Source organism: Phocoena phocoena, chromosome 15 (assembly GCF_963924675.1).
Source record: "Phocoena phocoena chromosome 15, mPhoPho1.1, whole genome shotgun sequence".
Classification (NCBI taxonomy): domain Eukaryota; kingdom Metazoa; phylum Chordata; class Mammalia; order Artiodactyla; family Phocoenidae; genus Phocoena; species Phocoena phocoena.
This window is the reverse complement of record NC_089233.1, coordinates 7,166,592-7,236,617: the sequence shown is the minus strand read 5'-3', so window position 1 is coordinate 7,236,617 and position 70,026 is coordinate 7,166,592. Positions and strand designations below refer to the sequence as shown.

General features: G+C 49.3%; 3 protein-coding genes across 3 annotated transcripts; all 3 read right to left on the bottom strand.

Moving 5' to 3' along the window:
• Nucleotides 1–22,063: 22,063 nt before the first annotated feature.
• On the bottom strand, nt 22,064–54,828 carry MUC12 (mucin 12, cell surface associated). The gene is made up of 12 exons (XM_065892509.1): nt 54,732–54,828; nt 29,833–29,934; nt 29,247–29,374; nt 28,880–28,944; nt 26,441–26,592; nt 25,996–26,070; nt 25,742–25,904; nt 24,891–25,052; nt 24,585–24,587; nt 24,209–24,285; nt 22,275–22,363; nt 22,064–22,105 (listed from the first exon to the last, which is right to left on the bottom strand). The coding sequence occupies exons 1-12, from the start codon at nt 54,787–54,789 to the stop codon at nt 22,064–22,066; spliced, it is 1,116 nt and encodes a 371-aa protein (XP_065748581.1). The 5' UTR covers nt 54,790–54,828.
• On the bottom strand, nt 42,778–52,039 carry MUC3A (mucin 3A, cell surface associated). Its single transcript, XM_065892226.1, has 15 exons — nt 51,985–52,039; nt 49,923–50,897; nt 49,718–49,819; nt 48,644–48,759; nt 48,472–48,530; nt 47,723–47,868; nt 47,180–47,245; nt 46,657–46,819; nt 46,299–46,475; nt 46,120–46,209; nt 45,762–45,813; nt 43,474–43,669; nt 43,253–43,395; nt 42,976–43,052; nt 42,778–42,868 (listed from the first exon to the last, which is right to left on the bottom strand). Exons 1-15 carry the CDS (start codon nt 52,037–52,039, stop codon nt 42,778–42,780), a joined length of 2,508 nt encoding a protein of 835 aa, XP_065748298.1.
• On the bottom strand, nt 52,229–52,977 carry LOC136134565 (mucin-3A-like). Its single transcript, XM_065892225.1, has 2 exons — nt 52,335–52,977; nt 52,229–52,284 (listed from the first exon to the last, which is right to left on the bottom strand). The coding sequence occupies exons 1-2, from the start codon at nt 52,975–52,977 to the stop codon at nt 52,229–52,231; spliced, it is 699 nt and encodes a 232-aa protein (XP_065748297.1).
• Nucleotides 54,829–70,026: the final 15,198 nt, after the last annotated feature.

The following is a 70,026-nucleotide window of genomic DNA, read 5'->3' as shown; positions in this document are numbered from 1 at the left end:
AAAACCCTTGGAATTTCCTAAGTGAGGAGAGCCTTAAAGGTTTCTTTTGTTAGGTTAATGAGATGACTTTCGGACCCCACCTAAGATTTGGGGCTGGTTGCCTGGAGAACCAACCAGGTGGTTAAAGGGTTGGAACTTTCAGTCGACCCCCCTGACCTCCAGGGAGGGGAAACGGGCTGGAGGTTGAATCAGCTGTCGATGGCCAGTGATTTAATCAATTATGCCTGTGCAATGGAGCCTCCATAAAAATCCCGAAGGACTTGGTTTGGGGAGCTTCCAGGTTGGTGAACCAGAACTCTTCCACGTGCCACTGTGCCAGCATCAAACTTCATGGGGACAGGAGCTCCTTGGTTTGGGAACATGCCCCACATATCTCTTCATTTGTCTATTGATTCATATCATTTAATATTCTTTGTAATAAACCGGTAATCTATTGAGTAAATAACTTTTCTGGGTTCCGTGAGCCACTCTAGCAAATTAATTGAACCTAAGGAGGAGGTTATGGGAACCTCTGACTTATAACCTGTTGACCACGAATATAGATAGCAGCCTGGACTTGGGATTGGTATCTGAAGTGGAGGGCAGTCTTGTAGGATACCTGCGGAATCTGACGCTGTCTTCAGGTAGACAGTATCAAAATTGAGTTGAATAGTGAGACACCCAGTTGGTGTCAAAGAATTGCTTGTTGATGTGGGGAAAACCCAACACACACACATAGGAGGTTGATGATCAGAACACTTACCCCCTTACAGAGAAAAAGTTTAAACCCCCTTGAGAGACTTTAAAGAAGTCCTGAATAAAAGGTGGAATATACTGTCTTCATGGATATGATGACTTGGCGCTGCAAAGATGACAGTTCTCCCCAAGTTAATCTATTAAACGCAATCCTAAATTTATATGGCAGAATAAAGTCCTTACATAGTTAAGAAAATGTTGAAAAGGAGGACTCACTCTATTAGTTTAAAAAATATTTTATAAAGCCAAGGTAATAAAACAAAACTAAAACAAAAACACCAAAACCACACTGATATTTGTGCTGGCACAGATAAATGAGACAATGGAACAGAAGTGAGAGCTCAGAACCAGATCTGTGTGAATGCAGCTACCTGGCATATGCAAGAGGTACCACCACAAATTGATAGGGGAAAATGACCTGTTGGTAGATGCTGCTGGGAACACTGTCTCACCATATGGAGCAAAAATCAAGTTGGTTTCTATGCTCAGCTGAACAATGGTACCCCAAAGATGTCCACATCCTAATTTGCAGAACCTGTGAGTACGTTACTTTACATAGAAAATGGGATTTTGTAGAGGTGATTAAGTAGAGGTTACAAAAGGGGGAGATTATCTTGAATTATCCAGGTAGGTCCAATCTAATCACATAAATCCTTCAAAGTGGAAAACCTTATCTGTGGTCAGAGGGAGAGAAGCATCACATCAGTTTTTTTTTTTTTTCTTTTTAAATCAAGGAAGGGGCCACAGGCCAAGGAATGCAGGTGGCCATTAGAAATTGGAAAATGCAAGGAAATAGATCCTCCCTAGAAGCTCCAGAAGAGAACAGCCCTGCTAACACCTAGGCTTTAGCCCCATGAAACTCATTTTGGACTTCTGACCTCCAGAACTGTAAAGGAATAAATTTGCGTTTTTTTTAAATTGGAGTATAATTGCTTTACAATGTTGTGTTAGTTTCTGCTGTACAACGAAGTGAATCAGCTATATGTATACATATATCTCTTCCCTCTTGGACCTCTCTCCCCCGCCATCCCACCCATCTAGGTCATCACAGAGCACAGAGCTGAGCTCCCTGTGCTGTACTGCAGGTTCCCACTAGCTATCTATTTTACACATGGTAGTATATTTTTGTCAAACCTAATCTCCCAAATCATCCCGCCCTCCCCTTCCCCTGCCGTGTCCACACGTCCATTCTCTACGTCTACGTCTCTATTCCTGCCCTGGAACTATGATCACCTGTACCATTTTTCTAGATTCCACATACATGTGTTAATATACGATATTTGTTTTTCTCTTTCTGGTTTACTTCACTCTATATGACAGACTCTAGGTCCATCCACATCCCTACAAATGACCCAATTTCATTCCTTTTTATGGCTGAGTAATATTCCATTGTATATCTGTACCACATCTTCATTATCCATTCATCTGTCAGTGGACACTTAGGTTGTTTCCATGTCCTGGCTATTGTAAATAGTGCTGCAATGAACATTGGGGTACATATGTCTTTTTGAATTATGGTTTTCTCAGGGTATATCCCCAGTAGTGGGATTGCTGGGTCATATGGTAGTTTTATTTTTAGTTTTTTAAGGAACCTCCATACTGTTCTCCATAGTGGCTGTATCAATTTACATTCCTACCAACAGTGTAAGAGGGGGTTCCCTTTTCTCCACATCCTCTCCAGCATTTATTGTTTGTAGATTTTTTGAAGATGGCCATTCTGACCAATGTGAGATGATACCTCATTGTAGTTTTGATTTGCATTTTTCTAATAATTAGTGATGTTGAGCATCTTCTCATGTGCCTCTTGACCATCTGTATGTTTTCTTTGGAGAAATGTCTATTTAGGTCTTCTGCCCATTTTTGGATTGGGTTGTTTGTTTTTTTGATATTGAGCTGCATGAGCTGTTTGTATATCTTGGAGATTAATCCTTTGTCCATTGCTTTGTTTGCAAATATTTTCTCCCATTCTGAGGATTGTCTTTTCGTCTAGTTTATGGCTTCCTTTGCTGTGCAAAAGCTTTTAAGTTTAATTATGTCCCATTTGTTTATTTTTGTTTTTATTCTCATTACTCTAGGAGGTGGGTCAAAAAAGATCTAGCTGTGATTTATGTCAAAGAGTGTTTTTCCTCTAAAACTTTTATAGTGTCGGGTCTTACATTTAGGTCTTTAACCCATTTTGAGTTTATTTTTGTGTATGATGTTAGGTGTTGTTCTAATTTCATTCTTTTACATGTAGCCATCCAGTTTTCCTAGCACCATTAACTGAAGAGACTGTCTTTTCTCCATTGTATGTTCTTGCCTCCTTTCATAGATTAGGTGACCATAGGTGCATGGGTTTATCTCTGGGCTTTCTATCCTGTACTATTGATCTATATTTCTGTTTTTGTGCCAATACCATACTGTCTTGATTACTGTAGCTTTGTAGTATAGTCTGAAGTTAGGGAGCCTGATTCCTTCAGCTCTGTTTTTCTTTCTCAAGATTGCTTTGGCTATTCATGGTCTTTTGTGTTTCCAAACAAATTGTAAAATCTTTTGTTCTAATTCTGTGAAAAATGCCATTGGTAATTTGATAGGGATTGCATTGAATCTGTAGATTGCTTTGGGTAGTATAGTCATTTTCACAATATTGACTCTTCCCATCCAAGAACATGGTATATCTCTCCATCTGTTTGCGTCATCTTTGATTTCTCTCATCAGTGTTTTATAGTTTTCTGGGTACAGGTCTTTTGCCTCCTCAGGCAGGTTCATTCCTAGGTATTCTATTCTTTTTGCTGTGATGGTAAATGGGATTGTTTCCTTAATTTCTCTTTGTGCTCTTTTGTTGTTAGTGTATGGAAATGCAAGAGATTTCTATGCGTTAATTTTGTATCCTGAAACTTTACCAAATTTATTGATTAGCTCTAGTAGTTTTCTGGTGACATCTTTAGGATTTTCTATGTATAATATCATGTCATCTGCAAACAGTGACAGTTTTAGTTCTTCTTTTCCAATTTGTATTCCTTTTCTTTATCTTCTTCGATTGCTGTGGCTAGGACTTCCAAAACTGTGTTGAATAATAGTGGTGAGAGTGGACATCCTTGTCTTGTTCCTGATCTTAGAGGAAATGCTTTCAGTTTTTCACCATTGGGAATGATGTTTGCTGTGGGTTAGTCATAAATGGCCTTTATTGTGTTGGGGTAGGTTCCATCTGTGCCCACTTTCTAGAGAGTCTTTTTTTTTAATCATAAATGGGTGTTGAATTTTGTCAAAAGCTTTTTCTGCATCTATTGAGATGATCGCATGGTTTTTATTCTTTACTTTGTTAATATGCTGTATCACATTGATAGATTTGTGTATATTGAAGAATCCTTGCCTCCCTGGGATAAATCCCACTTGATCATGGTGTATGATCCTTTTAATGTGTTGCTGGATTCTGTTTGCTAGTATTTTGTTGAGATTTTGGGGTCTACGTTTATCAATGATATTGGTACGTAATTTTCTTTTTTTGTAGTATCTTTGTCTGGTTTTGGTATCAGGGTGATGGTGGCCTCATAGAATGAGTTTGGGAGTGTTCCTCCCCTGCAATTTTTTGGAAGAGTTCAAGAAGGATCTGCGTTAGCTTTTCTCCAAATATTTGATAGAATTCACCTGTGAAGCCATCTGGTTCTGGACTTTTGTTTGTTGGAAGATTTTTAACTACAGTTTCAATTTCATTACTTGTGATTGGTCTGTTTATATTTTCTAACTTTTCCTGGTTCAGTCTTGGAAAGTTGTACCTTTCCAAGGATTTGTCCATTTCTTCCAGGTTGTCCATTTTATTGTCATATAGCTATTTGTAGTAGTCTCTTATGATCCTTTGTATTTCTGCAGTGTCAGTTGTAATTTCTCCTTTTTCATTTCTAATTTTATTGATGTGAGTCCTCTCCCTTTCTTTCTTCATGAGTCTGGCTAAAGCTTTATCAATTTTGTTTATCTTCTCAAAGAACCAGCTTTTAGTTTAATTAATCTTTGCTATTGTTTTCTTTGTTTCTATTTAATTTATTTCTGTTCTGATCTTTATGATTTCTTTCCTTCTACTAACTTTGGGTTTTTTTGTTCTTCTTTCTCTAGTTGCTTTAGGTGTAAGGTTAGATTGTTTATTTGAAATTTTTCTTGTTTCTTGAGGTAGGATTGTATTGCTATAAACTCTCTTAGAACTGCTTTTGCTGTGTCCCATAGGTTTTGGGTCATCGTGTTTTCATTGTCATTTGTTTCTATGTATTTTTTAATTTCCTCTTTGATTTCTTCAGTGATCTCTTGGTTATTTAGCAGTGCACTGTTTAGCCTCCATGAGTTTGTTTTTTACAGTTTTTTCCCTGTGATTGATTTCCAGTCTCATAGCATTGTGGTCAGAAAAGATGCTAGATATGATTTCAATTTTCTGAGGCTTGATTTCTGAACCAAGATGTGATCTATCCTGGAGAATGTTCCACGTGCACTTGAGAAGAAAGTGTATTCTGCCTCTTTCTGGTGGAATGGCCTATAAATATCATTTAAATCTGTCTGGTCTATTGTGTCATTTAAAGCTGTGTTTCCTTATTTCTTTTCTGTCTGGATGATCTGCCCATTGGTGTAAGTGAGGTGTTAACGTCCCCCACTATTATTGTGTTACTGCCGATTTCCCCTTTTATGGCTGTTAGCATTTGCCTTATGTATTGAGGTGCTTCTATGTTGGGTGCATAAATATTTATAATTGTTATATCTTCTTCTTGGATTGATCCCTTGATCATTATGTAGTGTCCTTCCTTATCTCTTATAACAGTCTTTATTTTAAAGTCTGTTTTATCTGATATGAGTTTTGCTACTCCAGCTTTCTTTTTTTTAATTAATTTATTTTATTATATTTATTTATTTTTGGCTGTGTTGGGTCTTCATTGCTGCACGCGGGCTTTCTCTAGTTGTGGTGAGCAGGGGCTACTCTTTGTTGCTGTGCAATTGCTTCTCATTGTGGTGGCTTCTCTTGTTGTGGAGCATGGGCTCTAGGCACATGGGCTTCAGTAGTTGTGGCACATACGCTCAGTAGTTGTGTCTCATGGACTCTAGAGTGCAGGCTCAGTAGTTGTGGCTCATGGGCTTTAGAGCACAGGCTCAGTAGTTGTGGCACACAGGTTTAGTTGTTCTAAGGGATCGAACACGTGTCCCCTGCATTGGCAGGTGGATTCTTAACCACTGCACCACCTGGGAAGTCCCCTTCATCTTTCTTTTGATTTCCATTTACATGGAATATATTTTTCCATCCCCTCATTTTCACTCTGTATGTGTCCTTATGTCTGAAGTGGGTCTCTTGTAGACAGCATATATACGGGTCTTGTTTTTGTATCCATTCAGCCAGTCTGTGTCTTTTTGTTGGAGCATTTAATCCATTTACATTCAAGGTAATAATTGATATGTATGTTCCTATTACCATTTTCTTAATTGTTTTGGGTTTGTTTGTGTGGGTCTTTTTCTTCTCTTGTGTTTCCCACTTAGAGAAGTTCCTTTAGCATTTGTTGTAAAGCTGGTTTTGTGGTGCTGAATTCTCTTAGCTTTTGCTTGTCTGTAAAGCTTTTGATTTCTCCATCGAATCTGAATGAGACCCTTGCTGGGTAGAGTAATCTTGGTTGTGGGTTTTACCCTTTCATCACTTTAAATATGTCCTGCCACTCCCTTCTGGCTTGCAGAGTTTCTGGTGAAAAATCAGCTGATAACCTTATGGGGATTCCCTTGTATGTTATCTGTTGCTTTTCCCTTGCTGCTTTTAATACTTTTTCTTTGTATTTAATTTTTAATAGTTTGATTAATATATGTCTCAGCGTGTTTCTGTTTGGGTTTATCCTGTATGGGACTCTCTGTGCTTCCTGGACTTGATTGACTATTTCCTTTCCCATGTTAGGGGAGTTTTTGACTATAATCTCTTCAAATATTTTCTCAGACCCTTCTTTTTCTCTTCTTCTTCTGGGACCCCTGTAATTCGAAGGTTGGTGCGATTAGTGTTGTCCCAGAGGCTCTCAGACGGTCCTCAGTTCTTTTCATTCTTTTTTCTTCATTCTGCTCCTAGGCAGTTATTTCCACCATTCTATCTTCCAGCTCACTTATTCATTCTTCTGCTTCAGTTATTCTGCTATTGATTCCTTCTAGTGTGTTTTTCATTTCAGTTATTGTGTTGCTCATCACTGTTTGTTTATTCTTTAGTTCTTCTAGGTCCTTGTTAAACATTTCTTGTATTTTCTCAATCCATACCTCCATTCTATTTCTGAGATTTTGGATCATCTTTACCATCATTACTCTGAATTCTTTTTCAGGTAGGTTGCTTATTTCCTCTTCATTTATTTGGTCTTGTAAGTTTTTACCTTGCTCCTTCGTCTGTAACATATTTTTTGTCGTTTCTTTTTTTTGATGGGTGAGGCTGTGTTCCTGTCTTACTGGTTGTTTGGCCTGAGGTATCCAGCACTGGAGTTTGCAGGCAGTGGGTAGAGCCAGATCTTGGTGCTGAGATGAGGACCTCTGGGAGACTTCACTCCAGTTAGTATTCCCTGGGATCTGAGGTTCTCTGTTAGTCCAGCAGTTTGGACTCAGTGCTCCCACCACAGGAGCTCAGGTCTGATACCCGGCCTGGGAACCAAGATTCTGCAAGCTGTGTGGCATGACAAAAAATAAAAAATAAAAGAAGAAGAGCAGGACAATAACGAAGAATAAAAAAATAAAATAATACTAGAAAAGTAAAAAATATATTAGAAAAAATAAAAATATAAATGAAACAACAAGGCAAAACAGAACCACAACAGCAAAAAAAAAGAAAAGAAGAGGACCAGAAAAGGCCTTGGCTGTAGGGGGCAGGGCTTAGGCAGGGGCAGGGCCTAAGCTCAGGACCAGCCATTGGAAAATGTCCGGGGTGGGGGGGGGCGGGAAGGGGAGGGGAGGTGCAGGGCTTAGGCTCAGCATGGCTGGAGGGGACCTTGGAGGGCAGAAGTTTAGGCCTGGGGCCCCAGCAGGCTGACCCCGGGGACGGAGCAGGCAGGGGAAACACTGGCTGCATTCCCTTCCAGTCCTCCCATCCCCTGAAGGGCAATCCCCATCCCCACTGATCCCCTCATGGTGAGTGGGCCTCTCCCAGCGTGGGAACACTTCCCTTCCCCCAGCCACCCCTCAGGGGCACTGGTCCCATCTGGCCTCCACTTCTCCTCCCCCCCCCACATCCTACCTGGTCATGCAGGGGTTCCTCTCATCCCTTTATGTGTCCAAGGTCCGCCACCAGTGCCTGGTAGGTGCCCTAGTTGTGAGAAGATGTGAACTCCGCATCCTCCTGCTCCACCACATTTGTGTGGTTTTTAAGTCACTAAATATGTAGTAATTTGTTATAGCAGCAATGGGAAACTACTACAGACCCCTGACTCACCATACAGAGAGGTGAACTCCCAATAGGCCCAGACCTAAATGTGGAAAATCAAATTACAAAACTAATAGAAGTTTATGCAGGAGAGTATCTTCGAGATTTTTGTATAGGGGAAGACTTTTTGAACTGGAGCTCCAAAACACAAACCATATAAGGGAAAGAAAAAAATTTTTTTCTGTTCAACAAAGGGCACTGCAGAGACAATTAAGATATGGGTGTCCAGCTGGACATATTTGCAATATCTGAAATTGACAAGGGATTCACATCCAATAAATTCCTTCAAATCAATTTTTCAAAGACAAGCCACCCAAAGAAAAATAGGCAATGATTATGGAAGTTAAATGGCTAGCAAGCATTTTCGAAGATGTTCACTGGTAGCTTTGCACCCATCCAAAGACAGGTCTATGGAGACATGGGAACTGATGGGAGTAAACGTGGGCACAGCCATTTGGGAGAGCCATCCGGCAAAGCAGCGAAACTAAGTTATGTGTAAATCTGATGACCTAGAAATGCAACTCCCAGAGAAACTCTTATGTGGACTGGCCTTAAAAGCCTAAAAGAATAGACACAGAAAAAGACAAGATCCACAGAACACATTCACATATATAATTTTAAAACACTTGCGTAGATGAAACAGCACGATATAACTTGCAAGCCTACCTTAATATATTAATGTATAATTAACATCTACGTGGCACATTGGAGTGGGCACTGATGGAGGAGGGAGAGGAAGAGGCAGGGAACAGAGGGCCAAGTTGATAAGAAATGACCCTTGCCTGGATTGTCGGCTATGGGGTGATGGGAGATGTGTAGCCAGCTCAGCCCTCTGCACCTGAGGTCCAGTTAAACTTGCTCCAGGAGAGTTGGCACACTTGGTGCTATCACGATCACCTGGTCCCCATCCTGTGTAACAGACTTGAGCCTCTGTGTTCTTTGATGGTGATTCTGCTCCTCCCCCAAGTGTGAGAACAACTGTTGCAAGAGAAGAGCCATGCTATGGGTTGAAGTGTGTCCCCCCACCTCCCCATTTGTATTTTGGAGTCCTAACCTCCAGTACCCCAGCACGTGACCTTATTTGGAAATAGGGTCTTGCAAATGTAGTGAGTTAAGTTGAGATGAAGTCATACTGGGGTACGCTGGGCCTTAATCCAATAGGACCGGAGTCCTTATACAAAGGGCAAGTTTGGACGCAGAGACTCGCACACAAGGAGAATGCCGTCTAAAGGTGAAGGCGGAAGGGATGATGCTTCTACAAGCCAAAAAATGCCAAGATTGCCAGCCAACCATTAGAAGCCAGGAGAGAGGCATGGAACAGATTCTTCCTCATGGCTCTCAGAAGACACCAATTCTGCTGACACCTTAGTCTTGGACTCCCAGCCTCCAGAATTGCTGCAAAATACATGCTTGTTGTGTAAGCCACCCAGTTTGTAGCGCTTTGTCATGGCAGCCCTAGGAAACGAATACAGGGGGTTAGCCTCTCCTTGGAGTGTGTGTGTGTGTGTGGGTGTCTTGAGCTGGTGCCTGGTAAGTCTTGGGGGGTTGTCCAGACCTGTGGGGCTGCTCCTGAGAAAAGCATCAGGGTTCCTGGGCTCAGCCTGCCTTCTAGGTTCAAGAGTGGAGGAAAGCACAGCAAATGCTTGGCTGCTCTAGCATCAAATTAGGCGTCTCTGACTTATTGGACCAAATCCCAGGCCTGGATATTCTCAGCCTTGGTCTCTGCAGTGCAGACAGCCCCATTTCAGTAAGGGAGGAAGTTGAAGAGAAAACAGCCGAGTACCTGTGTCCCACTCCCCTACCTCCCCACCCCAGAAGGTTTTAGCTCAACCCTGGGCATGAGAGAGCCAGGAGCATCTTCCCTTTCATCTCCATCTGGTCTACCCTGCAACACAGAAACAGACATCTCCAATGCTGTTGAAAGAGGGCCCCCATCCTACCAGGCAGAGAACCTTCATCCTGATGGAGGTGTTGGGAGAGAGCTGGCCTTGAAAGCGATCAGGACCTAGTGGCCCTGGTGTGGGAGAGAGGGCAGTCTGCTTTCCTAAAGGCTTGTTCACATAGCTGGCTTTCAGACTAAGCACACCCAATGCAAACCTACCTCTTCCTACGTGGGTAAACACGAGCAAGTGATTTAACCCTTCAACTCCTCAGTTTCCTCATCTGTAAAAAAGAGCTAAAGGTCCTTGCCTCCTAGGGCTATTGTAAGGATCAAATGAAATAACTATGTGCTTTCAAACCTTTTCCATGAGTGGCACACGTGAAAACATGATTACATCGGTAACAGGTTACCTGAGGGTAGGGCACCAGTCTCTGTCAAGCCCCGTGGTGGGTGGTCCAAGGGCAGGGGGCTCCCTCTCTCCACCCACCTGTGACCCTTTCAGGGCACACTGGGTTGAGGCGCCTAGGTTGGGAAGCTATGAATTAATGCACATGCTTGCTTGGCACCAGGCCTGGCAGAAAGCAAAGCCTCACAAATGGTTGAGCTGTGACGGCGATCAGGAAGATTGTGGAAATCTGGAGGTGCCACCTGGCAGGGCTCACCAACAGCCTGTAATGGTTGTGGAGGAGAAAGTCACTCAGCGCTGGGCAGACATCATGGGTCTTCTTTTCTTGAAGATTCAAAAATTTAATCCTGTAGAAACAGTGGGGAGGGGGAGGGGGAGGGCAGAGCCAGCAGGCTGCCACTTTATCTCGAAAACCAGAGCTGCTGGGATTCCTGAAGCCACACCATGAGAACCTTGTGGCCTGCCACCAAGATCAACGCTGGTGAGCTCTGCTCTGGACAGACACATCTGGCACAGGCTGAGTCTCCAGGGGTGGGACCTGAGAACGGGTTGCTGACGGCAGATCTTCAGCCTTTAACTTGGCCAGAAGTTGCGCAGTGAGGGGATGCACTATGGACACCACAGCTCTGCCCACTGTCCTCCTCCTCGATCCTGGCATCCCCACCACCACCGCTGCATGTCCCCCCTACTAGCCTTCAGCCTGGTTGCTGCTTCTGACTCACCTTCACCCCCACGACTGGGCGCTGGGCTTGTTTCCACTGAGTTTGCTGCTCCATACACTCCTCTGGGCCTGAGTTGCTCTTGACCTTAGCAAACCCCAGCCCCTGGGGCTCCACCTCGATGCTGGCTGACCTGTCCTCCCCACCCCCACCCTGCACTGCCTCCCTGCCCTTGGCTCTCTCCAGGCACTGAGCTAATCAGGCTGATTATCGCCCAGGTCCAATTCCACTTTCCTTGGCTACAAGGCGCAGTAAATTTCCTCAGCCGCCGGGCTCCCCTGTGAGCCCTGCCTCTTGTCAGGCAGCCCGACTTAGGAAGCCGCCAGCTCCCTGCCGGCTGTATCATCACAGATGAATCAGGCCTGACCAACCTGGGGGGTGTAATCTAAACGCCATCGACAGTCACATCACCCTCAGCAGCAAAACACAATTGTCACGTCTTCCCAGGTCTAGTAAAATCTCTGGGGTTCTAAATGCCAAGACCCTTACTGTTATCTGAAAGATTACACTAGAATCTGCCTGCACAGAGCTGACTTTTAGAGGAAGCTTTGGAAAATCTCCCTCGTCTCTATACATGTTGAGGGTAGGCTAATGGCATCGGTCTTAGTTTATCATCAGGGAGTGGTCCTTGAACTTCCAGCCTTATTTCATACTTGACACATTCCCAGGGTCTCAGGGTGACTGGATCTGACCTGGAAAGATCCAGAGAAGGAGAAGAAAGGCAATCAGGTTGTTTATTTATTCCCAAACCCCAGGCCCCTGTGATGGAAAAAGAGCCTTTGCCGACCATTCCTTTGGTCTTGATCTCTCCAGAGAGGGCAAGGCTTGGCTGTGGGAGGAAAGGATGTACAAGTGCCCATGGCATGCATGGCCTGAATTGGATACCATGGCCCCAAACATGGGGCTTTCTGTAGGATCAGAGAGAAGTACGTATGAAACAATTAGAGAACAAATAAGAATTCAGTTATGTCATGTTGACACAAGCCAAAAGGAGACTAGAGAAGGATGGGATGAATGTGGCAGGAGGTGCTTTTAAAAACTTTGTGGAGATGAGTCTTGATTCAATTAAATTTAACAAGCATTAATATCATCTCTGTGCACAAGGCACCGTGTTAGGCATTGTGGGAGCTCAGAAGGGAACAAAGCCACAGCCTCACCCTGAGGGGACAGTATAGGGAAAATTATGAATGTGATGTAAGAAGTATACATAGCAGTGTTAAGGGGTGCTATGGACTGAATGTGCCCCTTCCCCAAGTCCTTACGCTGAAGCCCTAGCCACCAATGTGATGGTTTTTGGAGATGGGGCCTTTAGGAGTGGAGTGAGATGAGGTCATAAGAGTGGAGCCTTTCTCTGATGGGATTAGTGCTCTTATAAGAAAAGACACCAGACAGCTTGCTTTTTTTGACCCCTCCCCACCTCCAGTGTGTGCACGCACAAAAAAGTGGTCAGCTGAGCACACGGCAAGCAAGGGACCAGTGTGCAAGCCAGGAAGAGAGCGCTCCCCAGAAAGCGATCTTGTCAGCACCCTGATCTTGGAGTTCCAGCCTCCAGAATTGTGAGAAAATCAATGTCTGTTGTTTAAGCTACCCAGTGTGTGGTATTTTGTTGTAGCAGCCAGAAAGACATAGATGAGAGAGATTACTTGTGAAGGGTTGTATCAGAGAGGGCTTCCTGGAGGAAGCGGAATTGGCTTTTCAGGATGAGTCAGGTTCTAGAGAGGAAGGTGTGGGAAGGGTATTGCAGAAAGACAGTTGACTATGAACAAGGAAATGGGCTCTCACCAGACACTGAATCTGTCAGCACCTGGATCTTGGAGTTCCTGGCCTTCAGAACTGTGAGAAATAAAGGTCTGTTGCTTTTAAGCCATCCCGTATATGGCTGTATAAGCCCTAATATATATAAGCCCTACTATATAAGCCCGAATGGACTAAGACAGCCCAGTTTTAGGAGCTGAGTAGTTTGATGGTAAATATGAGAAGAAACCAAGTGAAGGCTAAAGATCTCTCATGGGGGAGAAGCCAAACGGTGCCTGCAGATGCTGTAAGTGTCCGTGAGGGGGCAGCAGAGATTAGCCTCTTTCTTAGGTTAAGGTTTAAGTGGAGTGGCCTGTGGGAGACATCTTGCAGAAAAAAATGAATCCTGAGCTGCATGACAGGGACAGTGATAAAGCATCCTAATAATGTTAAAAACGATAGCAGGGCTTCCCTGGTGGCGCAGTGGTTGAGAGTCCGCCTGCCGATGCAGGGGACACGGGTTTGTGCCCTGGTCTGGGAAGATCCCACATGCCGCGGAGCGGCTAGGCCCGTGAGCCATGACCATTAAGCCTGCGCATCCGGAGCCTGTGCTCCGCAACGGGAGAGGCCACAACAGTGAGAGGCCCACATACTGCAAAAAAAAAAAAAAAAGATAGCAATGAGGGGGACTTTAGAAACAGCCAAGTCTTTATTCAGCAGAAGGCAAAATTGAGTCCAAATGCTCAAATATGAACTTTCCCGAACTTAATCCAGAGATTTGATGAGAAAGCTGGAAAGAGAACCCAAGACTCCACCTCTTCGGATCTATGGAAAGACACATGAGCTCATTTCCAGAAGGAGAACTTAGTTCTCTCACAGGAGGAAGTAAGTCCCTGTATCGTGTGAGTGAGTTATGCGTGGGTTCTGCCTCATTCGGGGCATCCTTGGTGGTCAGAAAATGATGATGGGGGAGGTCAGGACCTGGCGCTCTTCCTGGCTGCAGACTTCCCTCTAGTCATCTTGAAGCCAAACTTATCAGACTCTACATCCAGGGGGAGAGGAGGAGGGAGAGACAAGCAAGTGATAAAAGGGAGCTTGCATAGGGTATTGACTGGAGAAAGGTCTGGGAACCATGAAAAATTTAATGAAGTTGTTTTGTTGTTTTTAGTTATTAAACAGAGATGATTACATTGACTTAAAAAAAATTAGAACCTGCAGATAAAAATAAGAACTTTAAAAATACTCATAATGCTATAAAAGAAAAACACTACATACTTTAAAACATATGTTTTTCGTAGAAATGGAATGCAATAAATCTTACGAGAGCATTTTGTCTAATGGAAAGTTCAGTCCAGTGTTAAGCGATCACGGCTGTAAGCGAATTGATTGGGGCGCTGTCCTTGGTGCTGAAACTGAACAAGCAGGAGGAAGAACCTTCCTGGAATGAGAGGGAGGCCTTCGCCTGATATCGTGACAAGCATATCAGAGCTTCCATGGTGTTTCTACTTGAGAGTTTCCAAACACTGTGGTCTCTCTCCTCTCCCTCCTTGGTTAGTTCAGGTGTACAGGAAGACAGAAGGGAGACCATCACCTTCAGAGGGGTGACCAACACCAGCAGTTGCCATGGACTATAAAATCTAATTCCTTTGCTAGCCTACTGGGGGTTGTTCCAATCCCTTTGCATGAAGGTCCCCCCTTCTCAGTACCCCAGGGCTGCAGTACCTCACTTCATAGCTCGTCCATAGCTGCTGGCACTGGGGGTCTTCCTGGGATACATACCTTCCTCCACCCCAGACAGCCCTGTCCTCACTGAGATCTGAAAGAGAAAGGGAAGTTATAGCTCCTGGAGCTATAACGCTCCTTCCCATTCTGGGGGTCCTTCATTCTCTCACAACTCCTGTGAGTCCCCCACTCTCCTCTGGAGGGGCTTTGGCACTGCAACCACCTTGCTTGTTTCACAGCCGAGAAATCAGTCATCAGAACTGAATCCACATAGAAGTGAAGCAAGAAGATTGGGGTGGGGGATGAGGTCTTGCAGGTCTTTGGGGAGGTGGGAGCAATGTCCAATCGTGAAGCTGTAAGAAAGGGAGCTCGTGCCTAATTCAGGAGCCAGATTTCAGAGAAGTTAGTAAGTACACATGACTAAGTCCCTTCCAATGGAATGTGACCACAGTGATGGATGCCACTTCCAGACCTGGTCCATACAACTTCCCTGATGGTACTAATTGCTCTGCCAGTTAGAGACACGTGGTGAGGAGATCCAAGGGAATAGCAAAGCCTCTGGAAGAAGGAACCTAGATCCCTGAATCACCACATGGAGGAAAGCTAGCTGCCAACCAGGAACACTGTTACATAAGCAAGAAGAAGAACCTTCTTTTGTGGTGGAGCCATTATACATTTGGGGCATACTTGTTATAGCAGATACAAAAATATCCTAACTGCTACAGTGAAGGGTGCCACTTAACCCCAGGAACAGAATTACTCTAGTCGTCCCAAATAAATTCAGACCTTTAGTATTAGTATTAATATTTTTGTATCAAATAATCTCTTCACATTTGGGATTTAATATATTTGTAACATTCAAGAGAATTTGGCCTATTGGAATGTCAACCTTGTTTCAATATAAAATATATAATTGAGTGACTTAGGCTTGTAAGTTTACATTAAAACCTTGCTAAGGTTATAAACAGTATCAGAACACTTAGAAGAACTTAGGATTCATCATATAGATGCATTTAATTTATTAGGTTAGTAGAATTACTTTAGTTTGGAGGAAGCTTAAAAAAACATGTATTTAATCGTATTAGATTTGTGGAGTTTCTTGAGTCTTTGGAAAGGTTTTGTTTGTTAATCAAAAAATGGAAAACTTTTGGGCTTCCCTGGTGGTGCAGTGGTTGAGAGTCCGCCTGCCGATGCAGGGGACACAGGTTCGTGCCCCGGTCCGGGAAGATCCCACATGCCGCGGAGCGGCTGGGCCCGTGAGCCATGGCCGCTGAGCCTGCGCGTCCGGAGCCTGTGCTCTGCAACGGGAAAGGCCACAACAGCGAGAGGCCCGCGTACGGAGAAAAAAAAAAAAAGGAAAACTTTAAATAGGAAATGTAATGTATTAATTTTATAAATGCAACGGTTCACGGACTTTAATTAGCCAAGTATGTAAAATAGATTAAACACTAATCAAAGGCCTTAATCAAAGGAATCATTCTTTTGCTTCTGGCCAAAATAGAGTAACAGGATCCCTGTTACTAGTCAGCTGACCTGTCGGTTAAAATAGGGAGATTTTTGTGGATTATCAGGGCAGGTCCAGTGTTATCACATGAGCCCTTAAAAGCAGAGGAAAGGAGCAAAATGGAAATCAGAGAAATTCAAAGCATGAGGACCCGCCAATGCTGGCTCTGCAGGTGGAGGGGCCTCCCGGCAAACTCTCTTCTGCCAACAACCTGAATGAGTCTGGAAGCGGATTCCTCCACGGAGCCCCCAGCAAGGGACACAGCCCTGCTGACACCTTGATTTCAGCCTAGTGAGAGCCTAAGCTGGGAACCCAGCTGACCCATGCCTATGCCCAGGCTTCTGACCCACGAAACTGTGGAATAATCAGAGGGTGTTGTTTTAACTGACAAGTCTGTGGTACTTTGTCAGGGCAGCAATAGAAAACCAATAGACTCAAGTCTTCTCCTTTGCTGCAGGGAATCTGAATATCCTTGTACACATGACCTTGGATGGGTCTGTGAGTGTATCTATAGGGTAAATCCCTAAACATCAGAAGTGCCTTGTGAAAGGGCATAAGTATTTAATACTGTATCACTTCTTTCTATAGAATTATAGCAATTGCATTCCCTCTGCCCCTCTGCAGCCGTGTCTGTTTCCCACACCCAATGTGCTATCTAGCTTTTTGATACTTGGCAATTGTTACACACTGAATTGTGCTCCCCCCACCCTCCAAAGATGTACTGAAATCCTGACCTTATTTGGAGATACGTCTTTACAGAGGTAATTAAGTTAAAATGAGGTTGTTAGGAAAAACCCTAATCCAAAATGACTGGTGTTCTTGTCAAAAGGGGAAGTTTGGACACAGACACGCACACAGAGAATGACACGTGAAGATGAAGGGCAAAGATCAGGGTCATGAGGTTACAAGCCAAGGAGGCCAAGGTCGCCAGCCAATCACCTGCGGCCAGGGGAGGGGCCTGGAACAGATCCTCCCTCTGCCGCTTTTAGAGGGAGCACAGCCCTGCTGATACCTTGGCTTTGGACTTCTGGCCTCTGTGAGACAATAAATTTCTGTTGTTTTAAGTCACCCTGTTTGTGCTACTTTGTTACAGCAGCCCTAGGAAACGAATGGACTGGAGCCAGGTAATGGATTAAAGATAGGACCTCTTGGTAGTTTGAATTTTTTTCTTTTTCTAGTTGCACTGCAGGGCTTGCAGAATCTTAGTTCCCACACCAGAGATTGAACCCAAGGCCATGCAGTGAATGTATCAAGTCCTAACCCCTGGACCGCCAGGGAACTCCCCGTAATTTGAATTTTTATCTCTGCCTATACCCCCTCCCTCTTGTTTGTTTTTTGGTTTTTTTGTTTGTTTGTTTTTGCTGTACGCAGGCCTCTCACTGTCGTGGCCTCTCCCGTTGCGGAGCACAGGCTCCGCGGCCACGGCTCACGGCTCTCTTTCTGGTCACCTGTGGTCGCAGGGGTGGGTTCTAGGGGAGAAAAGTTAGTGGAGACCCCCAGGAAACTCCCTCAGAGGAGGTGGGCCTTATTCGGGGTGGGATAGAGGGTGTGGGGGGGATAGACACTTGAGTCTGTCTTCCCTAGACTCTCAGAAGGAGGACAAGGGTAGGATGGTGGTGGAAACAGGGACCAGGGGCAAATGAAAGGGCCCAGGTCAGATGATGTCAGGCAGGCGAGGATAAGGGGGAGGGTGGAAAGGACAGAGGGACCTGCTATAGACAGAGGACTGAGCAACCAGGCCTTGGTCCCATTCGTGTGGAAGGCGAGAAGGCACTTGCTAAGGCTGGACAGGGCTGCACTGGGCTGAAATGGTTTGTGTTTCTTTCATGTACAATATAACGGGTGTGCTGAAAGTGGGGGCAGCGGGAGAGGGTGTGTCTTCTGGGAAAGGGAAAGGCTGAGCACAGGCCACCAGGATGTTGCTCATGGCCCACGCCCCATCCTGCCATCTTTAGCCCCATAGCCTGAGGAGGTATATGGTTCCGGGTCCCCAGAGAAGAAACATGGGAGAGTCAGATGCCACTCAGAGCTGGTCAGGGGTCTCCAGACCAGTGAATGCCAGGCCCAGAGAAAAGGTCACAGAATCCTGGGCAACAGGAGCAGAGAGTCTGAAAGGCTCCATTTCACAGAGGGGGAGACTGAGGCCAGAGATGCGATGAGTCCCAGTGTGCAGAAAGTGGTTAGAGGCTAAGGGGTGATGGAGGAAAGGTGGGGAGAATAGAAGGGGAAGAAAGGGAGAGGGAAGGGAAGAGAGGGCCAGAAGGAGGGAAGGGAGAAGTAGGAAGAAAGAGGGCGGGGCAGGGGAGGGTGGAGGCATCTGAGGGCGAGGCGGGAGAGATCTTCCCTAAGGCACACCACAGTGCCCCAAAGGCCCGCATTAGAGATAAGTGACTAAGAGTCTGGAAGGCATTGAAAGTTCCGGAAAGAAGGTGTCAGTCTTACTACAGATAAGATAGCAGCTATTGGTTCTGTTACCCTGGGAATCTATACCAAGGAGTGGCAGGGTTCAAATCAGTGACGCACTGCCCGCTTTAGAGCAAGCCAAGCCACTGCTCCACCCTGCCCCAGCCTCCCTCACCCTCTTCCTACCTCCATCCTCTTCATTTGCCCAGTCAGCCCTCAGGTTGGCCCCCAGAGAAGGCCCTGCCTCCTGTGGGCAGGTTTGGACCAAGGAGGCCACAGGCTCCATGATTATGCTTAGGTGTGCTTTCTCCCCCCCCCCACCCCATTTCCTCCTTGAAGGAGAGTTGTCCAGGGTCGGGGACAGGGTGTCAGGAGCCCCCACTGCTCCTGGGGTCGTGAACTTAGGGCAGGACACAGGCCAGGACATGGCTGTTTGAATGACATCTACAGGGCCCAGCATAAGCCCCCCACTTCGGCCCCCAAACTCCCTTCCCTCCTCACCCAGGCGATCCCAGGATGACACCCCTAGAGGGTGGGAATCTTGAGGCCCACAGTTTGATTTCAGCCTTTGTTCCCTTCCCTCTTTCTCTGGGGGCAGGTGAGGGGCAGAGTAGATCCTGGAGGGTCCAACGAGGACCCGTTATCATCTTCTGCCAACCTGAACCCAGTCCTACGGCCATGGGGCCCAGGGCAGCTGAGTTGGAAGGAATCCTAGAGGCTCCAACCTTTGTCCTTTAGGGGGAGAAACTGAGGCCAGAGACAAACTGAGTTGCCCCATAGCACACGGCTGCTTCATGGCAGGATTAGAATCTGGGTTAGGGTTAGGGTTTGTCCCCAAACCCTATCTTGTGCCCATTTGGCTACAGCAGTGGCCTTTCTCCTGATTCCAGGATGCCTGACAGCCCTGTGACAACCTCAGGGCACAAGGCAGGGATGGGGTGACGCAGAAATGGCCAGGACAAGAGTTGGAGAGAGCTGAGATGTAAGACATTTGTCTTGTGTCATGTAAGGGAGAGCCCCGGGCATCTGGGGCAGGGGTGGGAGGTGAGAAGGGGTTGGAGGGGCATATTCGCAGGGTAAGGACAGACCCCAACATCGGCTGAGCAGCTGTCATGTGCCAAGGATCATGCCTGGGGCTTTCTGATTCTCCATCCCTGACAAGTCAGTTTTCTTTTTCTTTTTTAAATGTTTATTTTAAAAAATAAATAAGGGGCTGTGCCTGCTGAAGCCCTGAAGGGCTTTCAGTAGTTGTGGTACACAGGCTCAGTAGTTGTGGTGCATGGGTTTAGTTGCTCCGCAGCATGTGGGATCTTCCCGGACCAGGGCTCAAACCCGTATCCCCCGCATTGGCAGGCGGATTCTTAACCACTGCGCCACCAGGGAAGCCCTGCACCAGGTCTTAGTTGAGGCAGGCGGGCTCCTTAGTTGTGGCTCCAGGGCTCCTTAGTTGTGGCTCCAGGGCTCCTTAGTTGTGGCATTCGAACTCTTAGTTGTGGCATGCATGTGAGATCTAGTTCCCTGACCAGAGATTGAACCTGGGCCCCCTGCACTGGGAGTGTGGAGTCTTATCCACTGCACTACCAGGGAAGTCCACAAGTCAGTTTTCTTATTCTCACTTTCTGGAGCAGAAACTGAGGCTCAGAGAGGCTAAGGCTAACTCAGATGAGCCCCAAAGCCCTGGCTCTTCCCCCAAATCTCACAGGGGAGGGGAGAGGAGTAGGCGAGGGGCAGGAGGCTGAGGGTACCCCCAACTGTGGCCCCAAGACACAGCCCTCCCTGGGCGTGGGCAGGTCCAGGAGATGGTAGGGCTGGGGCTGTGAGGGCAGTGGGTGGGAGGGCGTCATTCACCACGTGGGGGTGGGAGCTGAAGGATCAGAGGCACCAGGCAGTGTCATTGTCACCAGTCTCGACTTTGGAGACTGGTGACTGAGTCTGGAAGGCAGCGCACCTGCCTTACACCCTTTCGGGAATTGGCGAAATGAAAGTCGGTCAAGAAATCCCAGAAATAAATGGGCCCCAAGCCCTTTGATCCTGAGACACCGGAGAGCTGGGGGTCATCTGAGGAAGCGTGGAAGCTTCACTAATGACTGGAGGTTCAGCTCAGTTCCAGGCCAAAGGGCAGAGGGAAGGGGAGACCCTCCCTGGCTGGGCAGCACATAGGCACACAGGCCATCAGATTTGTCATTGCTCTGAAGGGACAGGCACAGGGCCTGAAGCAGCCTGGAAGAGCTAATGGGACCGGGGGAGGGAGGTGGAAGGTGGAGGAGAGTGTGGGCCTGAGCCTCCGAGAAGGGTGCCCTGCTTTCGACTCCAGCCCCAGGGAATGAGACTCCTCTCCCCTCTTCTCAAGCCAGCTTTACTGCCGCTATGGGTACCCCACCAGGTCACAGGGTGCAGGTCATGGACGCAGCTGGGCCAGTGCCCAGTCCCAGGACGGCTGAGAGTTCTTGGGTCTGTGGGTTCACAGGTAAGCACAGCCCCTCTGATCATCTGGAGTGACCTAGGCCCCTCTCAAGGTCAGCAGGGCAAAGCACTCACTCTTTGGCCTTTCTGGGGGCTCCCCCCCTCCCTGGACCCTAGATCCACTCTCGATCGCAGAGACCTCAGATAGAGGTGGGCCCGCCACTGCCCCTGCTTGGAGCAGACAAAGGGCTCACTGCCCCACATGTGGGGCACAGGAAGGGGCCGAGATTTGGCCTCCAACCTTGGAAGGAGTGCTCTCCCGAGAAGGACCCTCCCAGACATGCAGGCCTGCAACCAGGCCCCTGCAGGGGAGGGGAGGAGACCACTCAGGCTACACTCTGCACTTCAAGACTTGCTCTTTTTTTTTTTTTTTCTGCCGTACGCGGGCCTCTCAGGATGGGGCGGGCTGCAGGCTGGTTGCATGTACAGGGTGAGGACCCGGCAGTAGAGATGCACCCAGGAAAAGGAGAAATGGAGGCCTGAGCCCTGGGGAAGGACATGGGGATTGGGGATCTCAGAGAAGCCATATAAGCATGAGGGCCGACACAGGAAGGTGCATTGGGACAGAGGTCTGACCAAGCACATCTGGTTTTCACAATAATCCCACAAGGTATTAGGACGAGTGGGCCACACTCTTTTTTTATTTTTTTTTTTTTGCGGTACGCGGGCCTCTCACTGCTGTGGCCTCTCCCGTTGCGGAACACAGGCTCCGGACGCGCAGGCTCAGCGGCCATGGCTCACGGGCCCAGCCGCTCCGCAGCACGTGGGGTCTTCCGGGACCGGGGCACGAACCCATGTCCCCTGCATCGGCAGGCAGACTCTCAACCACTGCGCCACCAGGGAAGCCCTAAGACTTGCTCTTTTATGGTAGGAAATTCCAGAGTGAGTGTCACCATAGAGCAAACAAGATGCCTTGGGGCTCCTGGATGGAGGGCAAGGGAGCAGAGGGCGGTCACAACAGTGGGGATGGGGCAAACCCAGCAGCCCTGAGAGGACTGTCCTTGGGCCCTGACGTCTGATTCCTTTTGGCGGCCCCGGGACCTGTGGAGGGCTCTGTCAGCCGCTATCTTGTCGTCCAGATCTGGGTGAGGGGTGAGAGCCCCTGTCCCCCTCACTGAGCAGTTGTCACCACTGTGGGCCTCTGAATGTGGAGCTGGGGGGTGGGAGAGAGGAGGTACCGCTGAGGGGCCAGTAGTGATGGCTGCGTCCCCGGGGAGCGACCTGCCTCTGGGCCGAGGCTGCCCCGCCCTCCCCAGGCAGCCCCAGGGGGTGGGGGACAGGGGAGCAGCCCCTAGCTGGGGGGGGGGTAGCTCCTGAGTCACCTCTGTGCTGGGGTCCACGTTCTGCAGGGAAGGCTGGAAGTGTTTGTAGACATTTTCAAGGCCAAACGTGTCCCCCTGCAGATTCTGACCTGTAGGGAAAGGTACTGGGGTGAGAGTGAGCCTGGGGGAAGCCAAAGAGGCCCAGAGGAGGGTTTTTTTCCAGTAAAAGGAACAGCTTTGAAGAGTCAGCCCCAGAGCTGCCCTAAACTCCTTTCCCACTGCCCATCCGTCCTCCCAACAGCGCAGCTTGTCTGAGGCTCGGGAGGGGACCTGGGGAGCTGGCCCAGGGTCACGCGGGAACAGGAGGGCACCAGAGCGGCAGCCCTCCGACATGCCCTGGGGTCAAAAGTTGTGGCTGGTGAGCAGGGGCCCCAGGCCCAGGGGCCACTTGGTTTGGGTGGGGCAGGAGGACGGGACTGCTTGCGGTCACCGTGCACACTTCCTCATGGCAATGGTAGCCACAGCAGACACAAATCTCTTGTTTGAGTTGGCACGTGTCCAGCACCCACTGTGCCCATCTTGCCGACAAACTCCCTCCTCGGCCTCCGGGCCCCAGGCTCCGGGTCCTCCTGGCATCTTCCAGAACATCCCTTTGCTGCTTCCTTCAAGATCCCCTGCGCGGCCCTCCACCTGCCCTCCTCGCCCACTGTCTCCCCACCGTGGGCTAGGCTGACCCCCAGTGCTGCCCACAGGCCGCAGGCCTGTCCCCAGCCTTCGGACTGGCCAGATCTGGGGTGCCACCCCCTCCCTGTACCCTGCCCTCCCACCCCCGCCCAGCGCGACCCACCTGCTGCTTCTCCCCACTGCGCCCCCGTCATCCCCACCCAGAGCCTGCAAACAACACGCCCCGCCTGACTCACTGGAATCTGAGCTATGTCATCTGCTGTCCACGCCTTCCGGTCTCTGCCACCCCCACTCAGCCTCATCGTCCCTCACCTGTGGTACTGTGCTTCTCCCTCCCTGGACTCCCCACTTTCATGCTGTCCCGCTTAGATCCTCCTGAGTGAGCTGCTCAAAACGAAGTCTGGTCCCCCTCCCTTAAAGCCCCTCCTGTGGGTCCCCCCATCACGGCCCACTGACCAGCCTTGACCTGGCCCTGTCATTCTCCCGTCCCACTGACACGCCCTTGGGGGGTCAGACCCCCCACAGACTGCTCTTTCCCACCTCCATGTCCTTTCTTAAGTAGGGCCCCCTGCCTGGAAAGCCCTTTCCCTTCCCATCATGGGACAAGGCCTCGCTGCCCACTGGGCTGTATGTTCACGGGAGCAGGAAACACATGGCTTACTCCCCACCACTGCCCTGGCTCTCACCTCAGGGGATGTCCCTCCGCAGTCTTGTCTGACCCCCGCCCCACTCTGGGCTGGAGCAGGTATATCTATGCCCCGTCAAGCCCTGGCCATGGCCCTACCATCCTAGTAAATGTGTGTGTCTGGTGTGCTGGGGGTGGCCTCGGGGGGCGGGATCAGGTTCTCAGCCATCCCTGGAATCCCTCCATCGTGTTTGTCAGGAAGTACCGGGAAGGGTTTTCCACCGCAGCTGGGGGCAGGGCCGGGAGCAGCTCTGGGAGCCAGAGCAGGCTGAACCCACGCGGAGCTCCATGGAGGGGCAGCTTATGAACCGGATTTTGGAAACAGGGTGGGATGCGGGTGCGCAGAGACTCAGACCACCGGAAGCAGCCCAGTCTATGCAAAGGCATGGGCCACAGACTGGAGTGCACGGAACTTGCCAGGGAGGAGCGAGAAAAGGCCGGAGGGTCAGCAGGGGCTGCCCGTGGAGGCTCGGGGTCAGGAGGCTGCAGAGGAGCCTGGCTTCTGCAGCAGATGTGGGGCGACCTGGCAGGATGCGCGTGCGTGTCACCCACAACCCCACTGAGTCCGACTTTGGCACTTCTACACCCTCCAGCCTGCCCCATCCCGGCCCCTGATGAGATCTACCTTCCCAGACGCCGGTGCTCTGGAAGCTGACAAGGACATCTTCTTCTTGCCAGTCTCGAGACAGGTTGTACTCTTGCCTGCCAACAGAAATGCCGTGAGCAGCTCGTGGCAGAGAGGCAGGGGAGGGGGCTCAGAGGCCTTTGAACCTCGGGCTTCTGGAAGGGGCTGTCCTGGCCAAGCCCTGAGTCAGGGAGGAGACTGCCCCCAGCGACAGCGGCAGAAAACTAAAAGCATTCCTGGGGGTGTCACCACGGCCTGGCCCCCCCAACTCCTCAGTGGGCCTCAGTGTCCTTCTCTGTGAGATGGGGGCATTGGACTAGAGTCAGGGCGGTTCCCTTCGATTGCCGGCCAGGTGCTGTGCTGAGCGTTACTCAACCTTCTCAGGTGGATCTTATGCATTTTACAATTGGGGGAAAGCGATGGCGGTCTTTCCCAGTGTCCGAGTGTGACGGTGTTGCTCTAGGGAAGCCAAGGTGATAACAAGCACCAGGTAATTTCATCACATAATCCAATTTCAGTACGTATGTTTTTGTTTCCATTTCTCTGCCAAACAGACGTGTCCTGTCACATCAGCAGGCTGCCGTGGGCCTCAGCTGACTGCTCAGCTGGAAGGAGCAGAGCCTCGGGTTATTCTGGCTGTGGTCCCCTCTCCCCAGGCCCAGCCCCAGCCCCAGAAGCTCACCTGTGCAGTTTCCTCTGGGATTGGCGGAGTAAGATGGCCAGGACCACCACCAAGACCACCAGTAGCACCACCGCGGCGCCTACGATCCCATACACCATGCTCTTGCTGGTGCTAAATTCACAGCTTTCTCCCCAGTGCCAGTGCGTGTCCGAGTTCAGGCACCTGGGGACACACACAAGCTCAGGCCAGCCCACCAGCATCCCTCACCCACCCAGTCTCCCGAAAGAAAAAATTCAATGTCAGAGCGCAGGAAACCAGCTCTCCCTCTGAGGACAGTTGCTGGGTGCTCTCCCTGACTCCCAAGGCTGAGGGGCAGGGAGGGGGCGCAGGGACCACAGATCTGCGGAGCAGAAATTCAGAATCCGAGAGCGCCGGTACCTCGTCCCAAACACGTGATGTTCACCCATCTAAACACTGAGTAGTTGGCACTTTGACAGCCTGTTACCGTGTTTTATATTTTGTACTTTAATATATGATCTCCCAAATGTAGCGTCCCAGCTACAGCGGGAGGTGATAATGGCATGGTGGCTGGGATGATGTCAGGGAAACGAATGACAGATGGAGATAGAGATGCATGGATACAGATTTGGAAATTGATAACTGGAACTTTTTCAGGAAGGGGCTTGCTCAGTCCTACGATGCCTGTGTCTATAATCTACACCTCCCTCTCCCTCTGGTGGGGTGGAAGATGGGAGACCTGGGTAGAAGAAAGAGGGGTGTAGAGGAGGGGGGAGGGGGTGCCTTGCGAGCTCTGCCCACTCCCACCCTGCCCCCTTGGGTGACTGTTGGGGAGAGTGGGGCCCTGCCACCAGAGAGGGTAGATGCTGGGCTTAGAGGGAACAGGCGCTCACAGGCAATGGGGGCCACTTCGCTGAAGCTGGCACCAGCCATGGTGACAGTTCATTTGCGACTTCGTCCCCAGGGTGCACTTGGTCACACAGGCCAGCTTCCCATTCAGATCATCCACGTAGTAGAACTGGGCGAATTCCTTCGCAACTTTCTGAGTGCATTGCTCTGGGGGTGGGGGGCGGGCAGGAAGCGTCAGCCTGGTGAACACGCCCTCTAGCCCTCAGGTTTACCATCCACACTCCGCGGAGCTGCTTACCTTGCAGGTCAAAGCCGAACTTCACGGTCTCATTCACGAAGGTGTCCTTCTCATTGTAGCACAGGAATGAGATGTCTGCCCAGGGTGGTGGGAAAGAACAAAATAGATATGGCACCTCTGCCCCCTGGGGGCAGCCAGCCTTCCCCTCCTCCTTGCTGGGAACAAGACTAGTAGGATCTTGGCCATCCCCAGATGCAGCTGGGCCTGTGAGCTTGCTCAGATGGGGACATTAGGGCTGGTGACAACCTCAGCCCGGGACTGGGAGGGACTGCTGGCAGCAGCACAGAGTCTGTGGAAGGTATCCGGGCTTAACTGCTGGGGAGGGATGTCTCTGGAGCTCCGGAAGAGAGGAGAGAGGTGAGGTGTGGGGATGGGGCTGAGACCTCCCTAAGCGACCCCTCCCATCCTTTCGCCACCAACATCAAGGGGTTTTAGGTGGGCTTACTTTTGCACACTTCAGAATTACTGGGTAGCTTTCCGGTCTCATTCATAACCTTGGCCTTTATGATCTTAGTGAGGTTTGCAAACAGCTCCTGAAACTCTGAAGTGAAGTTTGCCTCCATGACGACTTCGTGTTCCACCACGACGCTGCCTTTGCTGGAATTAGGAATCGTCAGCTACCCTGTATTGCCCGCCCTCCCAGCAAGCAGGGCCCAAGAAGCAAGAGAGGTGATGAGAAACAATTAGCCATATGTCCCAGAGGCAGGACAGAATAGAGACTCTTCCCTCCCAGCAGGTAACAACCTAGAGGGAGGCTACAGAGTAAACCTGTGATAACAATATATGCCAAAGGGTGGAATTCATTCCTAAAAATGGAAGCTGTTGGGCAAAGATGCGGAGAAACTGAACCCTCGTGCATCGTTGGTGGGAATGTAAAATGGTGCGGCCACTGTGGAAAACAGTACGATGGTTCCTCAAAGACTTAAAAACAGAATGACCATATGGTCCAGCAGTTCCACCTCTGGACATCTAGCCCAAAGAATTGAAAGCAGAGGCAGGAAGAAACATCTGTACACCCACGTTCATCACAGTGTTATTCACAAAAACTAAACGGTGAAAGCAATTTAAGCGCCCATCAATGGATGAATGAATAAACAAAATGTAGTCTGTACATAAATGGAATATTATTCAGCCGCAAAAAGGAAGGAAATTTTGAGACGTGCTGCAACGTGCATGAACCTTGAGGACATTATGCTAAGTGAAGTAAGCCAGTCGCAAAAAAACAACTACTCTATGAGTATTTATGAGTAATAATAGGAGGTCCCTGGAGTAATCAAATTTGTAGAGACAGAAGGTAACGTGGTGGTTGCCAGGGGTGGGATGAGGAGGAGTTGGGAGTTATTGTTGAATGGCGACAGAGCTCCAGTTTGGGAAGATGAGAAAGTTCTGGAGAAGGGCGGCGGTGATTGCACAACACTGTGGATGGACTTAGTGCAGCTGGACCGTACACTTAAGGTGGCGAATTCGGTGGTTAATGGCAGATTTTATGTTATGGGTATTTTACTACAATGAAAACATTTTTAATTAGAAAATGTGAAGTAGAAGCTATTGGATTATATCTTCAAAACCAAAAAAAGTAAGCGTTCAGAAATGAAGAAACATGAAGCTGCTTTAGAAACGTTGGACTTCAACCCAGAAGCTTCTTGTTAGACAGTCAGCAATGCTCTCAGCAGAAAGAACTTGAGACAAGGTCCATCACCAGTCACAGCCATTGTGACAGAGAAGTCAGGAGCAGGACCCAGGAGGACTTGAAACAACAAAATCCTGAGCCAGAAGGGAGATGGAGACAATGGCTCTGATGCTGGGTGGGGGTGGAGGACACTAGGCTATGGAACCCAAAGGGCCCTGGACATGTTGGGACCTGACACCCCCAGGCTCCCTTCCCACCCCTCTGTCTGCTTCTTTGCACTCTCCTCTCAGAGTTCTGATCCTCCTGCCTCTCCTTTCAATGTTGGGGCTTCCCATGCTCCTTCCCTGGTACATCTTCGCTTCTGTGCTGTGACGACGGCCCCGGCCATCTGGTCTACTCCCAGGGCTTCCAGCGATGTCTATCTAGGGATGCCAACACCAGTGCCTCCACTGTAGACCCTTCCTATCCCATGTTTGACCATCAGCTGCTCCATCACTCAGCCACTCCACGTGGCTGGGCCCCCAGGCCAAACTCATCATCTTCGTCTCATCATCTTCGTCTTCCTCATTTCAGCAAAGGGCACCCCGCACTCCCAGAAGCCCAGAAATCTGGTGTCGTTCCTCCTTTTCTCAAAACACCCATCAAACTCCCATGATCTGCTGGTCCTGCCCCCTAAAGACCTTTCACACTGGATACTTTTCTTCTTCATTATCACCTCTCAGGTCCAGGCTGCTATCATCTCCCTCCTCTGTCCACCCATTCTCAGCCCTGTAGCCAAATTGAGTTGTCTGCAGTGCAAATCAGATACTATCCCAATGGGCCACAATTGCTGATGCTTCACATCTAAATAGCTTAGCACAGGTTACCTTTCTAACCTCCTCCCTCCAGGAGGATTTCCCTCCATCTCACTGAGCTTGCGTTCAGGACCTCTCCCACTGCACCTTGTGTGTCCCTTACCATAATTCTAGACAGACTGCACAGCCATTCTGCTACCTGTGTTCTGCCACTCTAAGCGCCATGAAGACCAGAACCACTGTGCTCCCAGCACCTAGCACAGGGCAGGCTTTCAATACTAGTTTGTTACTTGGATGAGTGCTGAATGAATGAATGCATGGTCTCAGAGCCCTCAGGTGCTGCCTTCTAGCTGGGGGCCTTTTTGACCCAGCCAGGTACTGATACTAGGAGGAGACAGGAGAGCAGGCAAGAGAGAAGGAGCTTCCCATAGTCTGTAAAGCTCTCCACCCCCATACTCACAGTAGTTTCCTAATGATCACGCCGCTGTACTGTGGAAAGTCTTTGCTCCTGTAAGCTTTATCCATCTGAAAGAAACAAGACAGCTGAGCTCACAGAAGCCTGGAGTGTGCAGCAGCCCCTGTTCTCTTTCCCCAAGGAGCCCCTGTATTGGCCCATTGGAAAGAAGGAAGGGAAGGCAGAGGGATGTTCCCTCTTCCAGGATGTGTTGGAGGGGTACGGCTCAAGGAAGGAGGCCCTCAGAGGAACCGCCCCCCTCTCAGGACTTAGGCTGAAGGGACCCAAGAGCTGAGAAGCCCTGAACAGTAAGTCAAGATGAGCCCTGGCCTCCCCTCTCACATTGGTGAATCTAGGCTTCCTCTGCTCTTACCTGACTCTTGAATAGTTGAACAAAATTCAGGTATGTATGGGAGGATATGTTATTTAGGTCTTCTGTGAAATTTCTGTTAGTTACTTTCACTCTCAGTTCTACAGTGGCATTGATTTTTTCTGGGACTTCTGTGGGAAGAGGACACATTATGCATGAGACAGCAACCTCCCAGTAATGCCTTCCAGGATTAGTTAATTCTTCATCTATTGGCTTTGGGGAAGTAGAGAGAGTGTGTAGGAGGGAGGATGGAAACTCAGAAGGCAGGTAGGAGTAGCTGAAACTTCTGCCCCTCGCCTCTGTATACCAGGAAGAGCTAGTGGCCAGGATCACGACCCAGAGAGACCTAAGTGGAGGCCTCCAGATGATCATCCTGGTGAGAGAGGCAGGTTAGCTAGTGAGAAGGACCCAGAAGAGGGAGGCAGAAGGTCCATGTTCTACCTGGGTTTTGGCCTGGGTGACAGTCACATTTTCTCCTCTACCTGCACATTTAAGCAGTGGTAGCAAATGATCCTTCCAGGGCTGCCCTCCTATTTTAAGTGGTTAAGGGATGTGGGGATGATCTACAAGTCTCAGGAAAGGTCTTTACCTATGAATAAGTGTTCCAAGAGGGACTGACACTGGTAACCAAAGTAGCCTTGGGTACAGGCACATTCTTCTCCGTTCCAAGTGGCCCCATTGTAGCACCGCCCTGAGAAGGGGTAGAACATTCACAGAGGTTACCGTGGAAGCCCAAAACACAAAAACATTGACTCCTGTTCCAAGTCCCATCATTCAGACACTGCACTGAAAGATGGGGATGGGACCAGGTGATCACGCAGCAACCGAGATCCATCCGTCCCCACCTCACCCCCCGGGAGAGAGGAGGGAAAGGAAGAGGGACGACAGAGAGGAAGGAAGCAAGAGATAAAAGAGGACACACAGGGGCTTCCCTGGTGGCGCCGTGGTTGGGAGTCCGCCTGCCAATGCAGGGGGTACGAGTTTGAGCCCTGGTCTGGGAAGATCCCACATGCCGTGGAGCAACTAAGCCCGTGTGCCACAACTACTGAGCCCACGAGCCACAGCTACTGAAGCCCGTGAGCCTAGAGCCCGTGCTCCGTGACAGGAGAGGCCCACACACCGCAGCGAAGAGTAGCCCTGGCTCGCCACGGCTAGAGAAAGCCTGCGTGCAGCAGGAAAGACCCAAAGCAGCCAAAAATAAAATAAATAAAATTTTTTAAAAAAGAGGACGCACAAAGAAAACAAGGGCCCTACAAATCAAAAGGGAGCAGCATCGTCTGCATGGATGATGTACACTGGTAACAAAAAGGCACTAGAAGTGTGGAACAAGACCACAAGGAGTACAAAACTGATTAGCTGATAAGGGAAGACGAGCAGGAGGGACCCATAGAGTGACAAACAAGGAGACTTACTTGTTGTCATAGCTGGAGAGTGGATTGTCATCGCAGCTGTGTGTGTACCAGTGAGTGGGGGACGCAGAGTCGAAATGGTACTGAAACCAGGGACTGGAGCACCAGTGGAGCCAGGTGAAGTGGAGGACAGGGGAGGAGAAAAGCCGGAAGTTGACTCGTCTTTGGCAGTCATGGTGATAGGTTCTGAGACAAAAATGTGGGTAGAGATCTCACTGGGGCTTAATGCGGAAGGACTTGCATTGTATGTACTATGCAAAGAAGGGGTAGAGAATGATGGTGTGGACCCCTCTGTGGAGGTTGTGTAGAAAGTGGATCCTGGAGGAGATGTGGTCATGTGTCCATAACCACCAGAAGTGATTAAGGATTCTCTAGGCCTTGATGTGGAAGCAGAAATTTCATTCCCTTCAGTAACAGTGCTGTTCAAGGTACCTGTAGGTTTTGATGAATCAGGAGTAGAGGTAGAAAATGTGGTTTCCTCGGTGAGGCCTGTGGTTGTCTGTGCAGAGACAGAGGGGGTGGTAAACAGCTGGCTGGAGCTTGAAGAGGAAGCAACGCTACCATAATGCCCAGGATAGGAAGTTCCAGACGAAATGGTTGATTTAGATGATTTGGAAATGGTTGTGAGGACCGAGGGCATTTCAGTAATTGCTGTTGTGCTGTGTCCAGTGCTGGAGGTGGTGGTAGAAAGTTGCTCAGAACTTAAAGGTGTAGAAGATGAGGAGTAAGAGGAGGGTGTGTGTGTTGATGGCGCTGAGAGAGTCGTGGACACAGTGGTTTCAATATAAAATGTCATTGTTTGTTCATCACCACTGGATGTGGTAATGGATTCAACTGGACGTGAAGTGGACACAAGACTTCCATCCCCTTTAGAAACCGTTGTTGTAGGTGAGTCCATGAGCTGAGGAGAATCAGGTATGGTGTTGTGATCTGTGGTTTTCTGAGTGACAACAGTGGCAGTCTGTCTTGATGCAGCTGGGCCAGTGAATGTCTCTCCATCGCTTGATGGGGCTGTAGAAATCCCAGCAACTGTGGTGTGGAAACCCTCAGAAGAGACTGTGGATTCAGACCATTTAGAAGTGGTGGTGGAACTCCCAGTGGCTGTGGTGTGGGAACCCTCAGAAGACCTGAGAATTCAGTCCCATCAAAAGTGGTGGTGGAACCCCCAGGGCCTGTGATTGGGGAACCCTCAGAAGAGACTGTGGATTCAGACCAACCAGAATTTGTGGGGGAACTCCCAGAGGCTGTGGTGAGGAAAACTTCAGAAGAAACTGTGGCTTTAGACCAACCAGATATTGTAGTGGAACTCAGAGGGCCTGTGGTGTGGGAACCCACAGAAAAGACTGTGGATTCAGACCAACCTGAAGTGGTGGCAGAACTCTGAAGGTCTGTGGTTGGGGAAGCCTCAGAAGAGAGAGTGGATTCAGACCAACCAGAATTGGTGGGGAAACTCCCAGAGGCTGTGGTGAGGAAACCCTCAGAGGAGACTGTGGATCCAGACCAACCAGAAGCAGTGGTGGAACTACCAACATATGTGGTGTGGAAACTCTCAGAAGACACTGTGGATTCAGACCAACCAGACGTGGTGGTGGAACTCTGACGTCCTGTGTTTGGGGAACCCTCAGAAGAGACTGTGGATTCAGACCATCCAGAATTTGTGGGGGAATTCCCATCCCCTGTGGCTGGAGAACCCTCAATAGAGACTGTGGATTCAGACCAACCTGAAGTGGTGGCAGAACTCCAAGGGCCTGTGGTGGGGGAATCCTCAGAAGAGACTTTGGATTCAGACCCACCAGAAGTGGTAGTGAAACTCTCAGAGCCTGTGGTTGGGGAACCCTCATAAGAAAGTGTGGATTCAGACCAACCAGACGTGGTGGTGGAGCTCCCAGTGGCTGTGGTGAGGAAACCCTCAGAGGAGACTGTGGGCTCAGACCAACCAGAATTTGTGGGGGAACTTCCATCCCCTCTGGTGGGGGAACCCTCAGAAGAGACTGTGGATTCAGTTCAGCCCAAAGTGGTGGTGGAACTCTGAAGGCCTGTGATGTGGGAACCCTCAGAAGAGATGGTGGATTCTGACCAAGTGGAAGTCGTGGTGGAACTCACAGTGCTTTCGCTGGAAGCAGAACTTGGATTGCAAGTTGTGGTCGTCTGTCCTGGAATAAAATAAGTGGTAGACAGTTGATGAGGACTTGAAGGGGATGCAGTTCTTCCATCACTTTCGGTATAGGTGGTCGGAGGACTGTTGTTAACAAATCTGAAACGTGTCTAGAGAATTGTTTCTTTAGTGTGTGTCATGGCTGTTTGTCCAAAGACTTGAGTGGTGGTTGATTCACCAGAACCAGAAGGTGATGAAGCTCTTATATTAGCAGTAGTATGGAAGGTGGCAGATGGAACTGATCATTCTTAGAGTATTGTAGGAAAAGTGGATTGCCCGGTAGTAATTATGGCTGACGGTCCATCACCACTAGAAGTGTATAGGAGTCACCGGGACTTGTTTTGTGGACATTCTTGGTTAAGGTGTTTGCAGTCGACACAGTGAATTGGGAAAACTCAGAGATGATACTTTGGTATGTGATTTTGTTACTGAGTTTAATGGCAGTCTGTCCCAGGCTGCCTGGGACATAGCTCGTCAGCCTATGACACTGAAGCATGGCTTTCCTTTTCAGGGGTATAGGATGCTCCTATGTCAGGGGCATCTGTAGATATGGATAATTTACCAATGGTGATCTAGACCTTTGTCTCTTCTGTTGAGTATAGTAGTTTATTTATAGGGCAAAGTATCACTAGCTAATATTCTGGGGGTTAATGTGATTTATGGCTTGAATTGTTAGTTGTATGGCTGTGGATTTTGACAAATCTGTATGTTTGTATGTATGCACATATATACATACACACACATATATAGACATATATACATGTATATGATTTTTCTCAACCCACAGTGTCATATGCAAACACCTTAAATAAGAATGCCTCCACATCAAATATATATGTATACTGTTACCCAATATTGCCTGTACATTCCTCCCAGGCACCCAGAGACATGTTCATTTCCTTTGGCACTCCTGCATCAATTCAAGCTGATGTTAGTACTCACATACCCCCTGCACATTCCTTTTGCCCCTCCCATTCTGTGATTTGCAGGCCACACACTCACCTTCCGTCATGTGGCTGACAGTCTGACAAATCTCTCTTCACGATCCTTTACATGTGAGATTCCTCCTCTACCCCAGCACTTCCCACTGACCCAGGAGGAATAGGAGAACTAAGGCAGTCACACATCACTGTGGCTAATTCATCCCCTGTCCTTTCTCTCCAGATACACTTACACAGAGGCTAGCCACTCTACCTGGAATACTACCACCACTACCTGGCTGTCCTGTGACCCCGGCGACTGCCCAGATGAGCTCTTCCTCCACCCTGGTCCCACAGCCCACTCAATGGGCTGCAGCTCTCTGATAAGGGGAGCTGGGCTTGCACCCTGGGACTGGAGGGCTGCTTCTGTGTTCTCTGTGCCACTAAGAACATGTGACTGCATATGTGAGACTCTATTTTCCTATGGAAGTTGGGACTATAATCTCTGGCTCCTCTTCGCCCTGCCTATAAGACGAATAAGATCGAATATGGATAGAATCTTTATGACAATTGTGCCATAAATCTAGGGATTATTAGGAATTCCACAGGATGGTGTATAGAAATCTCCTTGAGAGGGCAGGGCATGTGACCTCCTGTCCCTCCTGTCGGTCCCCCACTCCTCTGCAAAGATGCCCTGGGGTTGCATCTTTCTCACCTCTCAGGAAGGTGGACTTTGGCCCCTGGCAGAGAGGACTGTGGAGGCCGTCAAGGCAGTGGCACCCTCTGCCCTCCCAGATGCTCCCATTTTCACAGGGTCCTAAAAGAGGCAGACAGTCACAGGGAGAGGCCAGGAGCTGGACCAGGACTGGAGGCCAGGGTAGTGGACAATTAGCGAAGATATGTCATTCACACCAACAGTTCTGGATCGTTGGCTTTGCAGAGCTACCGTCAGAACATTAAGGGAGAGACTTCCCTGGTGGTCCAGTGACTAAGACTCCATGGTCCCAATGCAGGGGTCCCAGGTTCGATCCCTGGTCAGGGAACTAGATCCCGTGTGCCGAAACTAAGACCAGGAGCAGGCAGATAAAAAAAAATTTTTTAAAGAAAAAGAACATTAGGGAAAGAGTGATATCAAATCGTTGATTAAGGCAGTTCGGGTCAAAGGTGGCAGAATGCCTATGATTTGTGGAATTCTAAAGTAATGTAAAAAATTGACAAGTTTGCTTGGTTGTTTTTAAGTCAGTAGATATGTTTGTTTTGCCCAATCCTCTTGCCTACGGTGTTAGGTTTTGCCTAATTCAGCATGGGGAAGAGAAGGGGCTGAGCTGAGAGGCTGCCAACGGGGGAGGTGGGGGCTCCCTGGGGCTTGGGTATGAAGAGGATCAGAGAGAGAGAGAGAGAGAGAGAGAGAGACCACACATGGGGCCTCTGGTCAACCCAAAGCAGAGGGTGGCAGGGCTCAGAGTAAACCCAGGCTGGCGGACAAATGAGCCCCTACCCCTCACGGGGGGTCCTGGCCCCCCAGTGCAATTCGGGGGCAGTCAAGGCCCATTTGAAGGGACAGTGGGAGTCAACAGGGTGGGAGAGGGAGGGAACCACCCTTCTGCCTTTCTCAGAAGGCTTTGAAAAGAAAGTAATGTCGAAGCTGTCTTTTTCCCTTCTTCTTTAAAAAGAAGGGGTTTTGTGGACTTAGGCATTACAAATTTTACTGGACTTTTTAAGTTATAAAAGTAGACTATTTTTGTTGGGAAAGCCAAACAATGAGAAAGCATATAAAGGCAATTTATGATCGTGTCCCTAACTGAGTCACAAAGCATCAATAGGGGTGGGGAGAGGTGACATTTATTGGCGGCCTATCAAATTCCTGTGTAGCCGTATCACAGCTGTAACTCAATGACTGTGTATGTAATTCCCTTTGCCCCTCTCTGAGCACATAGAGAACACTTCTGCCCCGTTCAGCCTGAGCCAGAGTGGGTGCTCCATGAGCACGTCTTGAGTAAAGGAGAGAATGAATACTGGAAAGTCTACGTGACACTTCTTCTTAGTTATTTAATGTAACCCTGGGAGGTAGACATGAATATTCCTGTTTCACACCTGAATTGAGGTTCTAAGGGTTAAATATTTTCCGAGTTCACCCAGCTGGAAGGTAGAATTCAAGCACAATCTGAAGGTAGGGTTTACTTTTAACCCAAGAAAAGGGTTTCTCGAGTGGCGAAGAGCAAAGAGAACGTTTCAGGCGGGGGGAACAGCATGTGTGGAGGCTCAGAGTACATGCTTGGGGTGGAGCTAAATACTGAGAGACCAGAGGGGGCAGAAGGAAGGCTGGCAAGGTGGGTGTGAAGCCAGCTCTGGACTTGACTCAGCAACGGTGGAGAACATCCAGCAAAAGGCCACGGTCACAGCTGTGCCTTAGGAGCAGAGCCCTGGAGTGAAGGGCAGTGAGGGCAGAGGCATGGAGGTTGATTGAGGAGCCCACGGCAGTTACAGAGTGGGACGCCGGGGGCCCCAGTGAAGGCCAGGACACTCGTTGGCATGGCCTCTGGACAGGCTCTCTTTGGTCTTTATTCCTGAATTCACACCATTTACTCCCTTTTACTGCCACCCACGTCTTCGCTATAGTTGCCGACCAGCTTGAGTGCCCAAATCCCTGTCCTTTTCACCAGGCTGCCCTTCCTCCTGGAATTTCTCATCTCCTTCAGGTCCTAAGACACCACTGCCTCCTAACCACCCTTCTCCTCCCTGGTGCTGTTCGTTCCTGCTCACCGTCTAACTGAGACCCTCAACATAAAGGCTCTGGGGCTTCCCTGGTGGCGCAGGGGTTGAGAGTCCGCCTGCCGATGCAGGGGACACGGGTTCGTGCCCCGGTCCGGGAAGATCCCACATGCCGCAGAGCGGCTGGGCCCGTAAGCCATGGGCGCTGAGCCTGCGCGTCCGGAGGCTGTGCTCTGCAATGGGAGAGGCCACAACAGTGAGAGGCCCACGTACCACCAAAAAAAAAAAAAAAAGATAAGGGCTCTGCCGTATCCCACACCTTCCTGGCAGCAACCCCCTCCATGCTCAAGGCTTTCACTCATTTCTGGGAGGGACAAGAAAAAGGCACCCTAGACAGTGCCCTGTGAAGAGCTTCAGAACCTTCCTAGCCTGAGATTCTGGTGGTCACGTCACCCCCAAAGGATGCGTCAGAGAAGTTGAGCAAACTCCTTCCCAAAGTCAACCTCCAGGGTCAGAAGATGTTCCACCAGGAAGCTGAGCAAAGGAAAAACACAGACATTCTCCACAGAAACAATTTACATGGCCAATAAGCCTATGAGAAGAAAATGGTCAACTTCACTGGTAAGCTTATCACATTGCACCCCCTTCTGTGATGTTAAGTAACGCACCTGGTATCGGTTGGGGAATGAGATGCTGATGGATGTTAGCTTAGTATCATATTTCTAAAGGATAATTTGAAATGTGCATCAGGGATCGTGGCAGAGTCATACCATTTTAATGATTCCACTTCTAGTTACTGACCCTAAAGTAAAGTAATCTGATGCAGATTTTTTAAAAAAAATGTTTTACGAGAAGGTTTATGGCATCATTATCTATGAAAAATTGGGGAAAACCTGTCCAAGAATAAAAGAATAGGGGACCAGTTAGATGACTGGGGTGTTCCATAAAATAGAATATTAATCAGCCATTGAAACAGAAACTGCCCGTAGAATAAATCTAAATACCTGTTCAGAAAAAGACCAAAATGTTAGCCCTGTTTATCTGAGTGGTAAGCTTAAGAGAGATTTTCCTCCTTTTGTTTGTCTATATTTTCTAAATGTTCTACCATAAATAGGCATTCACGATATAATGTCTAAACATAATAAATGCATATGCTGTAAAAATTAAAACTTAGGTGTGCCCAGTACCTTGGAGAACTCATGCAAAATCACTAATAATTCCCAAGCTGGGATTCCCCACACCTTTGTGATCAAAGTGCTTTAACAAAAATGATCTAATGTCTGTGTTGCACTAGCCATCCAAGACGCCAGCTCTCCTACCAAACAAGTAAAATTTTACTTTCTTGTCCTGTGTACAGTTCTCATTGCTTCTTTCTTTAAAAGATAGTCATTTGAGTTAGGCAGCTGGTTTGCCAAGCAAGTTTTTCACTTGGTGGCATTCTTGGGAAAAAGCCCTCGAAAACACCTTGGGACAAGTCTGAAGATCTCCACCTCGATATAAGACGGTCCCCTCCTACCACCTCCAAAACACATTTCTGCTTGTGGTGGCTCAGCGGGGTCCATGGGAGCAGCCCTGAAGGGTGGGGTGTGGAGTGGGGGGTACACCTGTGAGGGCAGGTGCTACCCAGCTACGGGATCTTGTGCAGTTAACGTCTCTGAACTTCCATTTCCCCCGGAAAATGGGGATGAATGATGCCTGTCTTCACCACCCTTCTCATTCTAGAACAGGGGTCCCCAACCCCCGGGCCGTGGACCGGCACCAGTCCGCAGCCTGTTAGGAACCGGGCCGCACAGCAGAAGGTGAGCCGGGGGCAGGCGAACGAAACTTCATCTGTCGCTCCCTGTCGCTCCCCATTGCTTGCATCACCGCCTGAACCAACCCCCCGCTCCCCACCTCCTGTCCGTGGAAAAATTGTCTTCCACAAAACCGGTCCCTGGTGCCAAAAAGGTTGGGGACCACTGTTCTAGAAGATCCTACAAGAGAAGCCATGTGGGGGCCACTAGGCTGTGTCACTCAGTCCTGGGTGTACTTTCAGCCCTGCCACACACAACCTCAGTGACTTGGGCCTGTCTCCTTTTCTGGAAGGTCATTCCCACCTGGCAGAGTCACCTTAGGGGTGAGACAAGGCCGGGGCCACCTTGCCTCCGTCCCCCACCCCCTGCCCTGCACACACCTGTGACGAATGAATGGGCTTCCCGGCTTTCTAGCACCAGCAGCCAGTGCCACCTGCCGCTGCCCCTGCCCACTGCCTCCCTGAAGGGCTGCTGCTCTGATTGCTGTAGAAGCATGTCCCCCCCAAAAGAGATGTCCAAGTCCTAATCCCCATATACCCTTGAGGGTGACCTTATTTGGAAATAAGGTCTTTGCAGATGTAATTAAAGGATCTCAAGATCAGATCATCCTGGATTTAGGGTGGGCCCTAAATCCGATGACTGGTGTCCTTATAAGAGAAAGGCAAGGGGGATTTGACACAAACAGGGAAGCAGGCTATGAGAAGACAGATGCCACGCAGCCAAGGAACGCCAAGAACCACCAGAAGCTGGAAGGGACAATGAGAGCCTTTGGAGGGACCAGGCCCTGATGATACCTTATTTCGGATTTCTGGCCTCCATAGCTATGAGAGAATACATTTCTGTTGTTTGAAGCACAAAGTCTATCGTAATTTGTTGTAGCAGCCTCAGGAAACGAACACACACGGACACCCCCAGTTAGAGCAAGTGGTAAAGAATGTGAGCTCTGGAGCCTGACAGCGTGGGTTCCCATCCTGGCTCCTCCGCCTGACAGATGGGAAGCCTTGAACTAGTTAGTTAACATCTCCATGCCTCAGTTTCCCCATGTATAAAACAGAAATCAGTAACAGTGCTTCTTCCCAGGGTCGCTGGGAAATTTAACTGCGATATCGTTTAGAACGCTGTCTGGCACATAGTAGGCCCTCAGTGAACACCAGCACTTCTGATCATAAGTGTCAGACCCAGACAGCGGGAGGCGTGGCTTCCTGATGTGTTGTTCCCAGGGACTCTGTTTGCCACTATTCCAGTTCTGTCCATAGCTACGTATGGCTTTGTCAGTTCTGAAATTGTCTAAAGGCTTTGAGCATCTATTACTACTCCCTCCCTGTACTCCTCGTCAGCCAGCAAACTCCAGTGTCACCTCTCCCTACAGGCTCCCAGATCAGCCCAGGCGGACAGCCTCTGAGTGGCACCCCCTTCACCCTCCTCCACCGGGGCCCCTCTCGGAGCCTCAGCACCAGCCCTGGGTTGTGGTTCTTTCTGCCCCGTTCCCGTGTTTCTGTCTAATAAACAAGACTATAAACTGGCTTATTCATCCTACCTGGCTCAGAGCACCTGCCTGGGCAGAGCCAGGTCTCCTGTGTTTGCTGAATGAGTAAGTTTATTACTCCGCGTAAAACTCTAAACATAAGCCCGCCCTGTGACTCAGTGATTCTACTTCCAATTATAAATCCAAGAGAAATGAGTGCATGTGTCCATCCAAAAATGTGTACAAGATCTGTAGCAGCTTTATCCATAATAGCAAAAACAAAAAAAACAACTACTGCCTTTGAATTGCTCTAAATTTATGTCACCTACGCTTCAAAGGTTGCCCCTTTGTCTACTGTGAACAAGTCTGTTGTGGCCTTCACCACACTTTATTTTTTTTTTTAAACCCCACATTTGTTTATTTATTTGGCTGTCATGGGTCTTCGTTTCTGTGCGAGGGCTTTCTCTAGTTGTGGCAAGCAGGGGCCACTCTTCATCGCGGTGCGCAGGCCTCTCGCTATCGCGGCCTCTCTTGTTGCGGAGCACAGGCTCCAGACGCGCAGGCTCAGTAGTTGTGGCTCACGGGCCTGGTTGCTCTGCGGCATGTGGGATCTTCCCAGACCAGGGCTCGAACCCGTGTCCCCTGCATTAGCAGGCAGATTCTCAACCACTGCGCCACCAGGGAAGCCCACTGCGCCACCAGGGAAGCCCCACCACACTTTTATACACTGAACGTTTCCACTTCCACTTTCACCTTTCTAGACTCCAGAACTCTGACCCCTTGAGGCTCTTGCACTTGGTGCCTGTTCCCTGCTGCCATCCTGAGCAGCTCCTCTCCCCCACCCTTCCTAGGAACACTTTGGAGCTTCATGTACACAAAACAGGACACAGACTCCAATCCTCAAGTTGATCCCTGGTGTTGTGTGGTCTTTGCGGCCCTTGCAGCACATGGAGAATGGAGAATTCTAGACCACGTCCCTATCTTCATCCTCCTTCCTGAGTCCCAGGCCTCTGGGAAAGCTCCATCCAGAAATTCCATGCTCACCCCAAGCTCAACAGGCGTGCCTGGAGCCCTTTGTCAACCACCAGAAAGAATCTCCTGCTCCCCAGTCACACAGGTTCTAGAACCATCTATCTTGGTGCCCATCATCAAGAGGGACCTTCCTCTCTATTTCCAAGGAACTTGGGTTCCCAGCTGGACCCCCATGGCCTCATGCCAGGATGGCTCCCAACGTCCCTCTTTGCATCTGTCCTGGCAGGGGTGACCTACCCCTGCTCCGTCCTTGGAGGTCCTCTGGTGTCTAAAAGCCTCCACCTGGTTTTGACGCTCCTGTTACCCAAAGGCATTCCCTCACCAACCTGCTTTCCCCACCGGGCACACATGCCCCTCGCCTCTGGGACATTCCTACACCTCGACTCCCCCGCACAGCCCTACAGTGTTTTTCTACTTTCTCAGGCTGCCATTCCTTCTCCCCACTGTTCAGTTGTCCAAGACTTCATCGGTCCTCTTGGTGAACTGGGGTACCAAGAGGAGGGAGCAGATGAGAAACAAAGAAAACCACATATGCCAGCAGCGGTCTCTGAGCTGACTTCTGAAGAGGACCCAGAATGCACGCAGCGGGATGGAGGCATTGCGGAGGGCTGAGGGCCTCCAGCGCAGCACAAAGGTAGGGTCGTATGGGTGAGGTCGTGCTAATTATCATATAATCGTGGGTCATGCTGGTCCCAGGTAAGTCGCTCACCCTCTCTGAGTCTCTCTTTCCTGTCTGCCTTCCTTTCCTTTCATAATTCTCCCGATGAGTCATACAGGCTACATGCTCTGAAATGGCTTTGTAAATAGCAGAGCCTTCTGCGAGCAGGGGGCTGGGGGGCTTGGGGTATCGTCAGACCTGGTGTCCCCCAGAATGGCCCTACTTGCCTGAACTCCCCGCTCCTGATGGCTCTGGGCATTTATCAAAGATAGATGCTTTTGACTCCTTGGCGTTCTAATGGATTCAACACGATCTTTTCCATGCAATTATGAGCACCTTGCAATAATTTGTGTGGGTGGCTGTCTCTAAGGCATGGCGGGAGAAACAGAGGCAATACCCTTGCTGATTTCTGGGTCCTTCGTCACTGTCATCATCACCCCCACCATCCCTCTCCTCAGTATCTGCCTGGGGAGCAGGGATGGGAGGACCCCTGCTAAGGTTGACCCCCTTCCATAGCTTCCTTTTCTCTGTATATTAGCTTAGGGCTAAAATGTCTTTAATTAACATATTTTCATAATGTCCCTAAAGCCACGAAGTTCACACCGCCAGTCCTGGCTCCTCTCCCCTTGGCTTCTCCCAGCCAGCGCTGCTGCCCCCAACATGTCTTGGTAGGGGAGGAAGAAGCACATTAAGGCCTGGTCAGCTGAGGTGGCCCCTAGGGGCCTAAGTTCCTGCGTGGCTTCTCTCACAGCCGCCCTGAAGACCTCCAAGGCCCCCAGCCGCAGCTCCCACCCTACCACCCACTTGCCACCGCTCATCACACACCACGCATGTCCTTCACCTCAAGAGATGCCTCTTTCACCTGGCACCTTGGGCTCACTCCCCCAATGCCCCTCACCCCAGCATCTGCCCTGCTCACACCTTCCCGGGGGCACTTCCCTGTCTCGGGGGAACCAGAAAGTCTGTTCCGCATGAGGGAACCCACGGGAATCAGCTTGTAACCAGTCTCTTCCCAGACAAACGGCCGTGAAAAGGTTTAACACGGACCACAGAGTCTGTCTCTCCCTCAGCCTTTCAGCCATTTCTAACCAGAGGGGCTGTCCCTGGCACCCCTGAGGCTCTCCCTAGGCAAGGAGGGAAGCTGCTGGACACCCCGTGGACTCCTGCCCTCCCTGGCCAGGGCTGGCAACCTGTGCAGTGTCTCTGTGAGGTTTGCAAAGAGCCGACCCTTAGGCTGGGGCAGACCCCAGGATGAGGGCAGGCAGAGCCCCCTGTTTTCCCAGGGGGAAGCCTGGAGAACAGAATGGGTGGGTTCCAGCTCCCACTCAGCCCCGGGGTGGGGCTTGGTGCAAACTCTCAACAGCACAGCACAGTCCAGACCCCTTCCTCCTCACCCGCGGGTCTCCGGGGTGACCCCTTTAGCTTCCAAAGGCGGGATGAGGTCATGGCCTGGGTGTCCAGCCCTTGGGCAGCCCCCTCCCCTGAAAAGCGAGGGAGGGAAGGAAGAAGGGAGGCTAGCCACCTGCAGCCCTGCCTGAGGCCGGCACACACCGGGACCACCGCGGGGCTCGGGCTGTATCTCATTCACCTGATGTCGTGGATGTGGCAGTGTCGGACGCCCAGAGCCAGAGAGCCATTGACAGGATCCAGGTCGCCAGCATCTCCCTGAGAGTGAGGCCCACATCAGAAGAAACTAAGAAACGAGTGCCTCCCAGGGAGGGGTCAGCCATATAAAGGAGCCCAGAGACCTTTGCCTCAGGAAGGACACTGCCTGGCCCCGGGTGGAGGTGAGACGATGGGGTTGGTGGGTGACACGGGGAGTTGGCCAAAGGGCAGACAGTCAACCCTCCTCCTCTCTAAGAGACCTGAACCTCCTTCTGCGGGATCTCTATAGTGCGGAAGCCAGAGTCATGGGAGGGGCAGGGCAGGAGGAAGGGACAGGCAGCAGAGGCGTGAGTGCGCGCTGGTTGCCGAGATGCGAGGGCCAAGAAACCCAGGGAGACGGTGACTGTGGAGGGAGGGTCAACAGAACCCTAGAAGGAGCTGCCAGAGGGACCAGGCCAAGTGAAGGACCCTCCGCCCTTACCCCCAAGAGGCCCCCCTTCGGGCCTTCCTTCCTCATCACCCACTTCGAGCTGGCCCCTTCTGAAGAAGGACAGTGCCTTCCCCCGGGCCACCTCTGACCACCAGCGCTTCTCCTGGGTGGGACTTCCACTCGCACCTGAGGCTTTATGGTCCTGGTCTCTACCCGCACACTGGCCACTGTCAGTCTCTCTCCTGTCCTGGACAAAGGTCCCGGGGGTCGTTCCGACACTCCCACCCGGAGAACCTCGTTCTGCCAGCCCTGACCACCCACAGCTCAGTCCGGCAGCCTGCTGCCCACAAAAGTGGAAACAAGAGGGCCGCAGCCCCAGGCGTGGCAGGCCCTGGCGTGAGTGTGTCTGCCACCCAGGTTTGTAGTCTCAAGGTCTTTCGGGATGCCTGGCTCACCTATCAGCGCCAATGACAGCTGTCTCAGCTGCAGTCACCCACCTCCCTGACTCAGCCGTAAGCTCTTAACGTCAAGGGGCACAGATGACAAACCCAACAGGCTCCCACCACCTGCTCCCTCCCATTCCCTGAGAAAATGGGTCCTCCGATCTCGACGTTCCCTTTGAGGACGGTCATGGTCCCTGAGAGCTGCCCACGGAACCCTTCATTCCTTGCTGGGAGAAACCTGTGCTCCCAGGCCCTCCTACATCTCCTGACATCCTTGTTCCTCAACCGAGTGGAAGCACCAGAGTGTGAGAAAGAGAAAGACACAGAGCAGTTTCTTTTACAATAAATGCTATATTATGTTCAGTTGGGAGAACGGGAGACTTGCAGACTTCCTGTCCCCAGGTGAGTGAGGTCTTCCTGCAAAGGAGGCGGGGGGCTTCTGTCTTCAGAGGTTATTGCAGGGATGGGGGTGAGACCAGGGAGAGGAAGGGAGGAAGGGGTGGGGAAGGGGGTAGGAATGGGGGGAAGCACTGAGGGAGGGGAGGGAGAGTTAGGGGAATGAGGAGGAGGTGCTGGAGGAGCTTTCCCACCTCAGGACCCCACTTCCTCTCATCCTCAGGGACCTGGGGGTGACAGGAAGAATGGAGCCTCATAATGGGGGACCTGGCCTAGGGAGCACCACCTGGGGGTCCTAAGATGCAGAGGGCATCTGTACCTAGCTAGGGATGGGGGGAGAAGAGGAGGGAGGATTTAGGACTGGGGCACTGAGATGCAGGGGGCAGGGGGGTATTTAGGGCTGAGGGTACAGGGATGGGGAAGGGGAAAGTACGGGAACTGGGGGAGATGCAGGGCTGGGCACTGGGCTGTTGGGGAGAAGTGACTTAAGAAGTGGGTTCAGAGGGGAGAAAGTTTAAGGGATGGGGGCAAGGGGTGCAAGGGGAGTTATATAAGGAGAGGGTAGGAGGATGGGGCGGGCTGCAGGCTGGTTGCATGTACAGGGTGAGGACCCGGCAGTAGGGATGTACCCAGGAAAAGGAGAAATGGAGGCCTGAGCCCTGGGGAAGGACATGGGGATTGGGGATCTCAGAGAAGCCATATAAGCATGAGGGCCGACACAGGAAGGTGCATTGGGACAGAGGTCTGACCAAGCACATCTGGTTTTCACAATAATCCCACAAGGTATTAGGACGAGTGGGCCACACTCTTTATTTATTTATTTATTTTTTTGCGGTACGCAGGCCTCTCACTGTTGTGGCCTCTCCCGCTGCGGGGCACAGGCTCCGGACGCGCAGGCTCAGCGGCCATGGCTCACGGGCCCAGCCGCTCCGCGGCATGTGGCATCTTCCCGGACCGGGGCACGAACCCATGTCCCCTGCATTGGCAGGCGGACTCTCAACCACTGTGCCATCAGGGAAGCCCGGCCACACTCATTTTACAGGTGACAAAACCGAGGTTCAGAGAAGTGACTGACTTGTCCAAGGTCCCAGAGTGGAAGAGCCTGGATTTGAACTGGGTCTCCAGGTGGGTTTCACACAAGTTGGGAGAAGGATAGGGGTCAGGGGGAAGTCTGATGCTGCCCAAGGAAACCAGGAGACTGATCCGCAGGAGTCTGCAGCCATCTCTTCAGAGGCAGTGCAGATGGTTCCCTGCACTGTCCGTGGCAGCGTGGAGAAGGCAGCATGGGGCTCACAGTGAGATCAAGTTCACCTCAGGTTTGTGGAAGTGCAGCTGCCACAGAATTTGTGAGACAGGCAGTGAGAAGAGGAAGCCACCCAGCAGAGGCCGGCTAGAAGGTCACCGCCTCCTTGTCCCTGCCCAGCCCCTGTCCTGAGAAGGGGGGCATCGGGAGCTGGACCTGGGAGCACTCCTTACCGCCACCCCACCTTGCCCCCTCACCGTCATATTAGTGTCCACGTTCTCCAAGGCCACACAGACGTTTTCATCTTTAAATAGAGAGAAAAGAGAACGGGCGGGGGGGGGGGGGGCGGGGGGGAGAGGGAAGAGGTGGGGAGCAAAGAGGAGGGAAGGAAACGTCAGGAAGGCAGGGCCAAGGGGGCTCCTGTGCCCCTGCGCCTGCCCTGCGGGGACGGCCTGTGCACGACCTGGGCCTTAGAAGGGGGCGCGGAAGCCACGAAGCAAACTCTGGGGCAAGAGGTATATGCCTGTCTTGGGCAAGAGAGGTCCTCCCGTCCTGCCCAGGCCAAAATGGTACCCAGGGAAGCCCCCGTCTCCCTTCCCCAGGAGACAGGACTCACTTGTTCTGTCATTCTCGAAGCCCAAGTTAGAAAAAGTCTTCACGGTGTTCTCATCACAGGTCTCGAACCACTTGCTGTCGTCCCAGGACCTGCCAGGCGGGCGCTGCATCGTCAGGGCAGGGCCGCCCGGTCTGGGACCCCTTTGCGGCCCTCAGCCCTCCACCGCCAGCGCACTCACAGGCCTCCGCCTTGGCCGCGCCTCCTCCACGAGCGCGCGACGAAGACGCTCAGCGCCCCCAGCAGCAGCAGCAGCAGCAGCGCCGCGGTCCCCGCCAGGCCTCCGACAAGCGCCTTCCAGGAGATGGTCACCTCGCAGCGCGAGCCCGAGAACCAGTACGTGTCCGTGGAGAAGCAGCTGCGGGGAGCGTGTCACAGGTCACACGCCCTCACCACCTCCTGGGCTTGGTCCGCTAGTGGCCCTGGACCACGCAGGTACTAGCAGGTGGGTGACCCGGGGGCCAGAGGGCGGGGCCTCTGGCGGCGCCGGCTGAGCGGGGTCGGGTGATTGGCTCAGCTGGCTGTGGGCGGGGCCTCACCGGCAATAAGGACCGCTCCTCTGCAGAACGCACTGGCCCTGATGACAGTCGATGGCGCCGTCCACGCCCGCCGTGCATTTGGTGACACAGCGGAGCTTGTTCTCTTTCAGCAAGGGGAAGTAGAAATCCTCGTAGCCCACGGCAGCAGCGCGGCGACAGATGGCTGGGGGATAGGAAGGGGGTTGCAGAGGCAAAGACTTCATCCACTCTACTCCGGGGCCAGGCTATGAAATGACTCTGAAAATGGATGAGAAGCACTACATTTCCGAGGGTGGGGTGTCGAGGGGTAGACCTTGGGATTAGATGAGGGAAGGTCAGGCCCCTCACCCTCTCCTCACCTTCTCTGCTGGTCCTCGGGTGGAAGCTACTAACAAGGGCCAGGCAGGCAGCACCGCCGGGTCCATATCACTTGCCTCCCCAAAAGGTCTCCCCATCCTCCCTAGGGAATTTCAGTGGACAGATGTCCCTTGTGGGAGGGGTCATGGCCTCTTGGAGCCACTTAGCCCTTTGCCCTACCTCTCACCTTCCCGGGATAGCTCCGTCCTGGTGCTGTTGTTCACCTTGATGGAATCAGGCTTAAAACACAAGACTGGGGGCGGGGCGGGGGGACACACAGGCACAGGTGGAATTGGGGGGAGGCACAGGGAGGGGCAGAGAGGGCTCTGTCAGTATGGAGGAGGTGTGAATGGGCAACAAGAGAAGACCCATTTGGACTCCCTCATGTCCCCTGAATAGCCAGGGGTCCTCAGCCACCCTAGAAACCTTGAGCAGAACTGTCTCTTCCACAGCACCCAGGTTCTGGTGAGCCCCTCCTTAGCCCCATCCTTGACCCAGTTGGCTGGGGACCTGTGTCTCTTCTCCCAACCTGCCAGAGGTACCACAGGGCTGGCACCTGACCCCAGAAGGACCCTGTCTGCGCTGGAGCAGGCTGGGATGGTGGCTGTGACCCTGGCCTGTCCCTGCAGCCTGAGGCCCCCCCGCTTCTGTTCACCCTATGGAGCAGGCTGGGACGGTGGCTGTGACCCTGGCCCCTCCCTGCAGCCCAAGGCCCCCAGCTTCTGCTCACCCTGGTCCTTCCCGCAGCTGCTATTCTGGCTGACAGTCTGGAGCTCCTCCTTCAGGGCCACTTTCACCTTCTCATACTCGCTCTCCAGCTGGAGGCTGAAGGGTAACTTCAGCTGGACCAGGTAGTCCACAACAATGCTGCCATTCCTGAGGGGGGCAAGGGGGCAGGGATCCTTAAAAGGTGCCCAGGCCCAGGCCATCATAGGTCCGTAGAAGGGCACTTCCAGACCAACCACAACTATACGGGTGTTGGCAGGAAGTGGGCATTGAGCTGGGATTCCAGATACATTATGTCCAGCATCTCTGCCTTTATCAGCCTGAGTAGGTGGGACAAGGAATGATTGACATTCTCTTGGCATTGCCTCAAGCCATAATCAAACCAGGCCCTCCTGGGCTCTCTGCCTCCCTCTTGCTGACCCATCCAGCAGACCAGGTGCCAACTAGAGAGAGACCAGCTATAGACCAGATACCAGGCACCATCCCTCATGCACCGCCTCCCTGTTTGTCCCACTGAATCATTCACCTTCCAACATGCTTTGAGAGTAGGGGTGACATCCCTCCTACAGAGAAATGACTCCAGAAAATGACTGCAAAATATCCTCTACAGAGTGCTTCGTTTGCATCCTCACTCCATCCCTCTCTTTATGACATCTGACGATTCCAAAAGCAAGGGATGTCTTCTCCAGCACTTCTTAGTTCATCCCCCCCACCACATGACACTGTCTCCACAGTGCCAGAAGGGTCTCCTACCTCAGAGAAAGGATCACCACCTCCTTGAACCCCTTCACATTTTGGTAAACCTTCTTCATCTGAAATGCCAAGGATCCTGGGCTCACATCTGAACATCCAGACCAGAGGGTACCCAGGGACCCAAGCTCAACTCCAGGGGCAAACCTTTGAGTTCCCTCCGCTTCCTCCTCACCTGATCCCGGAAGGTGTCCGTGAAGTCTCTATAGGCCTTAGAAGTGTTGTCATTGAGGTCCGGGGAGAACTTCTTGTCGACAGAAACCTCCATGCCCACTTCAGCATCCACTTTGTCTGCACACAACATTCCCTGCTCTGGTCACTTCACCATCCACTCCTGTCTGACATCGCCACCACCACCCTGACCCAGAGGCTACTCCCGTGGCCCCTCTCCATGTTCCCTGAGAACTGACTGAACAGCAGGAGGGAGAGAGGCAGGAATTCTGGAATGAGTTGTCCTGAGATGTGAGAAACACTGAAAGTCAGGATGTCCAGCAGTCAGGCCTGTAGTCTCTCCCACGTCTGCCCCAATGGGAAGCAGAATAATGGCCCCCAAAGATGCCTATGTGTAATACCCAGAACCTGGGAATACCTTATGCTATATGGCATGGAGGAATCAAAGTGGCAGATGGATTTAAGGGTACTAACCAGCTGACCTCATTATGGGAAAATTAATGTGGACTATCTGGGTGGTCCGAGTATTATCACAAGGGTCCTTAGCAGTGGAAGAGGGAGGCAGAAGTCAGAATCAGTCAGAGGAAGATGTGAGTATGGAAAACAGGCACAGAGATGCAAAGCTGTTGTCATTGAAGATGGAGCGAGGGGGCCTTGAGACAAGGAATGTGGGCCACTTGTGAACCTGGAAAGGGCAAAGAGATGGATTCTCTCCTAGGGCCTCCAGAAAGAACCCAGCCCTGCCAACACCTTGATTTTAGCCCTGCGAGACTCATGTCAGACTTCTAATGTACAGAATTGTACAATAATAAGTTTGCAATGTTCACCTGCTAAGTTTGTGGTAATTTGTTACAGCAGAAATTAGAACCTAATACAACTCGAAGTAGCCCAGACTGGGAGGAGGTCCCAGGAAAGAAAGTGGCCCCAGCGACCTCCTGGAGGTGAGGGTGGAGATTAGGCATGGTATGGGGTAGGGGAGAGCATGAGGCAGAAAGCAAGGATGAAGGGATTCAGTAAAATGATTGGGCCCATTAGAGTCAGTGGCACCTCCCAAGAGAAAGCGCAGAGAGCAACTCACCCACATCTATGTGTTCCACAGCAAACTCACAGTGGGAGCCAGAGAAAGTGCTGGGGCAGGAGCAGTGGCTCTGCATCCAGATGCCACCGTTGTCACAAGTGCCTGGGGAGCACAGGAAAACAGGAAGTTCAGGACAGAATTGACCTTGGTCATGGGAATATAGCGGGAGAGGGAGGAGAGGCCACATGGAGGCAGGAGACCCAACCTGGGGAGGTGGTCAATCTAGACCGTGTGATCATCTGAGTCGTGGTCAAAGTTGTCCTGGGTGACGTAAAGGTGGAGAGAGTCTTGTTGGTAGTCGCTGGTATCCCTGGAGTGCTGGTGATGGGTGAGGTGGAGTGCGTCAGCTTGCTTGAAGTCATCATGGTAGTTGAAAAGCTGCTACTTGGTTTCACGGTCACTGGGAGGCTCGTGGAGCCGGGCACACGTGGGGTAGTTACAAAGTTGGTGCCGATCCAGGTGCCACTGGTGGGTCTTTGTGTGCTCGTGAAGTCCGTGTTAACGGGGATGGTTCCAGTGCTGACAGGACTAGGGGCATCAGTCACGTCAGCGGGGTCAGTTTTGAAAACGGAAGTAGAAGTGTCCGTTTCTGCAGGGAACACAGCTGTCCTGGTGGTGGAACTGGGACAGGTGGCCCTCTCAGTAGTAGAGGTAAAAACTGATAATGGGATGGTGGGTGTAGAAGTAACTTCAGGATTTGGACCCACTTCTATACATGGTGTAGTGGGAGAGGCAGACACTATTGTAACCGATATTGATTCTGGACATTGGGTAGTGGGAGAAAGAGTCAACATGGTGGTGGTTTGGGTAAGACGACTGCTGCCATTTTGGGGAGAAGTGGTGAGAGAAGTTCTTGCAGTTTCAGATGAGGAAAAAGTAGGAAAAGCTGTGACAGAAGACCCTGTGATGTCTGTACTGTAGACATGAGAGGAGGTAGGAAAAGACTTACTTGTCGTAGAGACCAGTGAACTTGTGCTGATGGAAGATAGAGATGATATTGTTATTTCAGGTATTGAAGACGAGATGATGGTACTAAAAGGGGTACTTATTGCACTAGTAGAAGTAATCAATTCAGGGAAAGGTGTTGAGGGAGAAACACTTGAAGTACTGAGAGCTGTTATTGAGGTGCGTGCTGTTACCACGCTTTTGGTCCCAGACTGGCCTACTTCTGTGGTTGAGGCTAGAATGGGAAAAGTGTTTGTGATCGAGGTGACAGGAGCTTCAGTGTGCGTGGGAGTGGTGATTTCTGTTGTGGACCTGGTGGGAGGAGTAGTGGGAGTTGAAGGGCCGGAAGTTGGGTGTGTAGCGGGGATGGTGGTAGTCAGGGTGGACATAGGGCTAGTGTTTGCGGTCGAAGTGGAGACTGGCTCTGCGGTTGGGGAAGGTGGAGGGGAAGATGGGGTGATATTTGTGTGGGTGGGTGAGGTGCTGGAAAGAGCGAGTGTGGAGCTGAGTTCGGTGGTGGGGGTCAATGAACCAGTGGTACTCAAGGATGTGGACTCAGTGTTGGCTGGTGTCATTGTTCTTCCTGTAGAGAAACTGGTTGAAGACGTGATGTCTGGTGTACTTTGTGGTGTTACTGATGTGGGTGTTGTTCCTATATTTGGGGTACCAGTCTTGGTTATTTTTGTTGTTGAGGTGTTGGGCAATACTGCTGTTTTCGAGGTGGCAAGTGTTGAATTGTCCATTAGAGTTTTTATTCCTGTTTTGGTCATGGTCACAGTACTAGTTGTAAATGGAGGGGTAGATGTAGCCTCAGTAGGGATTGTGGCAGTCGAAGGTGATAGTGAGGTAGTGCTTGTTGTTTTAGTCGGGACTGTTTCTCCTCTCTGGGCAGATAGAAAACGCTGAGGCTTATTGGTGGGTGCTGTCGAGGTGCTGGTGGTCACTGAAGTAGCAGTAGTGGATGTCGAATAATTGACTGTATTTGTGGGACTGTCTGCATTTGTGATTGATGGAGCAGCAGTAACCTCTGTTGTCTGAGACTCTGTACCAACATCACTGGTTGTAATAAATGTGGTTTTCCTGGTTGATGAAGCATGAGGGGTTGTGTTGCTCGTCTTTCCTATTTCTATAGCGACTCCAGTGGTGGACAGTGGTCCCTTGGTAGTAGATATCACGTGTGTATCAGTGCTGGTGGGCACAGGGCTGGATTTAGATGTGGTAAATGTGGCAGGAGTGATTGTGTTTGTAGGAGTGATTGAAGACATAGTTGGAGAAATTGAAGTAATTGAGGTGGTGAGAGTTTCTTTGACAGTGTCAGTCACTGGAGTCAGTGTCGCTTTCGTGGAGCTCATGGTGTTCAGAGGAGTTGTTCTCCATGTACCTAGTTCAGTGGATGCTTCTGTGGCGACAGATACAACTTGTGTTGTAGGCGTTGTTAATATATCATTTGAAGTAGGTGCTTGAGTGATAGCTGTGGATGTCTGAAAGGTACTGGCCGTGTCTGGAAATGAAGTGATGGTTGTAATCAAGGTGCCACGGGTGCTGAGTGCTGTTAACAAGGTTTTCCTAGTAGTTAGAGAAGGGGTAGGAGTAGAGGTAGACACGATTGTTGGGGTCGGAGACTGGGTTGCGTGGGTACTTGCAGCGGTAGGGATAGCCCTTTTTGTGGTACCAGTCACAGAGGAGATCGGAGTGTCTAGAGTTGTGTGGGTTGTTGGGACAAAGGAAGGGGGCGGGGTTATGGTTGTGGGAGATTTCCCCGGAGTGGTGGTACTGGGAGAAGTGGTCACGGCTGAAGTGACTCTCTTGGTAGTTGTCACGGGATAAGTACTGGTAATGGCTGTCCGTGGCTTCTCTGTCACAGGAGCGGTGGTGTAAGAGCTGGTGAGGGACACTTGGGTCTGTGTCATGCAGGTGGTGGTGGGGTAAGTGGTAGTGATTACAAGGTTCGTCGGATTGATGCACTCTGTCGTGCCCATATAGACAATCACGGTAGGTGGAGTGGTCTCAACCTTGAAGACAAACTTGGACATGGGGATTGTTGAGGTGTTGGAATTGATTGGCGATTTGAGCAACGTTTCAGAAATGGATTTCAAGTGGGGGGAGGTGGTGATAGTCATAGGTCTGTGTTCCCTGCTATCTGGAGTGGGAGAAATTTCGGAGGTACTCAGTGGCCGCCTTGCTGGGCCTTGAGAGTGTGGGGAGTTGCTGAGAGCAGCGTGCAAAAGCGCATTAGAGGTGGATGTGGCCACGGCTGAAGCTCCTGTATTGGCAGTAGAACAGAGGAATTCATCGGTAGGTCGCTTTGTCGCCATAACACCACATAGGTTACTCACTACCCCATTTTCCAGGTACATGCCACAGAGGTAGGAAGTGCCACCAGTTCCTCCCGAATCAGAGGCAGTTTGGGGCTGGGGTCTTTCAAGGTTCTAAAGGCCAACATATGTCTTCCCCCCTGGGCAGCCTCCCCAAGGGGCGTTGGGTTGGGGGCGCGCTTAATCCCTTGCCCACCTGTCTGAGTACTGACCTTGCAGCCCTGGAACGGCCGACCTGAGCACGCAGGTTCAGCAGAAGGTCCTGTCTCCTCCCATCGGTACTCCCAACCCTTCTTCCTCACACACCCCAAAGTCCTTGTCCCTTCCGGTTCTCTGCGCCACCCCCGCCCCCTCTGGCCCACCTCTGCCCGTCTCCCTGTGACCCACTGCTGTCTGGGCTGACTCTCCTCTTTGGAGAGAGAGAGAGAACCCAGCCAATCCTGGGCTGAGGGTGGGGACACATCATGGAATTTGGGAGACGAGGGGTCAGAGAGCAGAAAGTTGCAAAGAGAATAACAAAGGGAAAAGCAGAGATTGAAGCTCAGACTTCATTGAGTTTGAGGACAAGGAGAGAGGATCACACACAGGCTGAGGAACAGGACAGAAAAGGAAATTTCCAGAAAGAGATACCTTGGCAGGCAGGCATGGGTCCTGAAGACCTTAAGGTGTAGCAGTGAGTGTTAATAATAAAAATAGCTATATTTTCCATCACCTATTCTATTTCGGCCAAGGAATTAGTTAGTTTACAAATATGAGCCCCTCCCTCTACAGATGTTGTCATCCCCATCTTACAGGTGATACAAGTGAGAGTCAAAGATCTCATAGTGCTGAGGGTGACTGGCGCCACGGCGGCTGCTCGCAGGAAGCACCCAGACCTCCTGTCCACTCGGGGGCAGCTTTCTCAACTCAGACTCAGCACATCTTCGCTCTGAGAGCTGGGGTTCGCTACTCAGCTTAGCTGGGGTGTCAGGGAGATAGGGGAGGGGAATATGAAGGTTCCTGGCCCAGAGCCCTTATAGCCAGGAGGCGGCCCTGGAGATAAGTGAGAGGGTGGACCAGAGGACCTCTGTGTTGGGAAGGTCTAAGGTTGGGGTTCAGGAGCAGACATTGGGGGGCAGAGGGAAGGGAAATGAAGAGGAATTCCGAGGTTCCAAAGGGGTGGGAGAGAGAAAGAGCAGGACCCCACACCAGGTGGTCTCAGAACCACCCTTTGGGAGCCATCAGGCGCTCCCCCCACAACCCTGCCAATGACAGCTGTGCCCAGAAACATAGGCTAGGTCGGGGTGGGAGAGTTAGGGGCAGGGCTGGAGGAGGGGGCACTGGGACCAAAGGTGTAGACTCCCCAGAGAGAGGAGGGGGCCCCAGGGGCAGAGCCAGGGACCCTCAGGAGGGCTGAACCGATGGAAGTAAAGGGAGGGATAGAATCCAGGGTGGAGGAAGCATCAGTGCTGGGGAGCAGGGGCAACAAGAGGAAGAGGGCTCAGAAAACTGAGTCAAAGTGGGAAGAGCACTCTTTCAGAAACAGGTGATCCCATCCTTTTGATGCACGCGCGGACTCGGCCCCAGGTGTGGAGCAGCACCGCTGGACCCAGCTTCCCTCTCCTCCCCCCCCGCCTACAGCTCTCCCTGCACCAAGAGCTCCGAGGGGCCCCTCCTCAGCCTCCCCTTAGATCTCAGAGCCACCGCCCCCCCACACACCCCTGTCCTGGAACGTCAGGAGGGTCTCCCCAGCCCTCCCCACCTCGCTCCCTCACCTGTGGCCCCCAGGGAGACCCTGAGCATCCAGAGGCAGAGGAGCCGGAGCAGCTGCATGGGTCTGGTGCAGAGCAGGCTGGAAGCAGGACCAGCGCCGGAACGATGTGTACAGTAGCACCCAGCTGGAAGTTATCTGCCCGCTGGGTGTGAGGGCTGAGCATAGGTAGCTTTACCTTTGTACCGCCCTTTGCCCCGCTGTTCCCCCCTTCTCCCTGTATCTGGCACTGCTGCAGGAAGAAAGGACTTTCTAGAAGATAAGACAAGCCCAGGAAGTGTCAGCCGGGAAGAGCTCCACCCGCAGCCTGCCTGGCCCACTCACAGCAGTTCCCAGGACATTGCCCTGCTCTGCCCTTCCCTTGCCCCCAGCCAAGAACTAGAAAAACTGGACAGAGAATACGCTTGGCCAAGACCTTGCACGCTGGAGTCTGGGGCCTCTCCTTAGTTTCATTCCCAGCTGCAGGGGGCGGGGAGAGATGAAAACTTGTTCTTCTTCACTGCCTCTGCCACTCACTCTTCCCCATCTCCATCCTGCCCTTAGCATGACTCTGGGGCTATGACTCCACCACCAGTACCAGGGAACAATGCAGAATTCCATCAGAAGTCATTTCAATATCTGAGGACTTGGGCCAGGTCCCAGAAAAGGAAACACAGATGGCTAGTGGAAACGATCAAACAAAATGACTAGCTTGGACCCAGCAGATTAGCAAGTGTTAGGAACTTTGATTCTATCCAGTGCTGGGAAAAGTGGAAAAATAAACACTCTTACCCAGCTGGTGGGAGTGTAAGGGGGTTGTGCTGGTTTAAAAAGGCAATTTGGGGACTTACCTCGTGGTCCAGCGGTTAAGACTCTGAGCTCCCAATGCAGGGGGCCCAGGTTCGAACCCTGGGCAGGGAACTAGATCCAGCATGGCACAACTAAGAGCCTGCATGCAGTAAACTAAATGGTCTACAGTCCACAACTAAAGATCCCACACGCCGAACCGAAGATCCCATGTGCCACAACTAAGACCTGGCATGGCCAAATAAAAAAATTTTTTTTAAAAGAAAGGCAATTTGGTGGCATCTGTTAAAATTTTAAATGCATGCTCGAGGACCCAGTAATTCCACCTTTCCATCTCTCTGTTCAAGAATCACTTCAAGGAGGCATTCATGAGAGTGTTTATTGCCATCCAGTTTGTCGCATTTCCGATAGAAATTGGAAACAACCCAAATTGCCCTCCATAGGAAACTAGAATGACTATGGACAAATCACACTATAGGCTACCATGTTCAAATAAAAAATAATGGTACCATCATGGCAAGACTCTTGGAACGTCTTGTTCAGTGAAACCAGTAGAAACAGCCTTCTTAAAACGCACACATGTATGTCTCCTATGAATACACAAACACACACACACACATACACATACATACATACATAAGTGCATTCAAACTTTGGAAGGAGGCTCACCTACTCCAATAACAGGGGTAAGTTTAGCTCAGAGAAGCATGAATGAACTAAGATTGGGAATGATTGTCAGGCAACTTTGGCTGTATCTGTAGTTTTTCCTTTGACAAACATTATCTCTTTGACCAAACTCTAGCCTGGCTCCTCTGAGTCCCCCTCCTCACTAAGCCTCAACCCTGAACTATAAAGACTTGAACAGATACTACCATAGTTTCTAACCGCTCAAGGCCCCATCCCTATGATGACCCCAGCCCTCCTTAAAGTGCTTGCCTAAGAAAACTTAAGGCTGTCAAAAGACCTTACTCTTTGTTCCAGCCAACAACTGAAGACAGGGCTCCTGTCTCCTAGCCTTTATGGAGGGTAGGAGCCTAAATTTATAAGTGCCAGGTAGCAAATCGAGATGGGTTTCATGTGGACCACTCACCTCTTTTTGTAATTTTTCACTTTCCCAACACTGCTGAGCCCTTGCCTGACCTCTTGCCTATACCCTTACTCTCCCTTTAAAATGTCACTTTTGTGCAACTCGAAGTAGAGTTCACTTTATGCTAGACTCTTTTTCCTATGGCAATAGTATATTATGGATTAAAATCTGTCCTTACCACTTTAATGTCTGGCTTTGTTTACCTTTGACAACTTGGAGACTATATGATGTTTTTTTGTTTATTTGTTTGGGTTTTTTTTTGCGGTACGCGGGCCTCTCACTGTTGTGGCCTCTCCCGTCGCGGAGCACAGGCTCCGGACGCGCAGGCTCAGCGGCCATGGCTCACAGGCCCAGCCGCTCCGCGGCATGTGGGATCCTCCCGGACCGGGGCACGAACCCGTGTCCCCTGCATCGGCAGGCGGACTCTCAACCACTGCGCCACCAGGGAAGCCCTATATGATGGTTTTTTAAAAAATAATTTAGAGGAGGATTCTGGGGAGGTTGTGGGCTAGGACACACCAGGAATCCATCTCCCCACCAAGACAAAAATTGCATTAGCAGAATCTGTCTGATGTAACTATTTCAGAATTCTAGAGTCTGTTGAAGACTTGACGCTTCCGGGGGAAGAGCTGGATGGTAAATTGCAAATTTCAGTTAATTTTGGTCAATTTTAGCTCCTTAGCACAGTAGCAGCTACCCATTCAACACCTCCAGCCACATAGCAGGTAGCTATGCACGTGTTCCAGGAGTTGCTTGCACATAGCTTGTGGTAGGCAAAAAGGTCTATGTACAAATATCAGGGATCTATGTTCTAATTCACTGATTGCTGCTTCCGGTCACATAAGTTCAGGAAAACAGGGAGATAGCCACTGTTGTTGCACCTCCCCCTCCCTTCTTGCAAGAACTTCCCCCTCCATCTGAAATGACTTCTGGGTGATTTAAAGGGCCAACACCCCTCCCCCCCCTTCATTTTTTGCCTTCTCCCCTTTTGGGATTCAGTCATTAAAGACTAGGACATTCAGAAACTACTGCATATATGGGGAAAATTAGAAAGTGGCCATGCATGCCCAGGGGAAGGATTAAAACAGACCCGAGAAGACCTTAATCTGCACATTATCCTGATCCTTGGCACAGACACAGACCACAATGATCAAAAAATAAACAAAAACAAAACAAAAAACCCGGCAGACTCTAGGGAAGGAGAATCTGATTTCCAGAGTTGCCACACTATCCGATTCAAATGTTTATTGTTCAACGAATGTTAGCAAATGTTAGCAAACCAAATTCAACATTACATTAAAAGGATCACACACCATGATAAAGTGGGATTTATTCTAGGGATGCAAGAATGGTTCAACATCTGCAAATCAATCAACATGATACACCACATTAACAAAATGAAAGATAAAAATCATATGGTCATCTCATTAGATGCAGGAAAAGCACTTGACAAAACTCAACAACCTAAGAGTTTTTTAAAATCTCTCAACGAGGGCTTCCCTGGTGGCGCAGTGGTTGAGAGTCCGCCTGCCGATGCAGGGGACACGGGTTTGTGCCCCGGTCTGGGAAGATCCCACATGCCGCGAAGCGACTGGGCCCGTGAGCCATGGCCGCTGAGCCTGCGCGTCCGGAGACTGTGCTCCGCAACGGGAGAGGCCACAACAGTGAGAGGCCCACGTACTGCAAAAAAACGAAAACAAACAAACAAACAAAAACCCCATAGCATTGGAAGGCCTAGGGAAAGCAATTAGGCAAGAAAAAGAAATAAAAGCCATCCAAATTGCAAAGGAAGAAGTAAAACTGTCACTAGTTGCAAATGACATGATTTTCTGTATAGAAAACCCCGAAGACTCCACCAAAAACTACTAGAAAAAAGTAAATGAATACAGTAAAATGCAAGGAATGAAGTCAATATCCAAAAATCTGTTGCATTTCTATATCCTAACAACAAACTAACAGAAAGAGAAATTAAGTAAACAATCCCATTTATAGTGATTAAAAAAAAGCCTAGGAATAGATTTAACCAAGGAAGTGAAAGACCTGCACAATGAAAACTGTAAGACATTGTTGAAAGAAATTGAAGAAGACACAAAGAAATAGAAATAGAAAGATATGTCTTCATGCCCCGTATAGGTTTCCCCAAGTTCCCTTCAGTTTACCTCAGTGTGCCATACACATGTTTAAAAAAAAAAAAAAAAAAAAGGTATTTTGTTCTCATGGATTAGAATTCACATTGTTAAAAAGTTCATACCGGGCTTCCCTGGTGGCGCAGTGGTTGAGAGTCCACCTGCCGATGCAGGGGACACAGGTTTGTGCCCTGGTCTGGGAAGATCCCACATGCCACGGAGCTGCTGGGCCCGTGAGCCATGGCCGCTGAGCCTGCGCATCAAAGCCTGTGCTCCGCAAGGGGAGAGGCCACAACAGTGAGAGGCCCGCGTAACGCAAAAAAAAAAAACACAAAAAAAGTTCATACTACCTAAAGCAATCTACAGATTCAGTGTAATCCCTATCAAAACCCCAACGATGTTTTTCACAAAATAGAACCAAAAGTTCTAAAATTTATAAGGAACTACAAAAGACTCCACCAATCTGTTCTCTGTTTCAATGAGCTTTGGTTTTGTTTTAGATTCCACATATAAGTGAGATCATACAGGACTTGTCATTTTCTGTCTGAGTTATTTCACTTAGCATAATGCCCTCGAGGTCCATCCACGTTGTTACAAATGTTGGGATTCCCTTCTTTGTATGGCTGAATAATATTAGATTGTGTATATATATACCACATTTCCTTTTCCATTCATCCATTGATGGACATTCAGTTTCTTTCCATGTCTTGGCTATTGTAAATAATGCTGCAATGAATATGAGCGTGCAGGTATCTTTTCAAGTTAGTGGGTTTTTTTCCTTTGATAAATACCCAACAGTGGAAATGCTAGATCCAGTAGATCCATTTACTATGGTAGTTCTACTTTTGATTTTTTGAGGATCCTCCATACTGTTTTCCATAGTGATTGCACCAATTTACCTTCCCACCAAGAGTACACAGGGGATCCCTCTTCTCCACATCCTCTCCAACACTTGTTGTTTCTTGTCTTTTGGATAATAGCCATTATAGCAGGTGTGAAGTGGTATCTCGTTGTGGTTCGGATTTGCACTTCCCTGATGATGTGACGTGGAGCACATTTTCACGTACCTGTTGGCTATCTGTGTGTCTGTAGTATGTTTATGATATAGGAATGTCATGGGTAAAATGTTTTCAATATAGTTTTTGAAATTTCTGTTTCCACGTGAAATTTGTTCCTTGTGCAGTGTTTTCCATCAGTTGATATCCCCCTCCCTCGGCCCGGCTCATCTCTCCTTCCTTGTTTGTTTCACGTATCCATAGTGATTCCTAGGATAGAATCGAGTGCCTAGATCACACTGTTCAGGAACCTAAGATCATAAGGTGCCATTTCAAGTGGCAGCCAGTTCTGTTCTTAACTTTCATTTTGACAGTTTTATTTTAGTACCACCGTTCCTATAAATCCATTATAAGGTTTATGATTTAATGCGAACACTCTAGCCTGAGAAAAGAAAGTGGGGGGGGGAAGAGAACAAGAATTTGCCAGTTTCTGTGTGCAGTATGACTTGATATTATTGCCATCATTTTCTTTCTTATGAGGACTAACACCCTATTTAATTTAAGTATGGGATTTATCGTCTTAGGAGGAATGCTCACATTAAGTTAGAGAAATGAATGCCACCATTTATAGATTTATGAGTTAAAAAAAAAAACTCACAGGGCTTCCCTGGTGGCGCAGTGGTCGGGGGGTCCGCCTCCCGATGCAGGGGACACGGGTTCGTGCCCCGGTCCGGGAAGATCCCACATGCCGCGGAGCTGCTGGGCCCGTGAGCCGTGGCCGCTGAGCCTGCGCGTCCGGAGCCTGTGCTCCGCGACGGGAGAGGCCACAGCAGCGAGAGGCCCGCGTACCGCAAAAACAAAAACAAAACAAAAAATCAAAAAACAAAGCAAAACTCACAGAAAGCTTGTACAAATATTTCTCACGTGGCAATAGATTTCTGAGGATTGCATATAAGGAAGACCAGGTCAGCTTGAGGACATTTCTGAAGGTTCAACAAAATGATATCAACTCAAGGAAACTGAATCTCGCTTTTCCCTGACATTTATTTCTTCTTTTACTCAGTCTTCTTCCTAAAGTCTGTTGTATTAGGAAGCTCCGTTAACACTAGTCTACCCCATACAGTCAGGCCAGGAACGACTATTGCTTTCCTATAAATACAGAGGGTGCTATTGGCCTGCTACTTATAATGCCAACAGAATACTGAACAGTAAACACTCACCTAAAACATGATTGAAGCTTTGGGCCACAGCTAATGGAACTGAAAGAACTATTTGTTGAGCTTCTCAGACCATAACCTGTCACTCAGTTTTCACTTCCTGTTAGTTATACTCTTGCTGCTTCCAAGCTCTTGGTTTTCTGGGGGTTTTTTGGTTTTTTGGTTGTTTGGTTTTTTGTCTTTGTTTTCTGGTTGGAAAAGTTGCTTTTGTAAGAGTATGTATTTATACGTACAAATTTGCTCTTAAGGTTTGTTTTTGTTCATCTGTTTAAGAAATTAATGCACAAGTCTTCTTCTGGCTTTGGAGAACTTCAGTTCTTGCTGAGTTTCAATCCTGATATCTAGATCAACTTCCACCTCGAACCATGCTAGTAAATGTTTTTGGCTCCAAACCTTAGGAATGTTTTAGAAATTAAAACTGGTGTTTCCCTGTTGGTGACCTTAAAGACTATGCTTAGGAGTTTTAATAGTTCTATTCTCTAACTGCAGTTTTAAGTAGCTACAGCATGACTTGTCTTGGTGAATTTGTTAAAGTGTGCATTTTATTCAAAAGTAAAATTTAAGACAAAACATATACTAAACACACAGATGTCTAGAAAACCTGGCTTGTGGTACGTATGATGGATTACTAAACAACTGTTATAGGTAGCTTTTGTGTCACACTTTTCATTCCTGGGTATTGTTTTTACAATTCAGTTCCACTTTTATGATGTGAATAAATACCATATTTAAAAAATATTACTAGGCCAGTACCATTCTTATACTTTATACTACAGGAAATTTAATTTAATGGGTTTAAAATGAGTCCATTGTTGATGAGACTATAAAAAGCAAACTACTTCTTCTCAAGTTTACATGGAACATTCGCCAAGATAGACTACATCCTGGGCTTTACAACACACCTGAACAAATTTAAAGTAGAAATCATACAATGTCTGCTCTCAGATGACAACGGAATTAAACTAGAAATCACTAATAGAAAGATAACTGGAAAAACATCAAACTATGTGGAGATTAAACAACACACTTCTACATAACACATGAGACAAAGAACTCTCAAGAGAAACTTTAAGATATTTTGAAGTAAATGAAAATGAAAACACAACTTATCAAAATTTGTGGAATGCAGTGAAAGCAGTGCTTAGATGGAAATGTATAGCATTGAATGCATATATTAGAAAAGAAGATCTAAAATTAATCATCTAAGTTTCCACCTTAGGAAACTAAAAAAAAAAAAAGAGCAAATTAAATCCAGAGTCAGCAGAAGAAAAGAAACAATAAGAATTAAAGAAGTCAATGAAATTGACAACAGGAAATCAAGAGAGAAAAATCAGGAATTCCCTCGTGGCACAGTGGTTAAGAATCCGCCTGCCAATGCAGGGGACACGGGTTCGATCCCTGGTCCAGGAAGATCCCACATGCTGCGGAGCAACTAAGCCCATGCGCCACAACTACTGAGCCTGCGCTCTAGAGCCCGCGAGCCACAACTACTGAAGACCGCACGCCCTAGAGCCCACGCGCCACAACTACTGGAGCCGGCATGCTGCAACTACTGAAGCCCTCACACCTAGAGCCCGTGCTCTGCAACAAGAGAAGCCACCACAATGAGAAGCCCGTGCACCGCAACGAAGATTAGCCCCTGCTCACCACAACTAGAGAAAGCCCAGGCGCAGCAACGAAGACCCAACGCAGCCAAGGATATAAAAAATAAACTAAAATTTTAAAAAGGAGAGAAAAATCAATGTAACCGAAATCTAGTTCTTTGAAAAGATCAATCAAATCGATAAGACTCTAGCCTGGCTCGCTAAGAAAAAAAGAGAAAGGACACAAGCTACTAACATAGAAACGAAAGAGGGGACATCACTACAGATCCCCTGGACATTAAAAAGATTTTAAAGGAATACTAAGAACGACTCTATGCCCACAAGTTTGATAACCCAGATGAAATGGACCAGTTTTCTTTTTGGTTCGAAAACTAACCCCCATACACGCAGGGCAAGGAGAGACTGAAGAAAGAGGCAGACCACTCCAGACTGGTAGGTGGCAGTTCTAATGAGCAAGGGAACTTACCAGGCTTGTGTTGGGCTGCTCACAGAGGAGTAGTTTTCTGCACCCACTTGCCAAATCTTAAAAGTTTCTATACAAGCCTCACCGGGGTTCAGTCACTGTCTAGACGGTCTCAACAGCACATTTCTCTCTCAAGGTTGCGTCCTCGAAAACGGCTCCCGCTTTGAGGACAGTGGGGAGAGTGTATATTCCAAGCACAGGTTGGGGGCGGGGTGGGTGAGGAGCTTCTGATTGTCCAGGTCCAGATCTTGGGTCAAAACACAAAGAGCCCCATGATCTAAACCACTGATTTACTAAGTCCCCTAGGTCGGGGGGTCGGATCACTCAGGGTGTTCACTTGTGTCTTCATGTGATTTAATAAGATGGCACATTGGCAGGCTCATTAGGTATGAACACACAATGTTCTGTTTGGATAATGGCACAGATGCCTCCTTGTAAGGCAGTAATAATGTTCAAGACCCTTCTTTTTTGGAGGACAGCCTTTCTCTTTAGAGATGTTTCAGCGTTCAGTAAGGACAAGCTTTGTTTGTTGTCACTTAAGCCTTGCTGGGTGAATTTAGTAAGGACTATAATGTCCTCCAGGACAACGGAGGGAACAAAGTCAGCAGCCAAATGATTCTACGTGTAGGAAACAGAACGTGCCCACCTGGTCTTGAGGAGAGGGAGGCTGGCAGCTTTAGGAACTTGACCTGGTTGTACATACCGTACAAGTTGGGTGGGGGAGTTAGCACTGTCAGATGGGCTGGGGGCTGGATATGCCAGACCAGGACCCCCACCTTCTCCCCTCAGTGGTGTGTGTTCCATTCCAGGTACTGAGAGTTTCAACAGGTCCAGCTTGTAGCAGGACAATGGGATCCCAGTGGAGACTGAGTAGTTGCTCCTCACCCAAGGGTGTGAAGTAATTCACCCATCCTGGTGGGATATCTCATCGCAAATTCCAGTAGATAATGCCTTTCCCAGGCACGATGCCGCTTGGTATTCTCAACAGCAGAGCACATTGAACCACGGTGACAGTCAGGGCAATGCCTGTCTCCCACCACTTTCACCCCTTTACCGTGTTGGGTGTCTTGACAGGGGTCCCCACTCTGGCATGTGGGGTATCGGGCCTTACTGGTTGATCATTTCAATATGTAAAATCATTTAAATGTATTAACTGATTAAATAGTACTTTAGTCCACCCAGCCAAGGTGGTTTTTACCTGTTAGTAATTTAATCTGCTACTTATTAAATATTAATTTCATTATTTTTTACCAACCCTGCTACTTGCAGGTTATAGGGGAGAGGGATCCTCCATTCAACATTACGTTCTTTTGCCCAGTCTTTCACATCATGACCTTTGAAACGTGACTCCCGATCACTGTCTGTTCAACAAGGGTGTCCATACATGGCACTCAGCTTCTCTAATCCACTAATGGTGGCACCTGGTTTGCAAGGAGACAGGGAAAACTTGGGTTAAGCCAGACACAGTGCGCATACAAACCAGGGCAGGTTTAGAGCCCCCACTCTGAGGGGGGAGGCTGATATAATCAATTTGCCAATCCCTCACCAACTGGAATTCTAGTGGTGGCCCCGGACTCTTTTGGTGGTTGCCTTGGGTGTTGTTTAGAACTCTCAGGATATGCTGTTACTGCATTATCCAAGTCACTGTATTTCAAGGGCAATCCAGCATCCTTGATGATACACCACCCCACCTAGGCACTGAGGTGGCCACTCTTTCTGCTGTGGTACCCAATCTACTGTATCTACCGAAGTGTCAGTTGCTAGGGCTCATATCCAAGCTAGGGCATCAGCTTCATGATTGCCAGGGTGTGTCAATGCCTTAGGAGCTGGGATGTGGGAAACAGTGAGGACTGCCTCAGGCTCTTGCGGGTGAACCAAAATGTCCCTTCACACATCCTGACCCCATAAGTGCCCACTCATGAATCATTCACCCCTTGGCTTCCCCTTGCCCAAGCCACAGGGTTAATCTCTTTAGAACAGCCCAGCACAAAGGGCTAACCACCAGGGCTCATGAATGATCACCAGTCAAACTGCTCTGAGTTCCGGCCATTGGCGGCTGTGGTTTAGTCCCTTCCGAGAGATCCACCTGGAGGAGCATGTGTACACTGCTAGGAGCTGCTGCTCTGTGGGGGTATATGCGGTTTCTGTCCCCTTCCAGAGCTGGGACCAAAATCCTAGGAGGACTTTCCCCTTCCCTTGTCTCTGCCCCAGTGTCTGACCCATGCCTTCTGGTGTCACAGACACATCTAACTCAAATGACCGCCCTACTTAGGCGATACCCAGAGCTACTTCACTAGTATTTTGCCTTCTCAAAAGTAGTTTCCTGCTCGGATCCCCAGTCCCATGCATACCTTTCTTTACCTGGAAGCATAGAGGTGGAGGCACTGTGCCAGGTGGCGAATAAAAGTCCTCTTAAAACCCCCAAATCCCTGCAAAGCCTTGCATCTCCTTTATATTCTTAGGGGTTGTATAGGCTTGCATCTTACCCAACACAGCTTCTGGGACAACACATCTCTCACTCGACCGAACGACTCCAAAAACCTTACAGCTGTGCTTGGGCCTTGAATTTTCTGTGGGTTCACCGCCCAACTCCCTCACAGGTGTTCCAACAAAGCCTGCATAGTGTCCTGCACCGGAGGCAAGTCTCCACACGTTAACATTAACCATCCATGTAATTGGCCCATTCTACTGGGGTGGGGAAGGAGAACAGGGACAGGTTTGGTATTAACCATCCCATGACATATGTGCAGGTAGCCTCGGGGAGCACTTGAAAGGTTCCCTGTTTTCCCTCCCAGGTGAAGACAAATTGATCTTGTGACTCAGTGGCCAGGGGAGAACTGATAAAGGCATTTGCTAAGTACCCATTTACCATGTGTACTGGACTCCTATACAGTGCATACTGTCCATGCACTCCCAGGACCATGGCTAAGGTGTCTAGGATGGTGGTGATGTAAGGCTCAGCCCCACAGATGGGAAGCGCTACCTTGTTCAGTTCTCCGCTGTCCAGCGTCATCCACGTGAACCATCTGGCTTTTTTACCAGGCATCCTGGGTGGCTGAAAGCACTGTGGGCGGGGCGTAAAATACCCACGCAGTGCGGTTTATGGACACCTTCTCCTATCTCCTTATGCCCCGCCCCCAGGCAACTCATATGGCTTGACAGTTACCACTCTTTGAGGGAAGGGCAAGCTTACCAGCTCCCAGTTGCTGTTTCCCCTCAGCACTGGTTGGATTCACACAGAAGCGGAAATCACAGATAGAGGTTGCAGCGTTTGACCTTGTAGGATGCCAAGGCTTATGTTCTCTGTATTAGAGAGATAAAAACTTCATATTCTCTGGGAGTAGAATACCCAATTTTCAGCGTCAAAAGGACCTTCCTGATCATGACTGTTTACCCTCCCTAACAGGCGGGGGACCAGAAAACGGAGGGTGTCCATTGAGCACCACCACCCGCCAGAGCTGTCACATTTTGTTTATTTCCAGGAGACCCGTGAACAGTGAGCTCAACGTGAGGGCTTTGATTGCCTCCGAGAGCCCTCACCTGGAGGCAATCCTGATCTGCCTCCTATACCCGGGGTGTGGGAGGCACCCACCCCAAAGAGAACTGTATCCCTGATGTCTCTGCTGGAACAGGCAGGGCATCGGGGATGCTAGGGGCAGATGGGTCAGGTCTGAGCTGTTGTTTGGGTTTTAAGGCTTTCTACAGGTTGACCCACCCAGCAATGTGTTGTCGGTCCATCTGTTCAGGTGAGGTTCCCACAGCCATGGGGTCAAACACATTTGTTTCCAGGTTTCTTCCCCAACCCTTTACAGCCAATTAGGATAGCCCTTTTGGCTTTCTGAGCTCCCTCCTAGTCTCTGGTCTTTCCCAGGGCCTGTGTCCATTCCTGGGATTTGTCAGTTTCCCCTAGATCAGCAATGGATTGCCAAACATCATCAGGGACTTCCCTGGTGGTCCAGTGGTTAAGACTCTGTGCTCCCAATGCAGGGGGCATGGGTTTGATCCCTGGCAGGGGACCTAAGATCCCGCATGCCTCACAGTGTGACCAAAAAAAAAAAACAAAATTTTTTTTTCTTTAAATAAGTATCTTGTGTCACAACTGGGCTCAGCATGGCCACATCCCACTCCAGGTGGTGGGGGCAGACGAGAGCATCTTAACTCATTCCTGCAGTGAATGTGGCTCAATCAGGGCCTTCAAAGACAGGGGCATAGACTGCCTGTCTCATTCCCAACTCCCTCAGAATTTGTTGTACCTCATCTATACATTTCCAGGGCCCCATATGCCCAGGGAGGTCCCTGTCATTGGGCAAGCCTCCCCACAGGAGAGAATAAGCCAATCTATAAGGGAGTGAGGACCTGAACCCTCCCGCCAAGCCCAGCACCACGCAGGCGCTGTCGGAGGGTAGAGTGTCTGATGTCGTTCATCTTCTCTGCTTCCTGCCCAGTCAAAGAAACCATAGCTGCTCATAGCCCACGGCTGCACCGACCGTGCCTGGTAACTTTCCCTGGCCTTTGGCTGGAATTTAGCACCTGTATCCATAAGCTCAGCGGGTGTGTATTCTTTCATCATGAGCCTTTCCTGGATTGGGGGCTCCTGTCCCTAACCCTGGTCGGGGTTGCTGTGGCTGTGCTTTTGTTTTCCTTTATATGTGGTTGGAGTCATAGTTACACAACTTTGTGAATCTACTAAAAACTACTGAATTGTACACTTTAAAAGGGTGAATTGGGTAGTATATCTCAATAAATAAATGTTTTTAAAAACTAGTGAAGATCGGGTAGGGGTGGGGGTGAGAAAAAAACTAGAAAATATTGTTCTCACGAGCCTTTTATGAAAATAAAAAATACTAAAATAAAAAAGTCAGCCAACCAAGAGATAAGTGGACAAACTACTAACTCTGATCACCGAATCTCTCTAACTGATGAAGTAAAACTAAAAACAATATGAGGATTATAGTTAAAAGATAATGAATACATTATAAAATCTAATGACGTAAAAATACGTATTGTTCATTGGCAGGGAAAAGGAAGTTCAAGTATGATTTCCTTACCTTCTACAGCTGGAGATTTACAGACATCATTGAAAGCTGATTAACCAGTAATGAACTTATAAAACGACTAAACAGTACAAAGGTAAATATTAAGAAAGATAATAAGATAAACAATAAGGTACTACTGTATAGCACAGGGAACTCCATTCAATATCTTAATGAAAAAGAATGTGAAAAAGATTATATATGTGTATGACTGAATCACTTTGTTATACACCAGACTCTAACACAACATTGTAAATCAACTACACTAAAAAATTAAAAACAAAAAGATAATAAGTACAAACAAAGGGAGTGAAGGATGGGAAGGCAGAAGAAGAAAAGTATATTGATCTAATTATTGCTCACAGCAGGGAATTCATTCCAAAAGAAACAGAATTACAGCTACTGTATAAGTTACATATTCTATAACAGTAACCATAGTAAAATAATTTAATATTCCAAATTATCAGAAGAAACGAACACAAAAGAAAGCAGAGCCCAAACAATAAAAGTGTTTTTAAGTTATAAAGCATGGAGGGGGGGGAAATGTGAGGAAAAAAAAAAAGCTGTCATATAAACAAAAGAAAATGAATTAAGCTCACCTACTTTTTAAAAAGACTTTAACGAAAAGGAAAACCCAACTCTACTGCATACAAAAGACACATCTCAAAGTGATTCAGAAACTTTAAAAAAATATTTTAATTATATTAGAGTGTAGTTGATTTACAATGTTGTGTTAGTTTCAGGTATACAGCAAAGTGATTCAATTATAAATACTTATATCATTCTTTTTTAGGTTCTTTTCTTGATTCAGAAACTTTTGATGGCCAAAAGTTTCCTAGGCAAATGCAAACAAGAAAGTGAAGGTCATAATATTGAGTTATTCTTTTTGTATTATAATAGTATTCTTTTATTCCTTACTTCCTTTCTATAAATTTTTATTATCTTTCTTTGGAATATCTGCCAAGGCATCCAAGGCTCACAGTTTTGGCAATCTGTGTGCCAGCAATTAGAGCACAATGTTCTGAAAATAGCAAAGATCCAGTATGTTGATTCACAGACATAGTTGCAATACAAAGGGAAAGAGGAAAAATCCAAGGACTGAACTATATCCTGGTTTCAGTCCTTACATTAAAATTACATTGAGATATAACATTGTACAACTTCATTTTTAACCTTATTTGCCATGCCTTAGAATCTTTTCTAACTAAAAATCAAACAGAAACCCCACAGAAGAATATGGTTCGGTGTTGCTCTGGTAACCCATGCAATTTGTGTGCAGGCCTATAAATTATTAATCTGAATCTATAATTTTATATTTCAAGATGCCTCCACCTATCACTCATCTCAGATTAAATGAAACCGAAAATAAACATGCAAAGCTTCCCCATCCAAACTGAGATCATAGAGTAACACATAAAGTATATAAAGTATCAAATCCAAACATTTTAATGTTGTACTGTGTGCATTCCCCAATTATAGTGTATAATTCCTACTATACTTCTCATTTTTGTTGAAAAATGCAGTAAGTATCCATTTTAAAATATACCAAAAAGGGCTTCCCTGGTGGCGCAGTGGTTGAGAGTCCGCCTGCCGATGCAGGGGACACGGGTTTGTGCCCCAGTCCGGGAAGATCCCACAGGCCGCGGAGCGGCTGGGCCCGTGAGCCATGGCCGCTGAGCCTGCGCGTCCGGAGCCTGCGCTCTGCAACGGGAGAGGCCACAACAGTGAGAGGTCCGCGTACCGCAAACAAACAAACAAACAAATTATCATACAGTAAAATTGACTTTTTGGTGTACAATGCAATGAATTTTAACACTGGTCTAGATCCACGCAGCCACCGCTACAATCAGAACACAAAACAATTCTCCCAGTCCAGAAACCTCCCTCCGTGCTCTCTTTGCTGTCACAACCTCCTCTTCCCACCCCTAACTTCTGAAAACTCCTGATCTGTCCACTATCCCTGAGCTTTGTGAGAATGTCACATAAAT

Excerpts from the sequence above, each read along its gene's own strand:
- MUC3A (XM_065892226.1), bottom strand. The coding sequence starts at position 52,039 with ATGGAGAACAACTCCTCTGAACACCATGAGCTCCACGAAAGCGACACT. Across the intron at positions 46,210-46,298 it reads CGCGGCCAAGGCGGAGGCCT|GTCCTGGGACGACAGCAAGT; the intron begins GTGAGTGCGCTG and ends CCCGCCTGGCAG. Across the intron at positions 42,869-42,975 it reads TGCCACATCCACGACATCAG|GGGAGGGGGCTGCCCAAGGG; the intron begins GTGAATGAGATA and ends CTCGCTTTTCAG.
- LOC136134565 (XM_065892225.1), bottom strand. The coding sequence starts at position 52,977 with ATGGCGACAAAGCGACCTACCGATGAATTCCTCTGTTCTACTGCCAAT. Across the intron at positions 52,285-52,334 it reads TCCGATCTCCTCTGTGACTG|TCTCCGACCCCAACAATCGT; the intron begins GTACCACAAAAA and ends CACGCAACCCAG.
- MUC12 (XM_065892509.1), bottom strand. The coding sequence starts at position 54,789 with ATGCAGCTGCTCCGGCTCCTCTGCCTCTGGATGCTCAGGGTCTCCCTG. Across the intron at positions 29,375-29,832 it reads CTTGGAACACTTATTCATAG|AAGTCCCAGAAAAAATCAAT; the intron begins GTAAAGACCTTT and ends CTCTTCCCACAG. Across the intron at positions 22,364-24,208 it reads GAGCACCGGCGTCTGGGAAG|GTCAGAATCTGCAGGGGGAC; the intron begins GTAGATCTCATC and ends CTTTCCCTACAG.